This window comes from Uranotaenia lowii, chromosome 1 (genome assembly GCF_029784155.1).
Source record: "Uranotaenia lowii strain MFRU-FL chromosome 1, ASM2978415v1, whole genome shotgun sequence".
NCBI classification, from domain to species: Eukaryota; Metazoa; Arthropoda; class Insecta; order Diptera; family Culicidae; genus Uranotaenia; species Uranotaenia lowii.
Window position 1 is genome coordinate 127109341 of NC_073691.1, and position 72089 is coordinate 127181429.

General features: G+C 36.7%; 3 long non-coding RNA genes across 3 annotated transcripts; all 3 read left to right on the forward strand.

Moving 5' to 3' along the window:
- The first annotated feature begins 27927 nt into the window (after positions 1–27927).
- On the forward strand, positions 27928–29218 carry LOC129739621 (uncharacterized). The gene is made up of 3 exons (XR_008735915.1): positions 27928–28103; positions 28168–28434; positions 28492–29218. It is a non-coding gene; the product is annotated as an uncharacterized LOC129739621 (long non-coding RNA).
- Positions 29219–29400: 182 nt separating this feature from the next.
- Positions 29401–30353, forward strand: LOC129740046 (uncharacterized). Its single transcript, XR_008736080.1, has 4 exons — positions 29401–29598; positions 29658–29736; positions 29805–29872; positions 29960–30353. It is a non-coding gene; the product is annotated as an uncharacterized LOC129740046 (long non-coding RNA).
- Positions 30354–30541: 188 nt separating this feature from the next.
- LOC129738890 (uncharacterized) lies at positions 30542–34014 on the forward strand. The gene is made up of 4 exons (XR_008735671.1): positions 30542–33259; positions 33319–33397; positions 33466–33533; positions 33621–34014. It is a non-coding gene; the product is annotated as an uncharacterized LOC129738890 (long non-coding RNA).
- The last annotated feature ends 38075 nt before the right edge of the window (positions 34015–72089 follow it).

A 72089-nucleotide genomic window follows, 5' to 3' on the forward strand; every position in this document is an offset into this window, starting at 1 on the left:
CACTTTTTTTTTTGTACAGCAACAGGGTTCAACACGCAGGAGTGCGTCCAATGAGAAAGAGCAAATAAAACGCAGCTCTTTCGTTCTCGGTTCACGGTCACATTTGATTGCTCGAAATTCTCTCGAGAAATTTGCGACCAAAACGCAGATTGAAAATTTTTGAGCAGAGCGAATTCGCGCGCGCCTATTCGAGAGCGCGAGCGGTTCGGAAACTGCGTTTGCGTTTTTCTGCCGCGTGCGTGTAGGAACACCGAGCATCTACCGAGAGGACACGGCGGCTCACCGGACGGCGCGCGCGGCTCTCTTTAGCACACGGAGTGTTCGCCGTGTTTTCGTTATAAAGGGCCGACGGAATAATCTGTGCGAATAATTAAATCAACAGATATGGTAAAACAGATGGAAGCAAGTAATAGCCTTGGGTAGAGGGTTATACCAATCCATGTTAGAAGTTTTAAAATACATACTAGTAATAGTAACTAGCACTAGTAACTATGAAAAATTTACCATGCAATAGTAAAATTTCGCAAAATTCGCCAAATCAAACAGCATAACATAAGGATTGTTAAAATGCATGTTAGAAATATTCTCGCCACTAGTAATAGTTACCAGCACTAGTAACTATGAAAAATTTACCATGCAATAGTAAAATTTCGCGAAAAACGCCAAATCAAAGAGCTTCACACAAGGATTGATAAAATGAATGTTAAAAATGTTCTAGCCACTAGTAATAGTTACCAGCACTAGTAACTATGAAAAATTTACCATGCAATAGTAAAATTTCGCGAAAAACGCCAAATCAAAGAGCTTTACACAAGGATTGTTAAAATGAATGTAAAAAATATTCTAGCCACTAGTATTAGTTACCAGCACTAGTAACTATGAAAAATTTACCATGCAATAGTTAAATTTCGCGAAAAACGCCAAATCAAAGAGCTTCACACAAGGATTGATAAAATGAATGTTAAAAATGTTCTAGCCACTAGTAATAGTTACCAGCACTAGTAACTATGAAAAATTTACCATGCAATAGTAAAATTTCGCGAAAAACGCCAAATCAAAGAGCTTTACACAAGGATTGATAAAATGAATGTTAAAAATGTTCTAGCCACTAGTAATAGTTACCAGCACTAGTAACTATGAAAAATTTACCATGCAATAGTGAAATTTCGCGAAAAACGCCAAATCAAAAAGCTTTACACAAGGATTGTTAAAATGAATGTTAAAAATGTTCTAGCCACTAGTAATAGTTACCAGCACTAGTAACTATGAAAAATTTACCATGCAATAGTAAAATTTCGCGAAAAACGCCAAATCAAAGAGCTTTACACAAGGATTGTTAAAATGAATGTAAAAAATATTCTAGCCACTAGTATTAGTTACCAGCACTAGTAACTATGAAAAATTTACCATGCAATAGTAAAATTTCGCGAAAAACGCCAAATCAAAGAGCTTTACACAAGGATTGTTAAAATGAATGTAAAAAATATTCTAGCCACTAGTAATAGTTACCAGCACTAGTAACTATGAAAAATTTACCATGAAATAGTAAAATTTCGCGAAAAACCCCAATTCAAAGAGCTTTACATAAGGATTGTTAAAATGCATGTTAGAAATATTCTCGCCACTAGTAATAGTTACCAGCACTAGTAACTATCAAAAATTTACCATGAAATAGTAAAATTTCGCGAAAAACGCCAAATCAAAGAGCTTTACATAAGGATTGTTAAAATAAATGTTAAAAATTTTCTAGCCACTAGTAATAGTTACCAGCACTAGTAACTATGAAAAATTTACCATGCAATAGTAAAATTTCGCGAAAAACGCCAAATCAAAGAGCTTTACACAAGGATTGTTAAAATGAATGTAAAAAATATTCTAGCCACTAGTAATAGTTACCAGCACTAGTAACTATGAAAAATTTACCATGCAATAGTAAAATTTCGCGAAAAACGCCAAATCAAAGAGCTTTACATAAGGATTGTTAAAATGAATGTTAAAAATTTTCTAGCCACTAGTAATAGTTACCAGCACTAGTAACTATGAAAAGTTTACCATACAGTAGAAAAATATCGCAAAATTCGCCAAATCAAAAAGCTGAACATAAGGATTGTTTAAATGCATGTTAAAAATATTCTAGCCACAGGTAATAGTTACCAGCACTAGTAACTATGAAAAAATACCATGCAAAAGTAAAATTTCGCAAAAAACGCCAAATGAAAGAGCCTTAAACAAGGATTTTTAAAACGAATGTTGAATATATGCTAGCCACTAGTAATAGTTACCAGCACTAGTAACAATGAAAAATTCACCATGCAGCCACCAGCATGGTGAATTTTTCATTGTTACTAGTGCTGGTAACTATTACTAGTGGCTAGCATATATTCAACATTCGTTTTAAAAATCCTTGTTTAAGGCTCTTTCATTTGGCGTTTTTTGCGAAATTTTACTTTTGCATGGTATTTTTTCATAGTTACTAGTGCTGGTAACTATTACCTGTGGCTAGAATATTTTTAACATGCATTTAAACAATCCTTATGTTCAGCTTTTTGATTTGGCGAATTTTGCGATATTTTTCTACTGTATGGTAAACTTTCGCGTTTTTTGCGAAATTTTAATTAGCAATTTTTCATAGTTACTAGTGCTGATAATTATAACTAGTTGCTAGGATATTCTTACATTCATTTTGACATTCTACACGTAAGGCTCTTTGATTTGGCATTTTTCGCGAAATTTTACTATTTCATGGTAAATTTTTCATAGTTACTAGAGGTGGTTACTATAACTAGTGGGGAGAATATTTTTAACATTCACTTTAACAATCTTTGTGTAAAGCTCTTTGATTTGGCGTTTTTTGCGCAATTTTACTTTCCCATGGTAAATTTTTCATAGTTACTAGTGCTGGTAACTATTACTAGTGGCTAGAACATTTTTAACATTCATTTTAACAATCCTTGTGTAAAGCTTTTTGATTTGGCGTTTTTCGCGAAATTTCACTATTGCATGGTAAATTTTCCATAGTTACTAGTGCTGGTAATTATTACTAGTGGCTAGAATATTTTTAACATTCATTTTAACAATCCTCGTGTGAAGCTCTTTGATTTGGCGTTTTTCGCGAAATTTTACTATTGCATGGTAAATTTTCCATAGTTACTAGTGCTGGTAACTATTACTAGTGGCTAGAAAATTTTTAACATTCATTTTAACAATCCTTGTGTAAAGATCTTTGATTTGGCGTTTTTCGCGAAATTTCACTATTGCATGGTAAATTTTTCATAGTTACTAGTGCTGGTAACTATTACTAGTGGCTAGAACATTTTTAACATTCATTTTAACAATCCTTATGTTAAGCTCTTTGATTTGGCGAATTTTGCGAAATTTCACTATTGCATGGTAAATTTTTCATAGTTACTAGTGCTGGTAACTATTACTAGTGGCTAGAATATTTTTAACATTCATTTTAACAATCCTTGTGTAAAGCTCTTTGATTTGGCGAATTTTGCGAAATTTCACTATTGCATGGTAAATTTTTCATAGTTACTAGTGCTGGTAACTATTACTAGTGGCTAGAACATTTTTAACATTCATTTTAACAACCCTTGTGTGAAGCTCTTTGATTTGGCGTTTTTCGCGAAATTTTACTATTGCATGGTAAATTTTTCATAGTTACTAGTGCTGGTAACTATTTTTTGCGGCAAGAATATTTTTAACATTCATTTTAACAATCCTTGTGTAAAGCTCTTTGATTTGGCGTTTTTCGCGAAATTTTACTATTTCATGGTAAATTTTTCATAGTTACTAGTGCTGGTAACTATTTTTTGCGGCAAGAATATTTTTAACATTCATTTTAACAATCCTTGTGTAAAGCTCTTTGATTTGGCGTTTTTCGCGAAATTTTACTATTTCATGGTAAATTTTTCATAGTTACTAGTGCTGGTAACTATTTTTTGCGGCAAGAATATTTTTAACATTCATTTAAACAATCCTTGTGTAAAGCTCTTTGATTTGGCGTTTTTCGCGAAATTTTACTATTGCATGGTAAATTTTTCATAGTTACTAGTGCTGGTAACTAATACTAGTGGCTAGGATATTTTTAACATTCATTTTAACAATCCTTATGTTAAGCTCTTTGATTTGGCGTTTTTCGCGAAATTTTACTATTGCATGGTAAATTTTTCATAGTTACTAGTGCTGGTAACTATTACTAGTGGCTAGAACATTTTTAACATTCATTTTATCAATCCTTGTGTGAAGCTCTTTGATTTGGCGTTTTTCGCGAAATTTTACTATTGCATGGTAAATTTTTCATAGTTACTAGTGCTGGTAACTATTACTAGTGGCTAGAATATTTTTTACATTCATTTTAACAATCCTTGTGTAAAGCTCTTTGATTTAGCGTTTTTCGCGAAATTTTACTATTGCATGGTAAATTTTTCATAGTTACTAGTGCTGGTAACTGTTACTAATGAGTAACTAATGGGTCCTACATTCATTTTTATAACCCTCCGCCAAATCCCATTGCGCGCTTACATATATTTTAACTATCCTGTTGATTAAATCATACACACAGATTTCTCAATCGGCACTGCAAACAGAAACACGAACGAAACACAAGGTCCTCACTCGAGCCCGTGCGCGCCGCCCGGTGACGAAAAGAGGGCCGCCTCAGACCATTCGGAGAGCCGCCGCGCGCTGCATTGTGAGCCGCTGCGTCCTGTTCTTTGAGCCAAAAGAGAGGCCTCACCCGCCGCTCGATTAGGACGCGCGAGAGCTAGCCGTGCCTGTTCGACTCGGCCGCTCGCGCAGATTTCGGATAGTGCATCTCGTCGACGAGAACGAGGGGAAAAGATTGAGCTAGCGCGTTTTTGTTTCGAGCGAGAGCGCGTCAACGGCCAGAACGCAAACGAAGAAGTGTTTCGCTCGAGAGGAATGGTTTGCGTGTGCCGCGCGCGTCTAAAAGAGTGCGTTTTGTTGAACCCTGTACAGCAACTTTGGGAAAAAAAAGAATAAAACTGACGAAGGCACTTCGAGCACTTGACGGTTATGACGGAAAAATAAATAATTTTAACTTAAGGAACTGCGCGAAAACACGTCTGTATCACACGGCGGTTCGAATCAAAAAAAAAAAGAAAGGTAAAACGAAGTTTACCGGGTCAGCTAGTCTTGTATAACTTGCGGGCACGTCCTTTGGCTACTAAATTCTGCTTCAATGTCCGGTTTGGTTGCTTACTGGTCCGATAGGATCGTATTCCTAAACATTCTTCTACAAAGTGCTGCCAAAACATTCCAGATCCGACAACTAGGAGCACTATGGTAAAATAAATAGTGCGTCCAGATTTGTAGTGATCCATGCTTTACTTGAAGTAATGAACTCTTTCAATAACAATTCCATCCATAATTGGGTATTTTTTTTATGTGTAGAACGAAACAACATATATTTGGTTTTTGTATAGTTTAGAGAAAGCAAGTTGCATTTAAAGTATTTTGATAGAAACTTCAAATCATTTTCAATTTTTTGAGTTATAATACTCGTTGATGCAGCTGAATAAAAAATTGCTGTATCATCAGCAGATAATCGAGCTGTGCCTTTAAGTGGTAAATTACAAAGATCGTTTACATACAAAAGAAAAAGTAACGGACCAATGTTGCTTCCTTGGGGTACACCAATATCAATGTTTCTCAACTCGCTTCTTGTATTTTCGATCGCTACGAATTGTTTCCTTTCCGATAAATAACTGCGAAGGATGTTGTTAGCAGCACCTCTTATTTCGTATTCATTCAATTTGGACAATAATATGTCGTGGTTCAGTCTGTCGAAGGCTTTTTTAAGATCCAAGAACCAAGATCTAAGATCCAAGAAGCACCAACGATATTTTTAGGATCAATTTTTGAAATAATAGAATCAACTAACTCTGTGATAGCAATTAGCGTACTCGATCCAGGTCTGAAACCGTACTGCAATTTGTACAGTATATTTTCCTGATTTAGAAAATTTTTTAATTCTATTCATTAGGAGTTATTCAAAAACTTTGCAAAAAACACTTAAGGTTGAAATTGGACGGTAGTTATTTGCGTCATGCGGATCACCTGCCTTAAAAATGGGAATAACTTTTGCAACTTTGAGACATTCCGGATAAACTCCTGTCTCTAACATGTGATTAAAATATTGCATGAATATACCAGAGAAAATTTCGTTGTTATTTTTTAACGCATCTACAGGAAATCCATCAGGTCCACGATTCTTTTTATTCTTAAGAGATAGAATTACTAGTCGAACCTCGTTAACACTAGCTGGACGTAAAAATATTGTATTTTGTACACTATTAATATGCGACAAAGGATCACTTCCAGGATCAGATGGGATTTCATTAACTAGTTTTTTCCCAATTGTAGAAAAATGTTTATGAATTTGTTCACAAATCTCAGAATTGTTAGTTGTTACGCCTTCTTACGCCAGTTTACAATTCTGGTTCACACGCTAAGTCTATTTCCTAAAGGGCTGAAACTTGAAAAGTAGTTTAAAACTTTTGAAATGAAGAGCTAATCACCGTAAATTTCTTTTGGGAAATTATTTTATCGGCTATATCGGTAAAATTTTATATTCTTTGAGAAAGAATATTTAAGAATTGAAATATTATAGGCGGATAGAAGATTATTCTATCTGTACCAACCACTGCAAGGTAGTAGGCCCGTGAGGAACAAAACGATGAAATGTGATGAAAAGTTTTTCAAATTAAAATTACCCTTTTGCTCAATTTCAACATCTTTCTTCTTATTCTTATCTTCTATCCGTCTTTAATCTTTCAATTCTTAAATATTCTTTCAAGGATATAAAATATCACCGATATAGCCGATAAAATAATTTCCCAAAGTAGATTAAAACGTTTAAAAATGCATAAGGTGTCGAAGAGGAAATCAAAAGAATCGAGTTCAATTCCTGGTCGAGGTAGCTTTTTTTTTTAATTTACCATTCATGATCGAATTTGCATTTTGCACTAAACGGTGAGTCGAAGATCCATCAAACAAAACAATAACAAAGTAATGTATTTCTGTTTGTAGAATACAAACAATTCAAGTGTTTTGTTTGGCGGATTTTGCGACTAGCCGTATAATGCAAAGACCAAAACTGTCGGTAATGGTAAATGAAAAAAAATCGTCTCGATCAGGAATCGAACTCGAGTCTTCTGATTACTTCTCCGACACCTAACCAATAGGTTAAATCGTCAGATATAACCTAGTCAAGCTGTGGCTCTTTAATTTAGTTGACATCGAGCTGAATTTGCTGCTAGATTCTATGGCAGAATATAATGGTGTTCTATACGTCCCGAGTCAACAAGTTAAAGTAAAAACACGTTTTTAAATTGATTATAGTGAAAAATCAAAAAAATAAATGATGGTGATAATTCAGAAACAATGTGTAGGGGAGGAGCGGGCTATATGCGCCTATTAAGTAGAACACTGATTTAATCGAATATCACATCGAATATGTGTACAAAAACTATATACACGTGTGCAGGCATCTGTTTTCTAGACTTTGGAATAATTTTTATGTTAAAATTTTCCTCTGTTTCCAAGAAAACGATTTTATTATAAGTGTTGTCTAAAATGCCGAACCTCAAACCGTGCGGGCTAAATGCGCCTATTTTTGTTTTGAACAAAATTTCTGGTTTTTGGGCAATATTTCCGTATAATTTCATTGAATCTGTTAGAAAGTAATAATTTCCGTACGACAAAGCTGAAGTTTTATAAAAATCTATGTATATTATACTTTATGGAATAAAACAAAAGTGAAGGTTCCCATATTATGGAAGCAGTTTATCCATGAGAAAAACTTTATCAAATCTGTTTATAGTTCTTCAATTCTGTCTTAAGATGTTATTCAAAGCTTAGAATTGAAGGTTGAATGATGAAAAAATCATTTATTTATTCTATTTGATCTGTTATTTTAGGATGGAGGCATTTTACAAACATGATGGGGGCATGCAAAAACACTCTATTATTCCACTATATAATCATTATTAAACCTCCACAAAAGCTGAAATATGTTTAATTTCTTAAGTTCCATCCTAGTTTTTGTTTTAAGCTTATGAGCGTATAATTTTTAAAAGTCGAAATATTACATAAAAAAGTATCAAAACCTTGTATGATTTTTTAAATTTTTCTGAGTTTGTAAATGTTTTTTTTTTATTTTTTTTTATTTTTTTTTTAAAGACATACACCGTCTTAGCCGATTTAGGCTTTAAAGACTGAATAAATGACGTGGACAACTTAAGATTAACATTTAACACCCAGTACCGAGATGGGAATCGAACCCATGCCATCAATGGACCAGCGATTACCGTCTTACCACGCTAACCACTCGACCACCGAGACGTACTCATAAATTCATAAAATTCTTTTTTGCCTTATGTCTTAAGCGTATCACCCTCAAAATGTATTGGTCAGATAAGCTGTATAGTCAGCCATTTCATCAAACAGCCGTAGGGTCATTTAACCCGATAGGCCCATTTAGGAAACCTTTCCCCTACATCATGTTGCAGTGCGCTTATAAGAGCTTCTAAGAGCTTATTTTCCGGCGCTCATAAATTATTATATTTTCGTCACTTGAGAACCTATTTCGTTTTATTTCAATAGTTCCGTAAATATGATAAGGAGATTTCTTAGTTGCTGAAATTTTAACACTATAGTATCTACAAAACTGTTCCTCATGAAAATTTATTCGAGAAAATTCGTACTTTCGTGCAAAAGTAGAGTGCTTACTATGCCCCGCGTGCTCGTTATGCCCTCATCTCCCCTACTTGTAATTTTTCATGGTTAACACATTATTTTTCAATAATTTCCCACAAATTTCACCTCAAAACAAAAAATTGGAGTAGAGTGTGCGCAAGAACACAGATTTTACGCTAAATTTTGGAATACTGTTAACTGGTAAAAACATCCAATTCCAAAACCAAATGTCTTTCATTTTATTTGCTGAATCATAATGAGATACGATTTAAACAAGTTAAGCTCTAGTTCAAGTAAAAAAGTGCACCGATATTCGATTCGAACAAATTATCCGTCTCCACATTGTAAATTTTTGCCTCGGTTTCCAGCAAAAAAAAATTGCTGGAAACGTTCAGCAATCCAAATTTTTGCTGGAAACCAGCAATCGGTTTTCGAATTGCTGGATTTTTCAGCATTCGGTTATGTGCTTGTCATTTTTGCTGAAAAATCAGCAATCAGTTTTCAAATTGCTGGACTCTCCAGCAATTGATCTAGTTTGCTGGAAAATCAGCAATCGAGTTGTCAATTTGGAGTTTGTTTTTGTTTCGTACGCTGAAGTAAGGTGAGATTCTATTTTACGAATTTAGGTTAAATTAATATAATTATTTTATTTTCCTCTATAATCTAGCAACCAGGCATCAAGTCAAGGGTAAGTTTTTATTGTACAGGTAGATATTCCATAGAAGATACTAATCAAAACTATTTTTACAGGTGGCGGATGATCAACACTTTGGCACAAAGCGGCCACCCCAGATCCGGTGTTAGAAAGTGGTGAACAAAAAGTTTTTTTTTGAAAATGAATAAATCCCTTATTGAAAATGGGAGAAAATAAATGTTTATATTGCTTATTGTATGCACAGCCAATATTAAACTCTAATTTTGAATTGAAATATAAATTTCATACTAAATACTGCCGGTTGTGTTGAAAGAAATAGCTGGTTTCCAGCAATCTGGATTGCTGATTTTCCAGCAATTTGAATTGCTGTAAACCAGCATTAACGTTTGCTGTTTTTCCAGCAATTGAAATTGCTGGAAAGTCAGCGGGACAAAAACCAGCAAAATTTTGCTGGTTTCCAGCAAAAAAAAATTTGCTGGGCATGTTTGCTACACGGGAAATAATAAAAAGGTAAAATTAACCGGGATAGCAAGGTGAACGCTTGTGAAAGCCGATAAGGTAACTTCTAACTTTTCGAGGTGAAACTCACCTCAAAGTTAGGTAACCTTTACCTAAATCGAGCTGGATAAAAAGATACAATTCACCGAGAAAAAAGGTGAATCCAAAAACGGTAAATCTTACCTCGTGGTGAAGTTCAACAGAATTGAGTTGAATGAAAACACGCTTGTATGTTTTCAAATAAATATTATAGCTAGTGCCTAACTCCAGGGACAAAAATAGTCAAATAAATCAATGTTTTGATTTTAGATTTTCAGGTTAAAACTGAGAGCCCTATTCTCGAAATCTTTGATAATATTCCGCTTTCAACTTATAAATTTGAAATCGTAACTTAAACAGTAGTTATGATTTCTCATTATTAATCATTTAAAGTTTTAGTATCTTTGTGTGTTTCTAATTTAATAAACTCAAATAGTATTTTGCAATGTTTCTGATTTTTAGTTTTTGTTATTCAAAACAGCTTTGAAAGACTCCTCGATCACACAGTCAAGTGAAAACGACTAGAACGAACCTCATATTAAGGAGAACAATCCCAACAAGTTCCCCAAGAAGCGGGAATCAGCCGAACGACATTCATTACAATGAATAAGCGATTCAATTATTTGAAATTTCAAAGACGGGCAAATTGGATTACATAAATCTTGTTCCCAACCGCAACCCAATTCGCCTGCCGGAGTGTCCTTTTCGGCTGTTTGGTACACTTAAGTTTGAGAGTGGGCAAGAGTGGAAGGAAGAACGCTGCAATTTGATACAGGAAATATGGCTCAATCATTATCCGGCGTATCCGATCTGCCAAATTGGATATCATTGAAATATTGCTAATTGATACGCCAATTGAGACGATCTCGGAAGACCGGTAAACATTGGGTGAAAGGAAATTAAAATTTTGGTTTAATAAAGAGAAACTTTAAATTTACTTTTCTTATTAAAACTGCTATTGGAGTGGACATTTTGATAAAAACTAGAAAAATGCTTACAATTGTTCAGTTCGATAACGATGGACTACATACTTAATTTTAAACATTAAAATGGCTCCCAATCGCCATCTGTTTCTTTGGTCGGGTAACTGGCTTTTTGATGTTTCTCTGGTATGACTTAACTTTATCACTTTATCAGGAACTGATTGTTGAATCCACAGCTAATGTTCTACTGATTGTCTGACTAATCTGACGTAAGCCGATGAGCGACCATTACTGTCACCAATCTGATGCTGAGGTATGTACGGGACATTCATCTTGTTTTGTGTATTCAAAGCTCATCGCTGTAAGTCACAGGAATGTTTTAATTAATCCCAGTAAGGTAGCAATCACAAGGGTGGTACACATGTGTCTTTTGAGGTCATTCGGGTCTGACGGCCTGTTAAAATTTGTTAAAATTATAAGTGCCCCGGCATTAATTTTAACAGTTGCTCACCTCTACTCTTAGTGTGAATATGTGAAGAGTTCAACCTGAAGCAGGATATCAAATAAAACACTATGATGAACTATTTTACCCATCATAACAATTAGCTGAATCTTATTGGTATACAAGAGCTCTTGAATGCATCTGGTTGAATCATATAATTGAGTAATAAATTGTTAATTAACAAAATTTTTGTGATTAGCACATTCAGACGCATTATATTGAGCAAAAAATGTTCCAATTCATCACGAAAACGTAGTTGAACCACGAATTGAAAAAGAAAACAAACTGCAAGGATCATGTAAAAAACTAAACTTAATTAAGCTCAAATTACTAAACGCTAAGAAATGAGTTTGCATTTTCACGCTTTGAGAGCGTGCCGCGCGAGGGAGTGAAATTAATTACCTTTTGCCGCGTCGCCGTGTCGTCCCTGATGTCGAAATGGCAGCGGTATTTTAGCGCCATTTTTCTGGTCATCATGGAAGGGATGTGCGGGTGGACGGCAGGCAAACGGTTGGTCCGGTCTGTCAAACCAGAGGACAAACATCAAGAGAACCCTTTTTTGTTGTTTGACCGGCACGACGACGGTTTCGGTTTGTCGCTCAAGCGCAACAAGTCAAACTAAAGTTCTCGAGAAATAAAAAAAAACTGAATAAAAGACAAACACCTCTGATAAATTCATGGAAAAGTGGCATATTTCGAAAATATTTTAGAGTTGACAGGTAATTCTTGATGATTGTTGGTTGAGACCGTAAAAGAAATAAATCTCAATAACTTAAAAAAAACAAGGTTTCATAACATGCTAGAATCCCCAAGTAACCATAAGCACTAAAACATAGCTCTTAAGCAACACTATATTCCCATATATAACTTTGCATTAATGCTTGTTTTGCACTATATGCGTATATAGTGCAGATTTAATGCTAAAAACGCGAAATAGCGGGCTGAATAAATGCTATCACAACATAGCCTTTAATAAGCATTACAAATGCTGAATTAGAGCATCATCAAAACAGCCGTTTAAAAGCATTAAAAATGCATACTCAGAACACCTTTTAATTTTTTAATTGATTGATCGTGATTGATGTGAAATGGAAATTCAAAAAAATAAATCATTATCTACAACATCAATCAACCTGCTGAATGAAGGGTCATGCCTGCTTAGTAAAGGGTTCTATGAAATGAGAAGTGATTATATTTGAATTATGAATTACATTTGATGAGTTTCGCAGCAGCCTTTATCTTTCCTTGTGCCTTTACCATTTCGACCACACTTGATGCTGATGAGGTGGGTGAAAAACCCGTACTTCAAGTACTGTTCGAGTCACACCTCTTTTTTTATTGTTTCTATGCATTAATAATGCTGATTTAAAACTATAAAGCATTATGAATGTTGATATAATGGTAACTTGCATTAGAAGTGTTGATTTAATGCTGGTTAAGTGTTAAGGCTTAATGTTTCTGGTTACTATAGGGTAGTGCTACAGTCTTAATGCTTGTTAACATTATATAGTAGCTCTATATGTGCATATAGTGCTATCATTAGTGCTAATTTTTTTTATTGTTCCTATGCATTAATAATGCTGATTTAAAACTAAAAAGCATTATGAATGTTGATATAATGGTAACTTGCATTAGAAGTGTTGATTTAATGCTGATTAAGGGTTATGGCTTAATGTTTATGGTTACTTGGGTCTGTGGGGAATAGTTTTATGTAGTGTTCAATATTTTCACAGTCAAAGCTCAATATTCACTCATCTGATAGACCCCTCTCTGTCAAAATGAAAGCTTCAAAATAGCTTTAATATTTTTTATCTTTCAAAGTAACACGTTCGTCGCCAAAAGTGGGTGTCGCAAAATATTTTAAATTTTAATAGTCAAAAAACCAATTTGGAGATAGCTTGTTTGACTACTCATATTCACCTTGAATCATTAAGCCCGAAATGCTTTAATTAGTCTTCATTATCGATTTTGGTTGATATTTTTCGGTGAAAATTAAGTCAAATCCAAACAACTTTTTTACGTTTCGGCGTACTGTTTTGTTTCGGCCATCTTCAGAAAAACTGTATTTCGTGTGCTTTCCGAACGGCTGTCTAACTTACTTTGAGTTACATTTTTAACCGCTTCTAGTAGCTTGCGTTTTGCGTTCTTGGTGATGTCGTGCAGTCGGTTGTTGTCGTCGTGTTTGGGGTCATCGTTTTCGAATTCTTTCTTGAGAACTGTGGCGTCGCTTTTAGTTTTTTGATTATGGAGCTGTATATTTTAGAAATCTCGATAGCGTCTTGTTTTATGTTTACAGTATTTGCTTTTTTCAGTTTTATACGTAATATTTCAGCAGTCTTTCTTTTTCCTTCTTGGTTCACTCTCTCTAAAATATAAGCCTTTTCAAAATCAAATTTGTGGTTTTGTTCAAGAGCATGTTGTGTCAATCCTGTGGCCCTGGAGCTTTGTTTAAGACTTGTTTTATGGTTTTTTATACGTTTTTCCAGTGTTTGCGATGTTCGACCACAGTATTCCTTTCCACATTCACAAGGAGTCGAGTAAACTACATTTGTTTGTTTAAGTTTTGGGATCTGGTCCTTCGTTTCGGTGAAACAACATCCACAATTTTCTCACGGTTTCAATAAAAATATAATATTATGTTGCATCAAATCATTCAATGCATTTCGAATTTCATGATCGCTGGCGAGGCTAAGTAGAACGAGTTCCACATCGCCAATGGTTGCTACTCCGTGATTGATCAAAGCCATCAATTTTGTACAAGGGCCAAAAGAATGCAGCTTGGGATTAGCAACTCATTCTCAATGCACAAAACTTATGCTCTCCCTTAAAAAACAAAAAAAAAATCAATAACGGCGCCGGCCTAGTCCTAGTAGTCAAAGAATTAGGAAGGAAGGATTGTTAATAAGATACTTTTTAGGATCAACCATAAATCTGTTATTCTAGTTTTCTTCAAAAGCTTGTTTTGAAAAACTCTGAAACAATGATAAGTCAGTATCACCAGCTATAGAAACCGTCAATACGTCTGCGAATCTATATTCCAGTATCCCAGGAAGGGTTGTTTAAGTAAGGGAGGAGTTTGGATCAAGAGCCATTTTTGGAAAATGGTGCGATCATTGGTTGACCTACACCTCTTATGCTCCTAGAAATTTCCAAAGGAAACTCGTAATAATATCCGGTTTATCATATATAATACTTGATTTTTTTTTTAATTTCACAAGAAAACAATATTTTTGTGCCAATTAAAACAAAATGAAAAAGAAATTATAGGGTAACTGGGCGTAAAACGCCCACGTTAAGAAGAGTCTTTTATCACTCGTAAATGAAGAATGCAATCCAGTAAATTCGACAAAAATGTTGAAAAGGGGACTGTTCTTCACCATAAATACACAAACTGGAACACTTTAACCTATAATATAAGTTTAAATAGTTAAATTATGAAAGGCTTTCTAAAGTGTGATTTCCATTTCGTCAGATCGCTAAGATAATAAATAATTATTGAATTAAGATTTTTTTTTTTGTTTTTTTATATGAATGTAAAGACCCATGTTCATCATAAAAACAAATTACAGGTGTTTTTTGTTTTGCTTTTAGAAGCCGTAATTAAAAAAACCAATTGGGGATATATTTTTTATTCAAAATTATCCCGGATCATAACCATATTCTTCTCTATTTTGAAGACAAAATTTGGAGCTGAAACAATATTTCCTGTTGATGTTTTGACTTTTCAAAGTTGGACATTTTTTGAGTGGGTGAAGCTTGGCGAAGAACGTCGTAAAGGAGTTTTTTACCGTACTCCTTTTCTGTCATAATCCTTTCAAATTCATTTGAAAACCACTCCAATCATATTCATGATGTTTTTTCATGAACATTTTTGCAGGTTCTGATGAAAGTTTGTCACAAATGTACTTTTTTCGACTGTTATAAAGTTCCTTGATCGCAAAAAATAAAATAAGAGACCCGTTCACAACGCTTGTATTAATAAGTTGCCTTGGGCTTGAGATATAGCTCAGTTGGCAAGTCAGTTGCTTCCTGAGTAGATGTCCGTGGTTTCGAGCCCAAGGGTAAACATCGTCTTTGGGAAGATTATACGCGAAATTAAAACACTTAGTGATGATTAACGGCAATAATACCCGGGAAAATAAATTAAGCTCTTATTTGAACTCGCGACCCCTCTAGTGGAAGAATTTGACGCGTAGGTGACGAAAATTAGAGTCGCGAGCTCGCTAGTACATACAATTAGTGTCAGTTCCGCTAGAAAATAATTTAACTCCGACTTCAACTTGCGACCGCTCAATTGAAAGCGTTTAACTTGTAGGTGACGAAAATAAGTGTTAAGAATTCGCTAATACAAGCTTCTAGTATACCGTTAGAAAATATTTTAGCTCCGATTTAAACTAGCGACCGGTCAAGTGACAGAGTTTGACTTGTATGTAGGTAAGGTTTCCGAAATCACAGAAAAATCTATATTTCACGAAATTTTGAGCCAATTTTGATCACAAAATCTGTGTCACGAAACACAGAATTTTAAAATTTCGGAGGTTTTTTTTTCTAAATTCAATTTTTATGTCAATATTTAGGTTATGTATTGGCTTTTCGGTCTAATCAGGTCAATCATAACACTTTTTATATGTGCTTCATCCAACGTTTTGAATTATATTAATTCTTTATCAAGGAACTAAAATTAAATACAGGAGCATAAAACATATTTTCTCATAATAAATATTCACATTAATTACTTACTCGGACATACGTGTTATTATCCAAAGCAGATGCACTCTTAAAGCGTTCATCAATCGTCCGGATTCTGGCTATAAATTTTCGAATTTCAATTCTCATTTCATGTCGGAAGTGAGGAGAAAAGCTTGCGTGTGACTTACGTACTCAATATTCAGGTATCGGCCAGGGCGTCGGCGCCTACGCCGTCGTTTTGGAACACGTCCGTGGCAAAACTTCTATCACTCGACTCACTGTTTGTTATTATTGTTTGGGTTTTCATAGCTGTAGAGTGCGGTAGTGTATATGGTTTAATTTAATATATTGAAAATCTATGTTAAAAGATTGGTTAAAAATTTAGAAGAATTTATATCAGTGTCAAGCAAACCGTTAGAGCACCTGCAACGGTTCAGGTGTAAAAATTGGTTTTAAGAATACCAGTTTTAGCACAATTTGAAATTTTAGATTCGGCTAAAACACCCACTCCCCACCGGTGTAGGAGCAAATTTAAAAAGGAAACACTTTCATTGCAGACACTCAATAATTGAGAAGAAAAAACCCATTTTATTAGAAAAATTGCATAAGTTTTGGGTTTCACGGTTAATTGTCTCAAAATTAATTCTACGAATATTCTTTTTGACAGAACAATGATTTCAACTATTCTACCAGGATTTCATTAATTTAAAAGCAAAAATGACTACACAACAAAAGAAAAAAAGGTCAATTGACACAATTCTTCAATTAATTCAATCAAATTGCTTTGAATCAATGGAATAAGGTTTTGTTAAAATGAAATGAAAAAGCAATTTTTTTCAAGTTATTGCTGACATTGATAAAGGAAACGAGAAATGTTTATCCCAAAGTCAAAGGAAATTTTTCTTGAATTTGTCGACATTTTTGTTTGACAAAAACTTGTTTCACTATTTGTAAATTTATGTATGGATACAGAAAAATATGCTGATATTGACGAAAACTCCGAGCAATCCATACGAAACTAAAAATCTCTCAATATCTCAAATTAAACAAAAATTATAGAACAAACAAGAAACATTTATTTTACCTCATCGAAAAAGTATTAAAATTTTCTTTTCGTTTATATTTTTCAAATTTTAGAACGCTAACTGGATTCATTAATTCGTCGAGTCCAAATGAAAAGCTTTTTATTTAATTACCAAGACACGAATGCCATACAGATGGTAAAGTGTCTCAAATAAAATAATAATAATAATTTTATTTAATTATATTATATCAAGAATAATGTGACATCTATTATTTATACTTGATATGGTTTTTATTAACATCTATTCTCAATTTATGTTACGTATAGGGTGGTTGAAGCTAAAAAAAACATTCAAATTATATCTTAAAAAGAAACTATTATCACACCCAATGTTATTTCTCCTACAGAGAAAAGTTGGATTTTTGCAACTCTTCCAAAAGAAGAAGAAAAACTACCGCAAGACGTCAAAGCTGTTGCACTGAAACAAACAATTCAGATTATATTTATGAGTTTTTGCGGGCAAAAAAAACCATTGTTTAAAAGTCAATTATGAATGATGCAGTGACATTTAAATCCGTTTTCAATGCACTTTACCAATTCTTAAATAATTTATCGCATTTATTTAGAAAAGAAATGTATCGCATCATTGATTTGAAAAACAAAACTGGAACCAATCTATTTCTTTATTTATAAAAATTTATAGTATAAAGGCATTTATTTTATAACTTTAAAGCGGATGGTATAATAAGAGCGACACGTCAAGAAACGCGACGGAACAAGCATCACTTTGTTCAGAATCATTTATAGTCCATGTCATAATTACAAAAAATATAGTGAAGGGATTATTGTTTTCGACGTCTCAAGAAAAAATCAAATTCCATTAATTTGCAGTAGAAAAGTTGACTTCAGTCTTACATATTTACCATTCCTTAACAAATTGAGTTATAAAAATATTATCTCTTATAGTTGTAGAACAAAATATATTTCAAAAACTATTCTTTATCAATTAGCATGAAATGTATATTATTTTATTACCTATTTTCGTGATAAAACAACTGAAACAACCACTGATTTAAAAAAAAAATGGTTGCCTAAACCAACCCTAAACATTTTTCAGATTTTTTTTCAATATCTTTTATTTAAAGAAAACCATTGATATTTTAGAAACATTTATTCAATTAACCCTTTAATGCATAGTGTTGTTTTAAAACAACACTAATCAAAATCGAAACATCCCGAAAACGCGTGGACATTTTTGACTAATGTTTTCACAAAAAATATTTTAGAGATTAAAAGAAATTAGCCCATGGTAGTTTTTTTTACAATATTTTAACTTATGTGTGAGATATTGAACAAAGTATGCAGAAAAATTGCGAAAATAATATTTATTTATTTTTTTGAAAAAAGTAGTTTTTGGAAAATCACTATTATCTCTTCAGATATGCAAATTCTAACTATTTTTTTAATCTCAATCAATCACAAACACCTTCCTGCACCCAATCAACAAGGTTTTGAAGAAATTAGCAAAACCGTATTAAAATGAGCTAAGAATTTCAAAAATTATTTTTCAACTTTTGGGGGCCATAACTTTTAAAATACTCAAAATAATGACTTCAAACCTGTTAAGTTTTGATATTCGAATTGAAATGTTATTATTTCACTGAATCAATAACTGCAATTCTCATTTTAAAAAAGTCATGCATTAAAGGGTTAAACAAACAATTTGAAAACATTTGGCTACTTAATTTCTACCGATCAACATACAACGTAAGTAAAAAATATAAAAAAATAATAAAATGGAATCAAATGTGATCGACATCTGTGCAATCGGGAATTTCATTTCATCTGTGCAATCGAGAATTTCATTGACTACTAATGAAAATGAATTTTCCGATGGAGCAATCGTTGATGTTGTAGGAATTGTTGAACGATCCATTTCCGCTCTGTTTCGGAAAATTTTAAAAAGATTTTTTTCCTGTTGCATCTGTTAACCGTTCCGTTGAGTTATCAAACTTGCTAACCCAGGGGTGAGCAACCTTTTGAACCAAGGGGCCAAGTTAAATTTGAAATTTTGCCGGCGGGCCGCACTTGGAATAATTTTTTTGTGATAATTATCAGAGCTTCACATAATTTTTCATAACTACAAATTCTGGCGAGAACTTCCATTTAAGAATCTTCTGGAGCTTACCACAGTGATAACCAAGAGTGTGATTTTTTTCCAGAATTTAAAGTTGTTCTCAAAGTCTAGATTTTTTCCCCTACAAACGTTAAAAAACCCTTAATTGAAGTTCTGTATTGGATGTTGATCAAGGTTGTCGAAATCACAGAAAAAATGTTCAACTTCACATAGTTTTAAGCAACTTTTTTCAAAACTACATTCTATTCAAGAATTTTTATTCACATTTTTATTATTTTTAATCGTATTTAGATATCATTGAGATAGGATTTCTAGGGCTATATTTGGTAATGTGGATTGCGAATAATAAGTGAAAAAACTCAATTCATCGATGTTTGTGATAAATCTTCTATCAAATTTCTTAAAAAAAGCATCACAGATAATCGTCAAAGATATTTTGGATGGAATCACAGAATTTCAGATATCTATTGTTTTATCCAAGGTATGTATATATAAGAGGTGTAACGATATGAGAAACTTCCGATTCAGCCATTTTGATTTGGCTACTATGGAGTACGTGGAGTTTGTTTACCAACAAAGCCCTCAGCTTGAACAATTTTTCCGATATTTACAAACAAACTTACTGAAACTCACCGCGTTTTCCTCGCCTACTTACTGACAAAGTCAGAGAACCTTGTGATCTAATAACCTTGGTTTTATCAAGAACTAATAATTTTTGTGCGTAACTTTGATGCCGGCTGATTCATGTTGATAAACAATCTAAAATCGTTCACCCAGACTCTATTATTTAATTTTCGTAATTTTCGTCAATATTCAGAAATAAAAAATATATCTCAAGTTTTTAGTTTAATTTTTTTTGCCAGTTGCCTATTTGAATTCTAACAAAACAAGCCTTTTTGTCGCATTGGATAGAATAATTTAAAACAAAAATTATCTGCTGAGCATATTTTTTATCATTCAACTTTATTTTTGCTTGAAATGAAAATAGTGACTTTACTAAAAGGGCTTCGAAACACTTTTGATCATGTAAAGGTTCCGATTTTTGGCTGTTCTTCCGACTCACTTTAACGGATTTTGCTCTCAAAGTGGAAGGAGTTAATTAATAAGGAAAAAGTATGCTGAGTAAAAAAAATAAAAAATAAAACGTTATGCCAATATTGCATTTATGCTTTGAACAGAACATGATAAACGCTTAAAATGCCAGAAAAAGTTAACAATTTGAAATTTTCCTAACTATCCATTGTAGAAAATAGTTACGGCATAAAAATTTGAAAAAAGCTTCGCGGGCTGCACAAAAGGGGCTCGCGGGCCACATGCGGCCCGCAGGCCGCGGGTTGCTCACCCCTGTGCTAACCCAATTTTCGATTGTTGTTGTTGTTGTTGTAAATTTTGGCAAGCTCTACTTTTTCCAGTCCCAAAAAATAGTACCCAAACAAACAATGGGGAATTGTATTAGGAGACGCATGCTTCTCCATTTCTGCTCTCAAAAGCGCCATACCTGAAAGCGATTTTGATTTTGAATTTGCAAAATCATATTTCACTTCTACCTACCTTTTTATTCGCATTTGTTACTCTTTATCGAAGGACAACAAAAAACACCACCAGAAAAGAAACCTCAGATATAAGATTATTTTCTTCAGTGTTACTCGGTTACACTGACAAAAATGCAGCCCATCAATCGAGCTGTCAAATTACGGTTGTCAAATTTCGGGTCTAACTACCGTTGCGTGAATCCAATTTTTCTCTGAATACGCAATACCCAAACATGTGTGAAAGAAATCATTGTTGGCTAAAATTTTGTAATCGTGAACTAAATCGGTCTGTCGTATATTTTGAAATCCTGTTCCAAATTTGCATGAATTTGGAACAAAGGCGTATAACTGTTGGGAATTTTGAAATCGATAACTGTGCTAAAACAGCAATTTACGCCACCGGTGCCAGCCGAAATGTTTTAGCGTGGTCGAAAACCGTGTTTTGCATCTACCGTTGGGACAGCCCTTAGAAAAATGCAATCCGCTAGCAGTTCGGTATATGCTGGTACCGTTAGTGAGCTAAGTTAAGGAGAGAAAGAGATAGGGAGAAGTTTCGGAGAAAGAATGTTCAAGTACGCATCACAGCAAGCGGAGAAAAATAAATCAGATTTAAGACGTGTGTCAAAAAGTAAAAACGGGTTTTTCTCACGCGGAAGAAAACTATTGAGAAATTTCGGTCTTGTAGTGGAAGGTGCTTTTTAGGAAATGGAGGATCACCACAATAGCGTTTTCTTTTCCGCCAGAACCCGGTGTCCATGAGTGCTTGCGAGTGTTTGCAAGAGAGTGAAACACTCCGTCGTACGAGATTGCTCTCCCATCTGTGTCGCTCTGGATGTTGACGGTATTCGGTGGCTTTGTATGCTGCACATTTCGAGTATCTCTAGGTGCCTACGGTTTTTGTTTGAACTGTCAAGGACGGTGGCTTTATCGAAGTCAAATATGTGCTCCTATTCGAAGCAATGTTCGACGATGGCTGACTGTCTCAGTTCCCTGATGGGGGGGAGGGGTTTGACGCTGTGGCCCCTGTTTCTAATATGGGTTTTAATTTGGTAACATCGCAGCTATGTTTCGACATTCTAGTCCCTAGCTTATAGCTGGTCTGCCCAACATAGCATTTAGAGCATTCTTCATCTCGTTCGGGAGCGCCTGCACATGGGATATGGTAGACCACATAGGAGCGATCGATCAGCAATATCGGATCTTTGACCACTGGCAGTAGGCTGCGTATCGTGTGCTTTTGCATGGCGCCGATGCGTACATGCAGGTAATCCGTCTTGAGCATACGGATTACATTTGCAGTTTCGTCAATATTAATTTTGGCTAATTATCATTGAATTGGAAAAAGGCTCGTTTGAAGTGTGTGTAAAACCACGCTCTCAAACCACTGGGCTCGCTAAACATGGGAATTCTCTTTCTGAGTTTCTCATGTATAGTTAGCTAGTGTAGAGCAAAGGCAGGACAATTCATGGGAGCTTTTTATCAACATGCCCTATAGCCTAAAATTTCATCAAGCTTTCTCCTATTGGCGCACCAATGCCTGTCTATCCATCTTTCTTTCAAATTTCTATAAATAAATTTAAAAAAAAATCTCTAGTTTTCATTCCGCCGAACATGCCATTAAAATTATTATAAAATTATCTGTCGGAGTTCTACACGCTAACCTCTTTTCAGTCAACCTTTGTACGGATTACTGCAACTACAAAACATTGCACGAAATCCATTTTTCAATGAAAGAGATAATATAATTATAACTCTAAATTTGGCATAAGAAAACTTTACAGATACCAATAACGTATTTTAAGTTCAGAATGTGTATAAAAACACCAAAATACAGGTGGCCCAAGATACCCCACAAAATGTGGCCCACGATTCCCCACAAGCAATGATTTGCTAATTGGTTACGTTTGTGTTACTTATTGATATTTCATCAAAAGTTCCTTTTCCACGTGAAAGAACATGACAAAACTTAGATCATAGGCGCCTGAGCATATTTTTGTTATGTACTATAGGTCTCCCACGGATGCAATTTCTCGGGAGCTTGTTTAATTATGTATGTACATTTTTCTAGACTAGTCAAATAAAAGAAACATATGTTGCGTACATAAGTCAACAACATATAGAAAGCCAAGCTTACGCAAAGCGACGGCGATGACAGTTGGATTGGGATTTTTATCTCAACACACAGCTGAGATATTTAGAGTGGCCCACGTTTTTCCATGGCCCACGTTACCCCACTCTCCCCTACGTAAATCTGACGAAAAACAAAAACATAAATTTTATAGAATATTTTTTGCTATTTTTCAACTTTTCTCGTAATTGCCGCATCTGAAAGCAACAAAAATCATCTGTCATCTGTTCTAATGATGAACATTGGTCTTTATATTCATCATACAAAGAATAAATTGCTTATTCAATTATTATTTCTGTTATTTAAACGATTTTGAATAAACACGTCGAGGCAGTCGTTTATCTATAAACATAGGGGAGATAAGGGCATAACGAGCACCCAGGGCATAATAAACACTCCTTTTTTCTACAAAAGTACGTATTTTTAAACAAATTTCATGAGGATTTGTTTCGTACTACCTATAGTATTAAATTTTCACCAAAAAAGAAACATCCTTTTCATCTTTACAGAATCATTAAATAATAACCAGCTAGGTTCTCGAGTGACGAAAATATTAGCACCACCAAATAAGCTTTTATGATCTTCAATTATCTTGATGTGAAATGTACGCACTGTAACATGATTTACACATTGTTTCTAAATTTTTATCATCATACAATTTTTTATTTTTCACTAAAATCAATTTTAAAACGCATTTTTACTTAATATTCTTGACCTGGGGCGAACAGAACACTATTAATCAGGGCACGATGAGCGTTTTCTGCCGTATATTCTAGCAGCGAATTCAATTCGATGAAGTCAACTGAATAATAGAGCTACAGCTTGACTTGTTTCATCTGTCGATTTGGCCTATTGGTAAGGTGTCGGAGAGGTAATCAGTGGACTCGAGTTCGATTCCTGTTCGAGGGGATTTTTTTTTTCACATACCATTTATGATTGATTTTTTTTATTGTTACATTATACGGCTTGTAGCATCATCCGCCAAAAAAAACACCAGAAACATAATGTATTTTTTGAATTCAACAAACAGACCTAGGTTATTTTGTTATTGCTTTGTTTGACGAATCTACGCCTAACCGTTTAGTGCAAAATGCATCGATCATGAATGATAAATTAAAAAAAAATCACCTTGACCAGGAATCGAACTCGAGTCTACTGATTACCTCTCCGACACCTTACTAATAGGCCAAATCGTCATATAAAACAAGACAAGCTGTAACTCTATTATTCAGTTGACTTCATCGAGTCGAATTCGCTGCTAGATTCCCCGGCAGAAAACGCTCATCGTGCCCCAAAAAATGGTGCTTATATTGCCCCAGGGACGTTCTCATTATGCCCCTACAGTGACTGGTTTTCAGCTTTCGGCAAAAAATTTTGAAATGCATTTTTGAACGTTTTTATCTACTTTTTCAAGTTTCATCCAATTAGGCAATAGGCTATTTGAGTGTGTGAACAATAAACAATGATGTAATTCACATATTATAGCTGTCCTCTATGGTGAAATAAGCGTTTTCCTTAAGGTGGTTGTTATGCCCTTATCTCATCTATTTCATATTTGTTTAAATCAGTTTCATCACAACGCTTTTGAAGAAATGTCTATGTTGAATTGGAAAACATAACTTGAATATAAACGAAATATTTGAAATTCCGGAATTGCATGTATAGGGGAGAATGAGGATACTTGATCCCTGGGGATACTTGATTCCTTAGCTATATCTCGAAACTGGAATGTCTTACAAAGATCAAATTTTCTAGAAAAATGTGCCAAAATGAGCAAAATAACAATGCTTGTAGTTTAAAAAATTTTAACAAAATAATTGTTTGAGTAATTGAACTTTGTTTGAAAAATTTCACAACATGTAACTTGAAGATCTTTTTTCATCACTTTAAAATGTTCCTTACATGGGAAAATTATGAAAAAAATATTTGTTCCAATGTATCAGTCATTCGAGCGTAAAATGAACTTCATAATGCCATGTTTTCAAAGCAATGGATAACTCTCAACTTTTTTCAGAAAAAGTTTTCTAAAATGTTGATTATGGGTACAATTGATCCCCTAGAGTTGGGTACAATTGATCCCCTTCCAAACGGCATATTCTTCTTCTGAATTGATCGTTATGATTGCTGATTATTTATCCAAAAACTAATATTTATCAAACAACTGTCTGAAGAAAAGAGCAAAAATAATTAATTTTCTCTTAATTATAAAAAAAATAGCGCCTTTAAGTATGCAATGTTATTATCGTTGAGACAAAGTTATATAATTTTCTTCTTATGTTTGCTATAAATTGTGAAATGAGAACAAACATGACCAAAATAGTCAATTAACATTCTATCTTGGGGTTTTGTTTGATTTTCATACAAGGATTAGGGCTTCCTGAATAAAAGATCAAGTCTCCTTCAATAGGGGATCAAGTCTCCCCTAACTTATGAAAAATCGCAATTTTTTTACTCCCACGAAAATGCTTCTAATTCATCAACGGGTTCAAGTATCGTTCTAATTTTTGGAGCATAGAAACTTGAAGTTACAAGCTGTCAGAAAATGTCAAAGACGGCGAGTTGCTAAATTTTTCCAAAAAGATATGGTGAAAATAAGAAAAGGGGATCAAGTATCCCCACTCTCCCCTACTCAATCAACTATTCACTTGAAGTCAGTATATCTGGCAGCACTGCGCGTAGCGATACATTTTTCAATCTATGAAGTTAAATTTACCTGGCAAACAATTTTGGGGGCACTTGAATCAACTTACACGTATTGAACGTTAACCATCGCGTTTGGGTACGCACATATGCGCACTTTGCCCCAAACTAAATGGAAATCATGAATTTGGGAGAAGGAAGGAAAAGGTCTTCTTAACCGTGTGAAACCTGGTGTGGGGAATTCCAAGCACCCTTTCCAAATTCATCCTCTACTTTCCACCTTCAAACAGAACGTAAAGACGATTATCTGGCCAAGAAGCAGATCGGATTCGATACCTAAAACAAATTTAAAACATTAACTATTCAACTCAGATAAATTAAAAAAAACTGACCCAAAATTTTCCACGATTTTGTAAATTTTTCACCACAATTTTGTTGATCTTAACCGCAGCCATGATGGTTTCTAAGAAAATGCTATTAAAAGAAACGATTTTTTCTTCAATGGTTGCTCAAAGTTTTTTCTTCTGATTTTATGTACGGCACATTAATTTAAAATTCGTGTATATAGAGTTAAAATAATTTTCTTTTCTTTCGATAAAAAAAAATTTTAATCAAAGAAATAAGATTGATATTCAAAGAACACCAGAACCCTGAATCAAAGGAGTGTTTTTTTTTTGTTTGAATGGCACGAGTTTTATCTGCGTGTATATATTAGATAGTGTAGTTTCAAACCAATTAATAATATTTACATGTTTTCGAAAGTAAGTTCAAAGCTATAGAGACGAGTAGAGAAGGAAAAGTGGAGAAAAACGGTAGACTCTAAGTAGAAGAATTGAATAACACACGAATTTAGAAATATTCAAATCAATAAAATTCAAAATATTCCCTGAGGAAAATGCTAAATAGCATCGAAACGAAGGATTAATCAAAACATCGTTTCAAGAACATAAATCTTTTAATCTCATTGGAAACAGTGTTACTATTTTTACATAACCAATTCAGAACAATTTTTTTCAACTGAGTGCCTTCCTTCCATCTACACATATGTATCTACCCAAAATTATGAGTCAAAAAATATAAACGTCCGTCAATCAGCAGTTCAGCCAGCTTTCAGCAGCAGCAGCAGCCAACCGTCAAAATCAGTTTGCCAATCCAATCAGCCAAGCCCGTAGAACTTTGTCATTTGAAGATTCCAGCGCAATTCGACGCGGCCAAAGAGGAACGGAAACGGAGCGACAGCGATAAAAGCGAAGGTTTTCATCGTTCCGGTTGCCTGTCGGTTTTTTTAAGGTAGAGACGCTGAAAGGACAAACTCAACAGAGACAAGCTGCTTCTTACGGCGACTGACATTGTAACGATCGCCAGTTCATGGAACTTGCTTATAATCGTTCCATCGTACGTAGTTACATATACACTGCCGGCCAAAAGTTTGGGATCACCCACTAAAAAACATGCAAATTTTGATCGTTCATATCTCAGCCGTCTTAGGACATATTGAAAATCTTCTGATCTCATTTGAAAGATAATGAGCAATAGCTATCTCGGAGATATTTTGCCCAAATATAATGTTTTAGTTTTGAACTTAAAACTTAACCTAAAGTTATAACATTTTCAACAAATCGCACTCAATATTCAAAGCCGATCATCTCGGGATAGGGTGGACCAAATCTCAAAATTTGAGTGGCATTAGAATTCCTGTTCTTTACTTCTCAAAACACAATCAAAAAATTTTGTGAAAAAATTCAAAAACGTATTTTTAATCAATAAAATAGACACTTGAGTTGTCGTCCAAAAGTTTGGGATCACCTCTTTATATGGTGAGTTTGGGATCATTCTTATAAAAACATGCAAATTTATTTTATTCATATCTTTCTTATCTAACATCGTATTGCAGATCTGAAGGGTTCATTTGGAAGCTTAGGAATTGTTGATTTTTAATAAATTCATTCAAAAATTATATTTTAAGGTGAGAACTATAAAAAAAATCTGGGAACTTTCAAAAAAACAATAAATTTAAGGTGATTTTTTTATGGTTATCACTTCAAAATATAATTTTTGAATGAATTTATTAAAAAATAACAATTCCTTAGCTTCCAAATGAACCCTTCAGATCTACAATACGATGTTAGATGAGAAAGATATGAATAAAATAAATTTGCATGTTTTTATAAGAATGATCCCAAACTCACCATATAAAGAGGTGATCCCAAACTTTTGGTCGACAACTTGTAACCGTCTGTTACATTTATTTGTGTGGCTCCGCCACAAAATCGAATCATCCCTGTCCTTTACGGAAAAACAACAAATGTCACACGCTCATTTCCATTTAACCATTTACGCTTCAAAAATAACCATTTTTAAGCCTTCGTTTGAAAACTGCCAATATGGTTATTTTTCAATAATTTTTCTAGTTTCAAATTCAACCATATTAGTAGTTCTCGAGTGATAACCAGAAAATGGTTGAAAAACTTGATGTTTAATCGCCATTTTGAAAGTATTTGCTGGTGCAGCCGAACGCGTTCTTTAATTAATTAATTTTTTTTTAAATTAATATATGTTTTCGAGTATATCTGTCTTTGAAAATCGAATAAGCATGAAGGAGTTTCTAAAAGGTAATGAAAAAAATCCTTAATTTATTTTAAACGTGATGACTAACAAAAATATAATTAATTTCAGTGCGCCAAGTGAGAGCTCCGCTTCCAGTTCGCGATAAATACGGGAAAAGATCTGCCGGTTCATCGTCGAAGTCACTTCAATATTGTAATGAAGAAGCCTAGAATGACGCTCCCGGTTGTGGTTCCGGCTAAAGAGTATCGAGAATATTCATCCGGATGTGGCATCTTTTCATTCGTACATAATGAAAACCCGAATGATGGCGGAGAAGACCCGGATGAAGAAGCTACACCCAAACACGGTCGAGTAGAAAATCCGGTTTGGGAAAAGGTTGGTAAATAAATTTAAATTTTGAGTTGTAATTTAAAATCTTCAATTCACTTTTAGCACATTCAAACTTGCCTTCACATTTCATCGGAATCTCGCACATAGGCGATAATATTCAAGACAAATGGTTCATAGTATCGCGGCTGTTTCTTCTGACGCGTTCCGGGTTGGGAACAAAAGTGCCTGATTTTTATGGTGAGTTTTTGCTGATCAAAGCAGTCGAAAATCTGCCTCGGACAGATCCGGAAAGCTGTGAGGGGCTAGTTTTCATCGAGGATGCTGTTAGTGGGAACCGGTGAGGAGGCAGAAAAGCCAGCAATTGAGCTAAACACGGTGCTAGCATAGCTAAGAAATGGTTCAGGCCAAGTCAACTGGACAGTCTCAGATGGTAAAAGAAGCTGCAGTCAGATCGGATTAAAGATGTTCCCGAAAAAATTGTCGAAAACCATAAACGCGAAACTTAAAATTTTCCTGTAGGTGTGGCGGCAGCTTTAAAGGAAAATCACGAAAATCACAGATTAAAATCACCAAACTATGTGCAATTTCCCCATCAGCCCAACCTCCAAAAATTTAATTTAATTAAAATAAGAAGCAATTTCTTCAATACTTCTAAAATCTCTTTTCTTTTCATTTGAAAATCCCAAACATTAAACACAAGAAAAAATAACCCTATATGACGCTTTAATTCCACATAGCGCTGAGGTTGAAAAATAACCATTTTTCAACTTCTCCGAAGAAATTTCATTCGGTTGAAAAATAACCATATTCGAACTTCTCCCCGAAAAGTCATTTTATGAGTTCTCATGGAGAACTCATAAAATGGCATTTCCCGGGAAAAGGTCAAAAATGGTTATTTTTGAATCGTAAATGGTTTAATAATTTCTAGCGTGCACCCAAAATAACGGCTAACTTCACCCAACCCAACAGTCATTCCGCACAGGCACTCTCTTTCTCTGAGTGATCCATAGGCGTCGTGCTCAACCAGGGACGTCACGGGGAAGTGTGTGCACCCAGAGAACGACGCACCGTGTAAATTTGCTTCCGAATATGTATGTATGTGTGTCGGTCCATTGAAAGTAGAGTCTCGCAAATATCCTCACTGCAGAACATGTTCTTTCTGTCTGTGATCTCGTTAGAGGAAACATGTGCGCGTCGTGTGGAGTAAATGTAAATTTCTATAAAATTTGTGGTGTAAACTGATTAATATATTTCTAAACGTATTCTAGCGTAAATAAAAGTACAGAAAATTACACGTATTACAAACACGAAAAAGTAGTACGGTGCGGTTATTAGAAAATTAGTACGGTTGGTAAACAAAAACATAAAAACGTGTAAAAGCACATGTTAAAACTTAAATGTAATTAATGTTATAGATAAGGAATTGTTAAAAAAAACATATATAGTGTGAACTGAACTAAACAACAAACGCAACAAAGAAAAGGTAAATAGTTAAACAACAAACAAATTAAATTTGTAAATCACGTGGACAATGTAAGCTCGAATGTCAATGGTATCTAACCCTTAGCAGGTCCAAGAGGGCCTTTTCTTATTTTATCGGCTAATTATCCAGCTGAAAACACACGGCAACATCTAAAAACAACCAAGAAACCCAGACAGAAAACCCGAAACATAACCTTGCTCAAGGTTATCAGTAAAAACCATCCGGTTGAATCAGGCCCGCAACATAACCTTGCCGTTTTGAGGTTACGGACGAAAACCATCCGGTGGTACAAGGCTCCTCCGACTGCACAAGTCCGGAATCACAACCAGCAAGCATCGGGTGCTTCCGGGACGCCGGAAGACGCCTGTTGTGAATCCGGGTTTGCCGTTTGGAACAACAACATCTATGTGTCCGTCTGATTGTCCACCGATCGTGCGGTCTGTAGCAGCTCCAGTTAAGTCCCGTGTCAAACAATAACATTAACCGCAAGTATGCCCATGTAAAAGTATGTGACGTCACAATTAAAACCACTTATGTAAAAATAAACACCCCAACATAATGTAAAAACTCGAAAACAGGTAGTACTTAGGATTATTTGGTTGATTTACACCCTTTATTAATTCGATCTCGTTTCCATCCATCACTCTAGCGATATCCATTCGTGAAATTACATGTTCTGTGTCCGCGTTTTGAGTAACATGTAAATATACTGGACCTGGGTGCAAGCATGAGAGGTAATCACCCGTGTACGCCCCTGGTAGACTCGATTCTGATTGGATCACCCTGCTGCGAGTTCCGCGGAAAGAAAGTGTCGCGTTGCATAAAACATCAAAACGACCCTGAGTTCCCATTTGTTTACCTTTCCCAAATCCCCACCCACTGAGCTAACTCCGTGTTACAATTGGCGCCCGCAAAAAAATCTACTTACAATAAATTTTCCCAGAACCCCGGAGGGAGGAATGATAACAGTTCCTGTTAAGCTTTAGGATCGTTCTCCAAACGATAGTGAACCCGATAATAGTTTTGAGCTGATGAATATGTTGTTACGGAACCGGATTAACGATCATATGAAAATGTTACAGCACCGAATTGTTTGCATTGGCCAAACCAGAAAAGTTTTTCCATGGCCTGTTAGGAAAAAATCATCGACCAGTGCAATAATGTATTGTTTAAACAGTGTTCTAAAAACCTGTGTTATTAAAAAAGTTTTCATCGCACTTCTACGAAAAATCAAAACTACCTTTTACTATTATTTTTTGTGTTTCAGATTGATATTTCGAGTGGATCATACTGAACCGAAAAGATACTTAGAATGGTATCAAAATGTGATAAAGTAGCATTCGGATGATGAAGAAAGTTTGTACAAATTGTAAATATTTTTCAACTTATATTATTTAATATTATTTTCATGTTGTATCAAATTAGTTTAACGAGTTTATTAAACACTATCATTGGTGAAATTGGCTTTTGAAGTGCCTCTAAAAACGCTTCCATGTTCACCCAAAACATTTTTTGTAATATATTTTGTTAATTTATTAATAAGAAATAGAAAATTTGACACAATTTGCCAAGTGTTACTATCTAGAATGGAAGATTCAAAAATTCAGTTGTTACAATCCTTACAGAGAAACCAACTAGCAAATTTACACAACACTTTTCATTAAATAGCAATTCATTTTCCCGTACTATAATCATTTTTTCTCCCAATTTTTTCCTTTCATGTAAATATTTCTTTTCCTGTAAATAAGAATAAGTTAAATCATTATATTTTTCCAGCATATTTTCCTTTAGACATCTAAATCACCTTTGTGATTGAAATAAGATTTGATTGGAAGTATTTTTCGTTATAAAAGATTTCATTTACGATTTTTCCAAGACCTATGTGAGGTCTAACTGAGCGCAATGCCAAATGTGAACCCTACACGAATCAATCAAATCATGCTTTAAACATGGGACACATAGTGTTCCGCAAATTGAAAAAAAAATAAACACTTTCAACTTAGACGTGTTAAAGGAATTTCGGATTTAAAAAACACTAACTCAAAAGTATGTCCTCCAAAAATTTATTGGTTAATAGAAAATTTAGAAAAACTGAACAGAACGATAAAACTAAAATACTTTGACTTACAAAGTAGAACCGGCACTTTAGTGTGAGAGTTTCTCTATTAAATTTACTGACACAATTCACAATTCTGCTTCTCCCCAGCACGGATGTTGCTTGAGACAGCACTCGTTCCAAAAAGTTCGCTGACTTGTCCGGGAATCCATAGTGATCTTCGCCGTGATCGTTTAAGCTCAGCAACTGAAAAAGAAAAGAGAATTAAATAAAGTACCTGCTTACTGATGAAAACGATACATAAACCTACCTGAAACTTTGATTGATGCCGATTTCCTTCCGTCCCTGGAACCGGTCCTTGCGATGCGAAAATATGGAAACGACACAACAAATCAACTTTAAATAAAATTATTGCTCAACTTTTGTTATCCGAGTATGGATATGTTGAAGCAAATTAAGCTGTACCAGATTATCCTTCGCCGAATTTCTGGTTCTTCCGGACTTCTCCTCTCCGCAATTTTAGCCTGAAATAGAAAAGAGATAGAAAAACTTAAAATATAAACTAAAATTTGCCAATAATAAGCTTTCTGAGGATACTTACCGCGAAATATGAACAGAATATTTTGAAGACGATTAATCAACAACCAGCTCCAATGTTTACATAAAAAAATTCATTCTCCTTTTTGTTCTTGACGTTTGTCGTGAGTGACCGTCAACAAAGGTCAACAAAAAACTCAGTAGCTTGACGTTGTCGTGAGTGACCGTCAGTAAAATTACTACACTGAAACAAACGATACTGTTCCAATCAATTGACGATTGAGGTATAGGTACTTCGTTTAAAATGACACTATAGTAAAGAAATATTGTTTTGATCAGATCAAAATAGATTATTTCAATTGGACTGTTACATTCATCTCTCTCATAACAAAATGAATGATAGTTCATTCATTTTGAGAAGGGACGATGGGGTAATGTAACCGTCTGTTACATTTATTTGTGTGGCTCCGCCACAAAATCGAATCATCCCTGTCCTTTACGGAAAAACAACAAATGTCACCCAAAATAACGGCTAACTTCACCCAACCCAACTGTCATTCCGCACAGGCACTCTCTTTCTCTGAGTGATCCATAGGCGTCGTGCTCAACCAGGGACGTCACGGGGAAGTGTGTGCACCCAGAGAACGACGCACCGTGTAAATTTGCTTCCGAATATGTATGTATGTGTGTCGGTCCATTGAAAGTAGAGTCTCGCAAATATCCTCACTGCAGAACATGTTCTTTCTGTCTGTGATCTCGTTAGAGGAAACATGTGCGCGTCGTGTGGAGTAAATGTAAATTTCTATAAAATTTGTGGTGTAAACTGATTAATATATTTCTAAACGTATTCTAGCGTAAATAAAAGTACAGAAAATTACACGTATTACAAACACGAAAAAGTAGTACGGTGCGGTTATTAGAAAATTAGTACGGTTGGTAAACAAAAACATAAAAACGTGTAAAAGCACATGTTAAAACTTAAATGTAATTAATGTTATAGATAAGGAATTGTTAAAAAAAACATATATAGTGTGAACTGAACTAAACAACAAACGCAACAAAGAAAAGGTAAATAGTTAAACAACAAACAAATTAAATTTGTAAATCACGTGGACAATGTAAGCTCGAATGTCAATGGTATCTAACCCTTAGCAGGTCCAAGAGGGCCTTTTCTTATTTTATCGGCTAATTATCCAGCTGAAAACACACGGCAACATCTAAAAACAACCAAGAAACCCAGACAGAAAACCCGAAACATAACCTTGCTCAAGGTTATCAGTAAAAACCATCCGGTTGAATCAGGCCCGCAACATAACCTTGCCGTTTTGAGGTTACGGACGAAAACCATCCGGTGGTACAAGGCTCCTCCGACTGCACAAGTCCGGAATCACAACCAGCAAGCATCGGGTGCTTCCGGGACGCCGGAAGACGCCTGTTGTGAATCCGGGTTTGCCGTTTGGAACAACAACATCTATGTGTCCGTCTGATTGTCCACCGATCGTGCGGTCTGTAGCAGCTCCAGTTAAGTCCCGTGTCAAACAATAACATTAACCGCAAGTATGCCCATGTAAAAGTATGTGACGTCACAATTAAAACCACTTATGTAAAAATAAACACCCCAACATAATGTAAAAACTCGAAAACAGGTAGTACTTAGGATTATTTGGTTGATTTACACCCTTTATTAATTCGATCTCGTTTCCATCCATCACTCTAGCGATATCCATTCGTGAAATTACATGTTCTGTGTCCGCGTTTTGAGTAACATGTAAATATACTGGACCTGGGTGCAAGCATGAGAGGTAATCACCCGTGTACGCCCCTGGTAGACTCGATTCTGATTGGATCACCCTGCTGCGAGTTCCGCGGAAAGAAAGTGTCGCGTTGCATAAAACATCAAAACGACCCTGAGTTCCCATTTGTTTACCTTTCCCAAATCCCCACCCACTGAGCTAACTCCGTGTTACAAACTCAAGCGTCTATTTTATTGATTAAAAATACGTTTTTGAATTTTTTCACAAAATTTTTTGATTGTGTTTTGAGAAGTAAAGAACAGGAATTCTAATGCCACTCAAATTTTGAGATTTGGTTCACCCTATCCGGAGATGATCGGCTTTGAATATTGAGTGCGATTTTTTGAAAATGTTATAACTTTAGGTTAAGTTTTAAGTTCAAAACTAAAACATTATATTTGGGCAAAATACCTCCGAGATAGCTATTGCTCATTATCTTTCAAATGAGATCAGAAGATTTTCAATATGTCCTAAGACGGCTGAGATATGAACGATCAAAATTTGCATGTTTTTTAGTGGGTGATCCCAAACTCTTGGCCGGCAGTGTACCTATTAGGTAAACGTTGTGCAGTGATGAGGCTGCTGTTGTATCCAGCCAGCGAGTGGAGCTAGGGACTTTGTGAACCCTCAACTCATTTTCAGAAAACGGAGCAAAGTTTATCCTCCTCAACGACGCGACGACGAGACGACAAGCTGAGTCCTGGCTCATGACGGCTTACATTCGTTGATAATTTTCTTCAAGTTTCGTTGCCGTTCATTTTCTGAATCCACTGAAATCTGTCACGGCAGGAAAGGTGAATGTATGTACTTAATCTGTCTTGTACCAACCTGTTTGGAAGCAAGACAACAGTGCATTGTCGGACGAGATGAAAAGAATTCGTGTGAGTTAATTTTTCTCAAACAGACAGAAATGTCATTTTCATCAACAAACGCTTTCATTTGATTGAATTTTTAAAACAAAACACAAAAATGAGGGCATTTGATCATGAAAATCTGGACTGAGACAGTTTTCTGACTATTTATCGAATATTACGTTCGTAAAATTCGTCGAATTTAAACATTATGGAATAACATAATTCTGTTGTCTCCTGAGCCGATGTCCGCGAGTTCGAGCCCAAGAGTAAACATCGAACACAGTTGTACCGGATAAGTTTTTCAATAACGATCCGCCAACTGTAACGTTGATAAAGTCGCGAATGCCATAAAGATGGTAAAACGACTATAATCGAAACAAAAAAAAAAAAAAAAAAAAAAAAAAAAAAAAAAAAAAAAAAAAAAAAAAAATAATTCCGTTTATTAAAACTTCCACCGTAAGAAACTTTATGCTATTAAGTACAAGAACGGACTAGAATTGGAACTTTTAATGTTTTGACCCTTGCCCAGCCAGGTAACTTGGCTCAACTTGCTAGAGAAGCTAGCCGCCTCAAGCTAGAGATATTGGGACAGAGCGAAGTCCGTTGGCCTAACACTGGAGAACACAACTGCTTTACTCTGGCATACGAGGAGAACACGCTACTTGGGAACGAGGAGTTGGTTTTATATTAGCCCGCAGGCTCATGCGGCCCTCATAAGATGGGAACCGATAAACCAAAGACTAATCGTAGCCAGATTCAGAACACGGGTTAGAAACCTTACAATGGTCCAGTGTTATGCGCCAACTGACGTTGCCGATTTCCAGGAGAAAGAGCAGTTTTACAGTCAACTGAACAGCGTGGTTTAGAGAATTCCAAAGGGTGATATTCAAATCAACTTAGGCGACTTCAATGCAAAGATTGGCTCCGATAATCAGGACTTTGAGCGCAAAATGGGGTGCCATGGTCTAGGACACATGAGCGAAAATGGAGAGCTGCTTGTAGAGTTTTGTGGCAACAACAACATGGTGATCGGTAGATCGCTCTTCCCCCATCGACCAGCACATTAGGTCACTTGGGTATCCCAAGATGGCCGAAAAGAAAATCAAATTGACCACATCTGCATCAGTCGAAAATGGAGAAGGAGCCTTCTTGATGTCCGCAACAAACGAAGCGCAGACATTGCATCTGACCATTACCTCGTCCTTGGCGAGAAACGACTGAGAGTTGCGCGTGTCCAACGACGCGAGGAGAAAGTCGGATGTCGATACGACGTCCGCCGGTTGGAGAATCCAGAGGTGAAAAGGGCATACGTTGAACAGCTAGAATCCCGAGCCTCGGAATTGCCGACAGACGGAACAGTCGAAGAACAGTGGTGTGGAATCAAGAATGCCTTTACCACGACGAGCCATGGTACTCTCGGTAAAGTTTGTGGACGAAGAAGTGAATGGATGTCGGATGAAACTTGGAGGATGATCGATGATTGGAGAAAGGCGAAAGTCGGATTGAGCAGGCATGTACCGGGTCAGCCAAAGCAGCCGCCCGCTTACGATATCCGAGCTAGAAAAGGCAGTTAAACGAGCTAGTAGACGAGACAAGAGAGCCTGGACAAACTCCCTAGCCGAAGAGGGAGAAAGAGCCGCCGCCAATGGAGATATCCGATTACTTTATTACATTTCTCGCCGCCTCATTGGTACAAGGACTAATGTAAGAATGTCGCTGAAAGACCGAGCAGGTCAGTTACTGACCGATCGAACAGATCAGATCAAACGATGGACTGAGCACTTCGAACAACTCTTCCGAGTCACGAATAGCAATGGCCTACAGAACCCGCAGCTCGAAACGCCAAAGGTAAGTCGCATAGATGGCGTCAACTCGGAAGCGCCTTCGCTGGCTGAAATAGAAGTGGCAATCAAAAACATGAAATCCAACAAAGCACCTGGGATCGATTGCATCCCTGCTGATATGCTGAAAGCCGACCTTGCTCTGTCAGCACAAATGTTGCACCGTCTTTTCGCTGACATCAGGGATACCGCAACATACCCGGCCGACTGGATGTAGGGTATCCTCGTAAAGATCCCGAAAAAAGGAGATCTGACAGAGTGCGGTAACTGGCGAGACATAACGTTGATCTGTACAAACCTCAAAGTACTCTGCAAAGTGATCCTGAACAGGATCCAGGAGAAAATCGACGCTACACTCCGACGGCAACAAGCTGGATTCCGATCCGGACGATCATGTGTGGACCACATCACAACGCTACGAATCATACTGGAACAAATCAACGAATTCCAGGACTCTCTTCTGCTGGTTTTCGTTGATTTCGAAAAAGCATTCGACCGACTGAACCATGAAAACATCTGGGCGGCTCTAAGGCGACCAGGGGCCTCAGGTAAACTAGTCCATCTCATCGAAGCACAATACGAGGCATTTTCGTGCAAGGTTTTGCACGATGGTGTCTTGTCCGAACCAATCCCGGTAACTGCTGGAGTGAGACAAGGATGTATTTTGTCACCGCTACTTTTTCTCATCGTAATGGATGAGATCTTGACTGGATCGATTGACTATGGACCAAACCGAGGATTGCCGTGGAATCCTTCAACAATGGAGCAACTGAACCGACCTTGACCTGACAGACGATATTGTTTCGCTCGCCCAAACACAACAAGACATGCAGAGCAAACTCGAAGACCTCACCGAAAGCTCCAAGGCAACAGGTCTCAAAATCAATGTTGGAAAGACCAAGTCGATGGAGATCAACACAGAAAATCGTTTCAATTTCGTGGTCGCTGTATAACAGGTTGAGACAGTGGAGTGCTTCCAGTATCTTGGTAGCCAGATTACGCCTGATGGTGGTGCCAAGAAGGACATCGAAATCCGGATCAGAAAAGCCCGATTTGCGTTTGCGAGTCTCCGAAACATCTTAAACTTGGTGCACATATGCGGTGACGACGCGAAAATTGCAAGTATTTGTAAACCGCTGCCTGCGGAATATCATCCGCTCATCAGTTGCCTGGCAACTGATGATGGATTGGGCACACGATGCGGAAAGATGTAAACAGGATTTGCAGAGAGGCGCTTGATTGGAATCCAGAAGGACATCGAAGAAGAAGCAGACCCAGAAACTAGTAGCGGCGAAGCCTAGCCACTGAAATCCGAACTTTCGACGAGAATCTTGACTGGGACCAGGTGAAGACGCTGGCTTCGGATCGTCAACAGTGGAGGTCTTTTACCGCGGCCCTATACATTAAGGGTTCATTAAGTAAGTAAGTAAGTATAATCCATATTCAAATGTTGAACTAAGAAGCGCTTTTTATACAATTTGAAGTAAAATTTGAGCTGAGCAAAATATTGAAGTTTCGACCACGCTGATGTTCATAAAAATTTAAATATTGTATCACTGACTGACACATAGCGCCAAATATATTCAAGAAGAAAATAAATATACACATCATAGTACATAGTGAGTTTCGGAAACTGACGTTACCCGGAATTGTAACTCAGATTGTGTTGCTATTAAATGGTTATTTCCAGATAAATACAATAGAAATTCACGATTAGGGAATCCGCTAGTTGACAATCGCTCAGAAAAGGGGTAGATTAAGCCTACCCCTTTTCTGAGCGATTGTCGATAATGGTAGCGACACCTTAGCCAAAAATTCGAGAAAATTGTGCCTTTCTGACAATCACTTGTAACATTGGCAATAGCTGATAACCCTCATGGCACTCGAGACCACGAATAAACCTCGAACCCAGTTGAACCGAAGAGATTTTTGAATGCCCATCTCCTAAAGCAAGTTCACCCATGTTGGGAAAAAGTGGTAAAAATTTTGACACTTTTAGCACATTTTGAAAATGTTACCATGCAAAAATGTGATAGAAATGTTTTTGCATGGCAAAATTTTCAAAATGTGCTAAAAGTGTCAAAATTTGTACCACTTTTTTTCAACACCGGTGAGCTTGCTCTTACAGCATCGTTAATTGATAGTCTCGAATAAAACAAAGATGTCAAAACGACCGAAATATCCAGTAGAAACATTTCTGTCCTATTCACGTAGTTTATCAGCCGAGTTCGATAAAATCGTTTTAAATTCTTCCACATTAATAGCGTCGTTTCCTAGAGGGATTCCAGCGATGATGTTGATGATGACGATAATGGTAGTGATAACGACTGATTTAATCGCTGTCCCTTCCACCAGAATCAAGCTGCTTGGAGGCTTCGCTATCCCAGCAGGGTCATGAATTGGAGGTAATTTCGGTTGGAGTCGTTCGGATCGATGGGAAACTACTTTTTCCAAAGTTCGCCGTCCAAGCTGCCCACATAGATACTATGTGAGGATGTGAAGATGTCTGTAATAACTTGTTGCCTTTCGCTCGCTGCTGTGATGGACCGAACCTAAAGGAGCTCCCACATTCCGGGGATATGATGTCTAGCAATCTCGTTCGTTTGCTCACTCGCTCGGACTCCAAATCGAAAGAAGATGAGAGATGTGATTTATAATTCATAAAATGTATTCCCATATCCAATTAATATCGGAACAAGTTTGTGCTGCTAGACGGTTCAATCATTCATTTTCTTTTCTACTCGGGAGATAGATAGTAGATAGGTAGGTATGTAGTTGGTATAAGTACTTGGAGGATGATTCGGACTTTTCTTGTTAAAAGAACATGTCCATCAGCATTCCGTTCAACTTTCGTACCTTCCCAGTAAGGGTTTACCATTTTCATAGGAGGCATTCTGCCGAAAGAAAGATATTTCTGGAGAATAAGGCTAGCAGAAAAAAAATGTCAATGAATGGAGGTGTGAAAGTTTTCGCGATAAACTAGCTAATCCAATTTATACATATTAGCCTAGGCCCAAATGAAGCTTTTAACGTTTGGGACTCGGCTGGGAACTTGATCTGCTGCTTGAGATGCATATGATATTTATGATGTTTAAAACTTTTTCTTATTTTCCTTGGACGGTTGAAAACGAACTGTCGAAGGAGAATTTCTGAATAACTTTTTTATCTTAACTCGAATCGAAATGCAATCTTCGGATGAAATATTTTTCATTGTTTAGGCTTAAAGAAAACTCGTTTATAAAATAAATCGGCCGAAGGGGACCAAAGTTATTCATGATTTTCATGTTCTTCCCGAACAAAATGTTTCAAAATCCCTTACAAAATTTAGACTTTTCCCGTGATCCGATCTTGCCGAAATTTGGCATGAGACCTTGTACTAGACCTAAGTGCTTATGTGTGTGACCATAGCGTAATTTCATACAAATTAGCCGAAAAAATAAAATGAAATTTTTTATGACATTATTTTATCGGCAATATTGGAGAAATGTTTTAAAGGGTGATACGGTCAAAATTTGGTCAAGGGAAAGCGCGTGTAAATCGGTGAAATCGTTTATTTAAAAAATCAAATTAAATTTCTTTTTCAAGTTTAATTAGTATAAAATTCAGGAAAATTATTCAGTTAGGCTTCCGCTTTTCCAAATCCGAATTGCCGGGCCTTACGCTTAACCCCTGCCATCAGATTTTGTACAGCCACCTTGTCCACCTTCGCCGCAGAAAGCCAGTTTGCTTTGAACTGCTGCTCGTCCTTAGCAGTTTTTTTTTGGTCTTCTTTAGGTTCCGCTTGACAATAGCCCAGTATTTCTCAATTGGGCAGAGTTCTGGCGTGTTGAGGGGGTTCTTGTCCTTGGGAACCACCTGCACGTTGTTGGCGGCGTTCCACTCCATGGTCTTTTAACCGTAATGGCAAGATGCCAAATCCGGCCAAAACAGTACGGAACAACCGTGTTTCTTCAGGAAAGGCAGCAGACGTCGATTCAAACACTTTCACGTAAATTTCTTGGTTGACAGTCCCGGAAGCTATGAAAATGCTGCTTTTCAAGCCACAGGTACGGATGGCTTGCCAAACCAGATATTTCTTCGCGAACTTTGACAGTTTCATGTGCTTGAAAATATCTGCTACCTTTACCCTTCCTTTTGCCGTATAAAACTCCTGTCCCGGAAGCTACTTGTAGTCGGCTTTGACGTAGGTTTCGTCGTCCATTACCACGCAGTCAAACTTCGACAGCATCGTCGTGTACAGCCTCCGGGATCGCGCTTTGGCCGTCGTATTTTGTTTATCATCGCGATTTGGAGTCACTACCTTCTTGTAAGTCGATAGTCCGGCTCGTTTTTTGGCTCGATGCACGGTTGTAGACGATACACCCAGCTTATTTGCGGCATCTCGGAAAAGAGGTTAGGGTTTCGCTTGAAACTACCTGAAACTCTCTTTGTCGCGTCAGCGGCTTACGGTTTTCGATTTCCCCCCGATCCAGACCTCCTGGTTATCGACAAACGTTCCCAAATACTTTAATTACATTTGTAACGGTTGATTTGGCAACTTTTAACGATTTTGCCAGCTTTGCTTGCGAGTAGCTCGGATTTTCGCGATGCGCGAGCAAAATTTTGATACGCTGCTCTTCTTCCTTGGACGGCATTTTGACAACTGAAGAGTGAATTCCAAAATCAAAATAGGAGCAACATTCTACACACACCGACCTTCAAAATGAGGGGTGTTCACTTTTTTTAAATGCAAAATTGAAAGAAATACGTCAAGTTGATATGGACCAAATTTTGACCGTATCACCCTTTATTCTTTCAGAAAAAATATTCATTTAGAATTGAAAGATTATAGACGGATAGAAGATTAGAATAAGATGTATGACGTTGAAAATGAGCGGAAGGGTAATTTTAATTTGAAAAACTGAGTGAATGTAATGTGTGTCTATTAAAAACAGTTGTTACCCCTCATGATTTCTTTTAAATCGAGATTTAACGGCTTAAACGGCTTCATTTGTCGTAAAATATCAATTGATGAGAACTTTTGTAACATTTTTGTCTTCACACCGATGAGTAAACGATAAGTTTACTTTTTTTTATCTGTATGAATTTTCACAACTCAGAGTCTTAAAATCGTGTTCTTTGGTTTCAAAGGTGAGCATTAAGTAATCTTTCATTAGTAATCATTTTTTTTTTTCACATTCTACAAAAAATTCTGAAGCATATATTCCAGCCTAGGCAAGGAGAATTTAATCTTGACAGAACAAAAAAACTCGCTCAGAAACTTTAAATTTCTCTGTCTCGATATTTGAGCAAAAGATGCACACATTTTAAGATTTTTTGATGGCTCAAAAAACTTTACCCAGCATTACGAATTGGCGTAATATTATCACCGGCAAACTTTATATAGGTTTTGTTATCCTATATCAACACTGTTGGTGTATTTAAAAATATTTTTCGGAGAATCTTCTAAATATTTTTATAATTCAGTTGCCAGTTTGGGCAACAACTTAGTAATCTTTCTAACGTCAATTATATTTTTTTTAGTTTAAGTAAATGTAATTGATGTTCTTATTTTTTGAGGTTTGAGGTTACAAGCAAGCTGTAGTCATGCTTTTTAAAATGTGGTTAAGAAAATCGCAAATACTTTCACTGTGTGCAGTGATTACAACTTTATCTTAAAAAATTTCATTGCTGATTATAGCTGATCTTAAAATGGTTTGCATACTTTTTGGCGCTTTTGCAAAAACTGCCGAATGTACACTAAACAATTTTTAAATAGAAAACAGAAGTGCTTATCTTAAAAATGAATCTTTCCATTCTCGGCAAAATATTGATCAGGATCAGTCCGGAGGGCGAAGTAACAGCCCTTTTTTTCAGGCACAACCAGTTCAGCAAAAAGCTTTCGAAGGATAAAAACTATGCTGAATTGAAATCAGGAAACCGAACTGGTTAGAAAAACCTGTAATCCTCGTTGATATCTTTCATTTACAACTGATCTTCCTCAGTTCTGCTAAGATTGCATAAATACAGGTGAATAAGATTTGTATATTTCCATTATTGAATTAAAACGTTGTTAAATTAATTTTATTAAATTGGACCAACCCAGTACATTTGAAAGTCATAATTGTACGCAATATGATTATAACCTGAAAAGACACTTAAATTGACTTTTCCGCTTCCAATAGGAAGGGAATGCTTGAACTCGAGAGATTTCGCGACGTGCTTGAGAATGATGCTCAAAATTCCATTCAGGAAGATGTCAGCATTGCTTTTGAAATTAAGGTAAAAAAAATGAATCGAAACGCATAAATTAAAATTTCCCTACGTGTCATAATATCGCTTTTGTATCTCTTGTTATTCGGTTGTTTCCATCCCAGCTGCGCCACCCCAATAAGTAGCACGCAGCATTCCTTCCCGGAGGGCCTTGTTCTGTCATTCCCGCAAAGCCCAGATCAGGGACCTACAACAACATCGGCAACAAGATTAATAAAGCTAATTTTTTCTTCCTCACTCAGCTTAGCATAACCATTTTGATTATTCACATCATGTAGAATATTTTTATTTACCTTTTTTGTCTGGGCCAGATCAAGTTTTATCATACTTATCTTCCGAGTGTTTTTTTTTTTTTGTTGGTTTCCTCTCGCCTTAGAAGACAGAGAAAAATAAACTTCATTTCTTAACGAGCTGAAAAATGAAGAAACTTGTGAAAAGTGGCACACATTTCGCTCACGTATCACTAGCGAAGGATTAAGTTTGGAACTGTAATTAAATTATAAAACGAGATTAGAATTCGTTCTGGTGCGAAATTGCATTATGGCATAATGAAACGGCCGGGGCTGGCTGGCCGATTTTACCGACACGAATTTACCCACGGTCCGGGTTTGGTCAAACGCTGTGGCTTGCAACGCAAAGAACAAACATTTAATCATAAAATGTGGAGAGAAATCATTTCGAGAAAAACTTTTGGCTGGGATATCGTTTGCGCCCAGCCCAGCTAGTTCTAAGCTAGTAATCGCCACTTTCGGGAAGAAGCTCGTAAAGCGATCTCCGAGAACGGATAAAAGTGGGTGGCTCATTTACCGAAAATGTAGGGTAATTATGCTGCGGATATATCAGCAGCAAGCCGAAGTTTTTTGTCATCTGAATCAAAAATGGTTTTAAATTTCAAGCAAAAATTTATTAATGACGTAAATTAAAAATTTGCGGTAGTGCAAACTGAAATTCTTGAAAAATAGTTTTGTCTCTAAACTATTTCACTGTAAAAGACATCCTTTTCGAAGAACTATTATGTCAGTATATTATTGCGAACGAAGTATCGACATGATAAACCATTTCGAAATGTTTTAAAGAAACTGTTCATCCGTTAAAAACGGCGATGCTTTTTAAGATCGTGAATTTGATAATTGGTTTAAGCTGAGCATCCTTCATAACTCAAAATCTAATCATCTTTATTTATAGAGGACTGATGTTTCAACCTTTCTTTTGGGTGGTAAAACTTAGTGTTTTGGATACTTCTACATGCTTTTGGACCACTGAGGTGAGCTTTTGTCTCAAATTTGAAATTCGTTGGTCGATAAATCACAGTAGATGGTATTTTGACTGCGTTTTCCTACAAATGCCTAAAGGGCGAACACGAAATTATTGTGACATCGAAAATGTCATGCCAAATTTCTTATAATGTTAAGAATCAAACCTAAATTTCAGGGTAGTTTTATACATACGTTTACTTCAAAAATTAGTCGATGGAGCCTTGAGTGCCAAATTGAACGCATTTTTGCTCGATGTCCTCCATCAAAGTCTTTACAGTGTCATTCGATACCAGTTTTTCAGTTTTTTTTTCCATTTTCTTAACATGTTCTTCTCGTCTTTGAATGTCTTCCTGCTCTTCCGAAGCTCCCGCTATATTATTGCCCAGTACTACTCCTCCGGGCACAGTTCCGGACGGTTTGACAGGTTCATTTCCTTTGGAACAAAATGGACAGAATTGGGCTCATACCACTCCAGGACAGTTTTAGAATAGTGGCATGATGCCAAATATGACCAAAATCGCTGCTGCTGCAAAAACGGAAAAAGGCGCTTCTCGAGGCACTCAGATTTGTAGATCTCGCCATTTACTGTGCCCAGTGTCACGAAAGGCTCACTCCTCAGTCTGCAAGAGCAGATTGCCTGCCAAACGAGATATTTGGAGGCGAACTTCGACATTTTCTTCTTCTTAAATTTGTCATCCACATCGAACTTCCCGCATAATTAAAAACAGTTGGGGATATAGTACTAACTATTAACTTAATATATTGGTAGCAGTACCAGTATGAAATATCTTCCAAGTATCATTTCATTATACATGTTCAAAATTTTATTACCTCAATAAATTATGACAGGATCGTATCAGTGACAGTGACAATATGATATATGATTTAGTAAGTATAGTATAATAAGAGAATAAAAATTTGCAACCTTTGAATATTGTCTCTGGACCTTATCCAGGACTCTAACAGTGTACGACAAAGTTTCCTTATATTTTCTTAGCATTAGACATTAAATTAAAAAAAAAACAACATTGACAACATTGTATGAGTTAGACAAGTCGTTATCATTTCACCTCTTGCGGATAATAACTAATATTGTTATTTTAAGATGTAGTTGTGAGCTTATGCATTTTTTCGCTCTTGGGTTCAGCATCTGCTAATTTTCACTTCACTTCGTTAAAATTTGTGTCGGCAACCCCACGCCAGGTTCGGAACTGAAAACTGTGTTCAAAATGGCTCCGAAAAAAAAGAATCACGCTGAGAAAAACACACAGAACGCGAAAAGTAAGTAAAACTATATTATATTATCGATAAAAACTAGTGAGATTAAATAAAACTAATGAAATTACAGAAACAAAGATCTCTGCTGAGCGGAGAGCGGAAAAAAAATCTACTGAAAGGCTGAACAATGCAGATCTGCACAAATAGGTAAGATTGTATAATCCATGTATAATATCAGAAATAAAAAATAAAAATCTCAACATTTAAATTTTTTAATTTTATTTTATTTTTTGTGGGAAAGAATTGGAACTATATTGGTTATGGTACAGGGAAGCTCTTTTTAAAAATATTTTACAATATGCGGAACGTATGATTGAGCGTTATTTTTACTACAAACTACTATAAGCAAACTATATCCATTGAAGTTGATGAAATCTATGATTTTGTATTCCAACGTAGCTAGAACATTCAGGTAGATTGTTTTGCTCGCCAAAAGTGGATGATATTTTAACCGTATCCAATAATGTAGCATGAAATATTTGTTCGAAAAAATCGCTCTTTTTGAATGGTAAACATGCTTAACAGCCCTTTCCCCATATGGTACTTTAACAGATAATCATAATACAGATTGTTAATATGGTCTGTGTTATTGTACATATACTGTTCACTTTACAATAAACGATAACGTTTAGAGACAATATAGAATATTCTCTATATATTGTAATTGATTATGCGGGTTGCTCTTGTCGGTGAAAAACTCCTACCCCGGAATTTGCTTAAAATCGGCTTTTATATACGTTTCGTCGTCCATCACACAGCAGCCATATTTTGTCAGCATCTTCCCGTAGAGCTTCCGTGTCCGAGCTTTAGCCGTTGATTATTGCCGCTCATCACGATTTGGTATGTCTCTACCTTGTATGTATGTAGTCCAACTCTCTTCTTTGCATTCTGGACGTAGCTCTGCGACATGCCGATCTTGTTAGTCAAATCAAGGCTTGAGACGTTGGGATTTGCTTTAATCATCCGCTTCACCTTTTCCTCCGTATTTTTGTTCTCCGATACCGATTTTCTTCCAACTACTTTGCCGTGGCTCAAAGTCAACTGCTCCTGGAACCGCTCCAACACTCTGGAGACAGTTGAATGGTGAATGTTCAATATTTTTCCCAACTGCCGGTGCGACGAGTCAGAAAATTTCAGGTGATTGGAAAGAATTTGTTTTCTCGACTTGCGTTGGTTCACCTCCATTTTCGTTGAATCGAAAAACACGACTTCGAGTTTGACAGCATGTAAACAATACACATCAATGAGAAAGTGTGAAATATTTAGTTGATTTTTACCCTATGGTAAAAAAGCTATGCACTGTTGACCAAAGGACCAAAAATAATATGATATTAAAAGCACTAAATACTGACATAAAGACCCGAACTCCCAAGATGAATGATGCATAACCACTACATTCAAGCGAAACAAGAATCCTATTGGATAATTGTAACAAGTGCTCGGTTAGTAGTGTCAGTGGTTGTTGGACTTTTTTTCGCAGCAATAGTAAATGTGCCAAAAAGACATTTTATTTGTTGAGAAGTCGCCTGCGTCGATGTCCACCCCAGAGCTCCTACGCACCAACCAACGCAGCAACGTTTGGGAACCACACCACCATATGTCGGTGTTCAACTTGGATGAATAGGCGAAGCGAATTAATGAGGAGGGCGAATAAGCAAGGCGACACGACGATCAGGATGGGGCGAAAGAACGATGACGTCTTTGGTCATTCTACGCGGCTACGGGGTCAATGATCGGCCATTTCACTAAAGTTAGCCGAACACAGCACAGCACAGAAACGTGCACAAAACTAAAGTGCAAATAGTGAAATTGTTGGAATATGGAAGAGCCGAATTCCCTGGATATTCAAGTAACCCAAAGAATCATACCCCGTAGCAGCCGTGACCACCGTTCTCAACGCCATTCTAAAACCCAATCCCGATTTCCTAACAGGACCCCGAGGTTTTACCTTAGTCGCAGAAGCCTAAACAGACGGACTAAATCCCGTGCCTTGGATCGCAATCCGCCATTGCTGCCATTGCTTCCTGACCCAGTAGCAATAATCACCTGTGCGCTACCGATCTACCAACGGTTAGCTGTCGATACCTAGGTCCGTCAGTGAATCCGGTAAGGGTCACCCGCCAGAGCACCCCATCGTCGTCGGCTTGTTAACCGCCGACTACCTACCGCAACCGTAGGGCTGCCGTCCACCACCTACAATCAACCTGGTCCGGGACTGGAGTAGGCAAGAACTCACAGCCATCGTAATGCAGTGTCGGAACGTACTGGAATCCGACGACCACCAATTTTGCAGGTTTGCGACGTAGTGAGACCGGTTCGACGAAGAAAGGGTGTCGCCATTCAAACGACCCATCAGAGGTGCCATTGCAGCAAACAAGAGGTAGGAGGTAGCAATAAGGGGGGGACAGAGTCACAAGTGTGCACAAGACCCGAATCATCGTGGAAAATAAACGTGGGAGGTTTTCTATCTAAATTAAAGTGTTTGCTTGGCTAGCCGAATCGCTATTAGCTTAAGCCGACCCTGAGGCATAAAATACAATATTGAGAATCGAGCTCACTGCAAGCTGCGAGCTATGTGGCAGCGGCATAATGAATACTGCCACTGGGATACTGGTCCATGTCGTATGCGACTTGCACCTGTTCAAAAGTGTCAAGATATCGGCTTGAAATGCTACACAGTCTACTAGTGATTCGATGATCCGGTAAATCTTAAGGTCATCTGCATAGGGGAAAGTGTTTCTAAATGCGTCTAAAGGCGGCTGACAAGACAACATATCTAATCAATGGATTTTGAGGGCGATACGCTTTGAATACAGTAGTTTTTCGATTTTATCACGGTCAAAAAAAATTTCACCGTGAATATAGCGAAACCGTGAATTTGGCGAAACTAAAAATTGAAGTAGAAAAAAGTATTATTACTGTCTTTAATCAATAATTTATAATATTTTCAGTAGTGGAAACGTTTTGTATCAATAAATTTTGATCATAGGACGTATTCATCAAAAATTACTGAACAAAAAGGATCGTTTTCAGTTCAAATTATTCTTCTCTAAAGCAAATTTTTAGGCTTTTTCTTGAAATAATACCATGCTGTATATCCATTTGATAATCTACATCTAATTAAAGTGAATTATTTTGTTTTTATGGAAATTTAACAGTCGTTATCTCTTATTTCGATTTTGAAAAAAAGTTCAAAAAAATTAGCATCAAAAAATTTGTTTCTGCTTATTTCAAATTTCAATATTTTAATCTTAACACCTTTGATGAACTAAAAAGTACATTTATTCGAAAAATATTTTAAAATTTGCTTAACTTAGACTTTTTCAGTGTGTTTCTCGAAATTTGCTTTATGGGCAGATAATCTTTTGTCTTTATACGTAGAAAAACAGAAATCTTAGTCATATTTTCAGACAAAGCTAGCAGAATTTCATTTTATTCTTCCAAAATTATCCATTTAGACAATACTAAAGGCTATCCAATAAGGATTACGCACGCCACCCTTTAAAATAAACAAGTTCAACAAAGAAATCAGAGACACTTATCTCTTTTCAAAAACGCTTAAATTCACCCACATTTTTATATGATTCGCATAACCAAAAAAGTTAAAATTTTTAAAACGACTAACCAACCCAAGTAACAACACTAGCATCAGCATGACGTTAAAATACTTGTGTCGATTATTACAAGCGTTTTTAAAATCCAAATGACGATTTTAAACACTAAAATACACAGATAAAATAAGCAGTTCAATGGCATTTTCATATTATTGGATACCTATATACTATAACATAAACCATAAAAAATATCATAAACAAAGACGCTCTATGCTTTTAAATGAAAATTAAGGACCTGGTAATGGCTTCTGAATGATTCCTTAAAAATCGTGATAAAATCGAAACAATAACCGTGATAAAATCGAGCGTGAATTTGGCGAGTATTGATAAAATCGAATAGTGATAAAATCGAGAAACTACTGTATAAGGCAAGGATTTTTTTTATGAATTAAGCAACTCAAAAAAAAAAAATTAAAAAATTCGTACAAGGTTTTCATACCTTTTCATATTATATTAAGTCTTAAAATTATACGTCAAGAAACTCAAAACAAAATTTGTAGGTTTTTTGTTTCTTATTAGCTTTGATGAAAGTTTCGAAATGATTAGAAATTGGAAAAAGAGTGCCCCCTATCGTTTTTGTAAAATGCCTTATTTCAAAAATAACAAGTTGAATAGAATAAAAATATGATTTTTATCATTCAAATTTCGAATCTTAGCTCTAATTTACATCAGAAGAGATTATTGAAGATCTTAAAATAGATTTGAAAACGTTTTTCTGATGGATGAACTGCCTCCATAATATGGCAACCCTAACTTTTGTTTTTTTTTTTTCTATAAAATAATAAAAGATATAGATTTTTAAGAAACTTAAGCTTTGTCGTATAAAAGTTATCAGTTTCTAGCATTTTCAATGAAATGATACGGAAATATTTCCGGAAAAATAGAAATTTCGCCCAAAATATAAATAGGTGCATTAAGATCACTGTCATCGTCGTTGCTCTGCGTTAGCATAATTTTCCATATGTTGTTTACTTGTGTACGCATCATGTGCTTCTTTTATTTAACTAGGCTAGAAAAATGTACTTACATAACTAAACAAGCACCCGCCAATTACATCGGTGGGAGGCCTAAAGTACCGTAAACTGGGGGAACTTTGATCAGCGGGGTAACTTTGATCAACATGATTTTTTTGCAGATAATCATCATTAACTGAGTATAATGTTAAAATATCTGAAAACTGTTTACTACGCTTGAAAGCCTATAAATTGAGTTACAAATAAGCTAAATTTGGTTTTTATAAAAAGATTTTTTATATTACTTAAAATGTTATTTTAAAATCTGATAATATCTGGTTTTCTGAAGGCTCACAAACAAACATCTCTCCTGATCAAATTTAAGCATTGAGGAGCAAATGGGTAGTTTTATATGAAAGTTCGACTTTTTCCTGGTTGAGGTTTAGTTTAAGTGTTATTTTTATGGTCATTTGATGATAATTTTTGGATATAAAAAAAAATGGTCATTTTCCATGAAAAAGCTCGTATAGAAAAAAAGGCTAAAAACCCTATCAAATGGTTAAATTTGAAGAAAAAAAGAACATGGGAACAGTGCGAGGACTTAGGGAATTGCATGAAAATAAAATTTCATTTGTTTTAGAGGCCAAAAAATATTGAGAAATTTTTACAATGTTTGCCCCTAAATGTTTGCAGCAACATTGTCCATCTTATGAGTATTCAATTGAGTCCAAACAAAAAATTACTGTTATCGATGTATTGAGCTTTCTGTGGTAAATGGCAATTAATTTAAAGATTTTGAGATACGTAAAGACCATAGTGATCTAAATTACCCCGAAACTCGAAATCTGATTTTGTAACAAACATTTAATTATAACCACCAATGTCGTTTGAATTCACTGCAATCACTGATCATGTTTTATACTCCTCACCTCAGTAAGTGTTTTAAAGCTTTTAGGTATTACGAAAAAGTGGAGTATCTTGGGGGGGGGGGGGGGGGGGGGTAGGGTCTAACACTTTCAAAAAATCGATTTTTTTTTATTTTTTTTATTTTCTTTTTCAAGAATGTTGTGTCAAATTTTCAAGTCAATTGAAGCAAAACTGCAGAAGTTATAGGCCTTTATCTCCTCCTATCTAATACTGCAAGAAAGCAAGAGCAGAAACTTCAAACGCGTTTTTCTCGAAAGCACATTTTTAAAGTCCGTGGACATCGTCATTTGAAAACAACTTATCCGATTCTTTTCAAATTTGGAACATATTTTCTACATATAAATACCAGACCCCAACGTTTTTCTTTTTTGATTATTTTACTTTGGGGAGATTTTACAGGTGAAAAATGGCGGATTTTTAAGTGAAAAATCGTAGTTTTTACTTCAAACAGCCACAAAAATTTCATAAAAAAATTTTTAAGTTAAATAAAAACGTTGGGGTCCAGAAAAACATCTATTAAAAATAATTTGCTCTGATTTTTTGACTTCAGATGATTCTGTGCTGAAATACAGTGTCCACCGCAAATCCTGTTTTCTAAAAGGCATCCTCGAAAGTGCTCCGCCACCGGCTCATTTTTCAATATTTTTCTACGAAAAAATTACTAACTGTTCTTTTAACAAAGCTTTGTATAATGCAAAAAATTTGAATACATTTGTTTGAACGATAGCTCTAGAAAAAAATCGTGAAAATGGTGTTTTTTTTATACCCGTTAGACCCTACCCCCCCCCCCCCCCCCCCTTAAGGAATTTTGCTAAAACGATTACAAACAAGGTTTTTTTAACTTTTCGATCAGACACAACTTTCTTTTATTATTTCCTCACCAAAGATTGCTTTAAAATGACTCGATGAATTATGAAATAACAGTTTTCGGTGAACTCATGTGCATGTTGTTTGATCGTTTTGAATTTAGTGGCCCACGATTCCCAACCATTTTTCAAAATCCTAAAAAAATACTATTTTTGAAACAGTCAGAAATCAGGGAAAAACAATTATTAAAAAATAAATAAAATGTCAACTGGTACGTTGAAAATGTAGAAAACCATCACATTTGTCTTCTTCATTTAATCTTTTATAATAAAAAAAATAATGGAGCAAACAAAAAATTGGCCCAGGATTCCCCACTCTCGTAGATTCACATAGCGGTCTACTTTCCTGATTGCGAATTTGTGTGGAACTTTGTCAAAGCTTTTGAAAAATCTATGTATATGGCATCTGCTTGTAACATCTTGCTGATAGCATAGGGTTGCCATCTATCCCGCAAAAGCGGAACATGTCCCGCCGTTCTGCTTTTTTTCTCAAAATGTCACTTTTTTTCTGGAAAAACTTTTAAAAAGTTCACTGACTGGAAAAAAAAGCTTTAGTCTCAATTCGAATTGATTGGTTCAACACAGAAATCTTCCGAATACCGTAAAACGGGATAAGATTGATCATTTTTTCAATATTTTTCCATTATTTTTCTGTAAAGAGGAATGGAGCATGTTTTATATTTTTAAAACTAGTACTGGACTCCTATGAACGTCAAATATGGTTGCAGAAATTTATAAGACTACTAGCAGACCCGGTAAACTTCGTCTTACCATGTTCAACTTGGCGTCCATTTTCTATTTTTCCTAGTTTTCTTTACATTTCCCTTCTTTCCCTTTACTCGAATCGTCCCGCTCAATTCTATCAAAATTAAACTAAAGAATTTAAACTCAACGGGTCTTTTTAAATCCAATTTTTGTAACTTGTTCAATAAATAACTGTATGTTGATAATATGTATGTTTCATTTGCTGTATTCCATTCAGTAGATTTATTCCGTTTTGTTATATTGTTTTTAATATCGGGACAATTTTTGGAGTATTTACTGAATATTTTGCCTAACGCAGCGCTTTCAAGTCCCAATTAGCTTTGGATGGTGTATTTTTTTAGAGCTGAAGAATTAAAAAACATAAGAAAAGATTTTTTACTAATCATTTTCAATCAGCTTTTTATTCACCATCCTTATCCTTCGAAGCAGTTTGAATAAAAATCCATATTTTCACCAAAACCATTTCCAAAAAGATTCGCCTGATACTTAAGTTATAGACTTTACACATATCAACATTAAGTGTTCCCAAACAGCACTTGTCATGGCATAAAATCTGGCGATTTTGTGTATTGCAAATTCCTTTTTTTTTAAGCAAAAATGCAAATTAATTCCTTTGAACTTTAACCCAATGAATCAAAGAAACGATTGATTTTGAAAAGAGGAAAACATATGTTTAGATATATTCATCCATTATTTTAAAGATTTTAATTGAAGCAGTTCTGATTTCGAAATTTCTTGAACATTGTTGGTGGTGATCTGCGATTTCATTAAGGATTATGTTATATTTTTAAGATTTGATTACATTTAATTAAAAAGCAGATTTTTTTTTTAAATTTAATAGATCGAAAAGAAATAATCTGTTCAGGCTTCGATGGTTTCATGAGTTCATTTTGTTTCCTGGAAATTATCATATTAACAAAACCTTAATAAAAATTATGTGTCTTTTTTACTGTAAATCTTAATTTTCAAAAATGAAACACCGGTCAAATCCTAATCACCACAGTTCAACTTTCGTATTTTCTGAAAAAAAGTATTTTGTTCAAAAAAAAAATTAGTTTTGTTGACAAAAAGAACTATCGAAGTATACATTTGTCCCATTTATAAGGGAAAGTGAAAACACATAGGTCTTTTTCAGATGCGTCAGTGAAAAGACTTTAAAATGAATTTAATACTTGTTCTTGTTTGTCCGTTTTATCAACTTTCATTTGTGTATCCTAAGTTTTTCTCCGGAATAAATTAATGCTTGGTACTTCAATTTAACTGAATGCTGTTCAACCAAAAGACCTTGATTTACAAAGACCTTTTTAATAATTTTGGCCTTTCCGGCCATTTTGGAGATAAAATTCTTAAATTGTTGATGTTTCATAGCTATATGGCGCGTTTTCACTCATTCCACCTAAGAAATTACAGGAATTAATAATATTTTTAACACTTTCAGGTCATATTAAAAGTTCATCATAAAAATCTGCTGCCCCTGGAATATCAATCACAAAAAAACTGTTCAACAATAAAGTGAATCAAAAGTCTCTTCTATTTAGCCAAAATATGTAAAAGAAAAACACATTTTTTATGTTAAGTTTGTACTTGAATTGTGTGTAAACAAACAGTAAACGTGTAAGCAGTTTTTTTGGTGAATTTTAAAATCATTCACCAAAAAAACTTAAAGAGTTAAGTTTATTTAATCAAATTTTTTTTGGGACCAAACATTTTCTTAATTGAAAATTCTTCGAAAAAATGCATATCCTCACTTTTTGTTATTAAAAAGTAGATTATTTTATTGATAACTTCAATTTACGTTTGCAAAAAATCAAATAGTTCATTCGGCCTTTTAAAACTTCAATCCTATCTAATCTATTTCAAAGAACAGACTCTTGTTGAGAGGACGAATGGCCAAGTTGGTTAAAATCCTCTATAAATAAACAAAATAGAATAGAATAGAATAGATTTTTGTTCTGTTAATGTGTCTAGCGTTCTAGGTGTATTGGATAATACGAAATTGAATGTGAAGCTTCCCAATTTCTTATTTTCTAACTAAATTTACTAACAAAGAGCCATAACATTATTTCATATTTATCTTTACCAAATTTATATTTTTTGGACAACAATTTACTACTTAAATTTACACGAATTAAAAATGGCTTTAATATTTGAAATCGTTTATATGATTTTAATTCGATCGATAAAATATCAATCCGTGTCACATCTAGGCGTCATTTATTACCATGTGCTGTGTACAAATAAGCAAGAAAAAAACACATCTAGGTTGCATATCGCCCCCACGTGCATAAGAAATATAGGTTCTTGGTTGAGAAATAGGCGCCTAATTTTTAAATTTTTCCAGCGATCAATGAACAGTATGCTTTGTTTACTATTATCTTGCAACGACGTTTGCTAGCGACGCCTCGCCCATGGAGACGAAAAACGAACCTCTCGAAGAAAAGAAAATCTATAAAAATGGATGCCTGACTTTTCAATTTCAGATTTTGGCAAAACAAATATTATATGTTTTATTCGATCAGCAAAATGTCAACCTGAGTCACATCTAGGCGTCATTCATAACCATGTGCTGTAGAAATGAGCTAGGAATCAAGAACAAAAAAAATCACATCAAGCTTCATATCGCCACCACTTGCATTGAAAATATGCTTGGTTGAGAAATACGCGCCAAAATATTCTCACTGATAAGTATGCTATGCCATGGTTACTATCTTCTAACGACGTGACGCCTCGACCATGGAGACGAAAAACAAACCGCCCAAAGGAAAAAAAAATATCGAAAAAATGGAAGCCATGACTTTTATTTCATTCAAAATACTACAAATTTAATTATTACGGACAATTGATGCGACTTTGTGGTGTTTTTATTCGATATAAACCGATTCGCATGGCTACAGAATATTCTAAAAATAATTTCATTCAAATCGTTCCGGTCGTTTCGGAGGAGTAGTACTACAAACACCGTTACAAGAGAATTTTATATAATAGACATTAAATTTTATTTAAAAATCGATTTCGAATCTGTTAAAAATTTGATGCTTCGGTAACATGGATCAGTGTCTATTTTGACGGTTTTAACGAGTTTTCTTGATCATAAAGGATACAAAACACCTTCATAAGATTGCGCGGTCCAAAAAAAAAAACAACATCGCTGCCCAATGTGTTAAGGCCAAACAACAATTAAAATCGAAAGGGACATTGATTCTGCATAAATTAACGGGCTTCATTTTTTAACATTACATATAAAATTTTAACTACGAGAAAAATTAAATTTTGCCTTAAATCTTTATTTTATAGGGTTTCTAGCCTTTTATCCTAGGCTGGCTTACTCTTGGAAAATGTCTCTTTATCAAATACCAAAAATTTAACTCAAAATACAACAAATACATATCACAATTACTAAGGAAAAAAGTTGAACTCTCATAAATCAACCTGCTGCTTCTAAACGCTTTGATTTTCTCAGGAAGGGGGTTTGTTTGCGAGCCTTCGAAATAATATATATTTCAAGATTTTAAAATTACATTTTTACTTACTTTTGAAATTTTCAATAAAAAAACAAAAGTTGAAACTCAACTTATAGGTTTTTAAACGTAGAGAAAAGTTTTTAGATATTCTAACTTAAGACTTAGTTATTGATGATTATGTGAAAAAAAATCATGTTGATCCAAGTTACCCCGGTGATCAATGTTACTAGAGACTTCGAGTATTGAAAACTAGTAGGTGCAATTTTCAAAAAGTACAAACAGAAAAACCAAATAAAATTGACCGTCAACGCAACAACTGCTCAACTGCTACTCAACTAAAATTTTAATACCTACGGATTTTATTATTGGCCCTACCGTTCTTCTACTCTCATAACAGCAGCACTCCATTAGCTTTCAATTTATTTACTTCATAAAAGAATGAGAAACTGATGTCAAATCTCACTTAACTTGTGATATAATTGGCTATTTATACTTGTCCAACAAGTTGTTCGATTCAGCCTAACTTCCAAACAACAGCGTTTAGGCTCGATTGACGCGGCATAAATTATGTGAACAGGAGGGGCAACGAGAGTAAACAAAAAAATACTCCTCTGAATTTTCGTTGACTGAGTTCCGGAAAAGTTTCCTCTCCATCCAGATTTCCGGATGAATGAATCAGTTGGTTTGTTTGTATTTGAACCACTCCCTCGCAGCCCTCCAGCCGCTTCTCGGCGTGCGCCCAAGACGAAATATTCTTGTCAAACATTTTATAACTTTTTCACCAAATATTGTCCGTGGCGGTCGCTTTTCTTGGCGACTGGCGATGGTGAGCAAATTCACGCGTCGCTTCATAGGCTGAACCAATAAAAGGTCCAATGGATTGTCGTGGCTCACCGATGTCACCGGAAAGAGGATTCAGGTCATTGCACAACAGCCCCATTCAATCACCCACATAAACCGACTTTTTTCTGATAACTCGGCTGTTGTGGAGAGAAATCAGTTATGCTACCGGGAGGCAATAATTAAATCCGCCCTTTTGCGCCACCCCCAAAGGAAGGTTTTTCTCACGATAGCATAGCAATTAAATTTCGATTTAAATTGCACTCTCGAATCGTAATGGAAGGCCATACGACAGGGTCAACTTGTGTTGGCATAAGAAGTGACAGGAGCGAATCACAATTTTAATATCTTGTTTTTTTGCTCTTGAGTTGTTCTTACAGCCTTAAAGGACAACTTCAGTCGCACACTACACCCATAGAAGAGGTTGCAAAAATTAAATGCCTATTTAGCAAATCTCTGTGCCGAAAATGCGCTGCAATGTGCACTGTGCCGAAGACGGTATCTTTGAAAAAGCACTACTGGCACAAGGACTCGAGCTCCTAACCAAAATGATGCATGACCACTACATTCAAGCGAAACAAGAAAAACTTTAACCTTCCTACTGGATATTTCATCTACGGGTTCATGTATGGATCTAACTTTTGCAGCATATAAACTTGAAATTAAACGCTGTCAGAAAATGCAAAAGACAGTGATCTACAATTTTTTTTTCCAAAAAGATATGATGAACATAAGAAAAAGAGATCAAGTATACACATTCTCCCCTAATCTTTGAAGTTTCAAATTATTTTTAAACTTGTATCTTCGTCAGGCAAATTCAGCCCTGAATGTTTGGAACGGAATCGTTTTCGCCAGACATACATACCTATGTACCTACAACGCTCGAGGCGTGTGAAATTATGAGACCTCTTCCGGCTCATACTCGAGCTATGTTAATGAGCCCAAACTGGACGTGAATGAGGGTTGACTCCCTGAATATCCGGTATCAGTTGGTCCAGCCCAAAATATGATCAATAATTTGCCATTCGCATGTCCGGTGGCCGGTTGCTTTTTATGGGGGAAAGCGTCAAGAATGACCTCTCGAAAAAAGTTTCATGTTGTATGGTCAAAGCTGTTAAAATTTTGCGATGCGATGAAATTTTTTTTTCGATTCAAATGAAAAAATTGTAAATCAACGAATGTGTTCATGCTTTGGTATATTTACCTACGAAGTTTCAAAAAAGTCTATGAACAAATAATTTAATTTTTATAATAGCAGATGACCTGAGTCGTTTCGTTACAGCAGCCAGAACCTGTCAGAAAAATCTATAAAAAAACATTCTTTTTAATTCATTTCCTGAGCACAATTTTAACGACTTCGTACCGCACAAATGACAACGAGAGATGACGGTTTGAATGCATCACATCGGGATGAATTGCATCGTTTTCGCAAACAGCTTTGGACCAGAGGGATGGAAACTAAGGTTTATGTTAATGAATAACGTGCTTGGAAATTTAACTGAAGAGTGACTACAAAGGCGAATCAGATGAAAACCATTTCAAATTTGTTTTGATTTCAACGAAGAAGGGATAATTACCTAATTCATGTTTTTTTAAAGCTTATGAATAAATCGAAGAAGATAAGTTATAAAAGATAAACGTGAAAAGACATGACTCATCTTAATTCACACAATTGATAGAACTCATTCGAAGCAAGATTTATTATAAAAATGACTGTAAGTAAATTTTGGATAGCTATTGGTAACTTTTAATGGGGCATTGAAGTCAATTTATTATCCAAAGCCAACCAACTTATAGTGAAAAACGATCCTATCGGTAGTTGAGCTGCGAAATGTTTGTTGTCAAATGCCGCAGGGTCCGTAAAAGCAATTATTTGAGGCATTTGCTACGAAATGATACAAACAACTTTGATGCATAGGCCAGCGAAAACTATCGCGACATTGCGCTGGTGGCTCCTGAGAGTAGTTTCCCCAACAAGCGGAAGGCAAAAGCAAAAAAAACAGATCTCGTGTCATTTGGCCATTTAGTGGGTAGCAAAAAGAAACAACGAGCTCTCCTATGTGTTTTTTTTTCTTTTTCAAATCAAGAATCGAAGCCATATTGGATGCGGAACACCCTTCTCAGATTTTCGATTCCGCAGGAATGGCCGAAGAGAGTCGATACGAAATGCACTAGCCTACACTCTTTGTTTTCAATTGGCCGTTTCAATTTATTTGCTAAGTGTTGCATTGCAGCGAGTGATCGAACTTTGTTTTGCCAATTAATGGCGAGCACTCGATTTTGGTCTCGGAATTGCGATTGCTATCAATAGCAATTCGATGTTTCCCAGAGGAAGTGAAATATGATGGCTTAGAAGACAAACGGCGTCGTTTTCTTTTGATACCAATAAATATTTCAAACCAGTTTGAGAGTCGAGTTGAAGCAGAAGATTTAAAAAATGAGTTCCTTATCATTCCACTTCATCAATCTTAAGGTAGGATAATGGTCATTAGGCCGAATGGTCGAAAGGTCGTTAGGCCGAATGGATGCTAGGCCGAAAGATCGTTTGGCCGAATGGTCATTAGGCCGAATAATCGTCGGTCCGAATGGATGCTGGAAGGTTGTTAGGCTGAATAGCCACTAGGCCCAACGTTTGTTAGGCTGATTGGCCGTTGGACCGAATTTATGCTAGGCTAGGCCTATAAGATATATTATCGCTTTCTTGCATGTCGGGCCGCTCAGTAGTTAGGCCGATCAGTAGTTAGGCCGATCAGTAGTTAGGCCGAATGGTCGTTAGGCCGAATAGCCATCAAGCCGAATGGTCATCAGGCCTAATGGATTGCCTTGAGATCATTCGACCTAATGACCATTCGGCCTTATGAACATTGGGCCTAACAGCCATTCGGCCAAACGACCATTCGGCCTAACAGCCATCCGGCCTTACGACCTTTCGGCCTAGCATGCAGACAAGTGTAAAAGATTTCTTATTGACCTAGCAAACATTCATGACGATCATTAAGCCTTATGGCCATTCGGCCTTGCGACCTTTCGGCCTTTACGACCATTCGGTCTTTACGACCATTCGGTCTTACGATCATTCGGCCTAATGACCGTTAGGCCTAATGACCATTCCGCCTAATAACCATTCGGCTTTATGACCTTTCGGCCTGTGATCATTCGGCCTTGCGTTATTTCGGCCTAACAGCATTCGGCGGGATAACCGTCGGCCGAATAACCCCCTCGGCCTAGTGGCCTGTTCGGTCAGAAAGCCCATTCGGCCTAACGTCCATCGGCTGAATGACCTTCGGCCGAATGGCTTTCGGCCGAATGACTTTCGACAATCTGACAATCTGATGCCACGGGATATAATATGAGTCCTGCATTACAAGCGACAAACCAACAGCTCCTGCTACATGATGTGTGGATCACATTGCAACCCGGCATCCCAGGACACACCGATATATCACACAAGTCCTCATCCAGGCTAGATGGATAGTAATGACGTCGTTATCGGGAAGATATCACCTTATTATATTGTACACCGTGCACTGCACTATTTGTGCGGGCAAAGGAAACCTACGTTTCCGGACAGCCGCTCTCAACGTTCCAACTTGGAGAAAAAATACGGAAGAAGACGACGATTCACTGCACTATTTGTGCGGGCAAAGGAAACCGACGTTTCCGGACAGCCGCTCTCAACGTTCCAGCTTGGAGAAAGAATACGGAAGAAGACGAGACGATTGAAAAAGTGGAAAATGATGAAGGTGAAATGTTAGAAGATCCAATGGCAATACGAGAGTACATGGTTGAGTATTTCAAAAACTTTTTTTTTCTCGAGGGATTTTAAGCATCCTTATGGCTTATTCATCCCGACTTCAAAAACTTATATGCATATGTTCCTTCTAGCCTTCGTCGGAGTCGGATGTATTTTTTTCTCGATCCTCGATCAAAAGGCAGTGATTTTTTTTTTCTTTAAATAAAGTGTTGTAGAGCGCGTGGTGATGAGTCCATCACCGGGTGACCATCCAAACCGGACCATTCCGGAATGGATGGATGCCCAAAGTTTACACGGTCGGTTATACTATTTAATGCTTCAAGGTGCTAAAGAGAAACAATTGCCTAAAAACCCGTTCTTGATTGGACGTTCCGTCGAGAATTTTGCATGTAAAATTGAAGGAGCCTTTTACGAAAAGTCCCGGAATTGGTACGTGCTCAAAATCAGGAACAAGAACCAAGGAAGACTGCTGACAACGTTAACAACTCTGTTAGATGGTACACCGATTATGATAGGTCGTCATCCGAGCCTAAATCAACGGAAATTAGTGGTCACCTGCCGAGAAGTGGATGGAATGGAAGATAAAGTACTGCTGGAAGAATTATCCTCTCAAAAAATCATCGACGTCCGCCGCATAACAAAAAAAAAAACCAACGCAGGGATCATAGGAACATCAACGCTAATTTTAACAATCAACAGTACCATTATTCCTGAATTTATCAATTTCGGACTCCTTCGTGTTCGCACGCGCATATATTATTCGCAGCCCCTATTATGCCGACAATGTTTGCAATACGGTCACCCTAAAAGCCGTTGCAAAAATCTGTTGGCTTGCAAAAATTGCTTCCGAAATCAAGATAGTGCCGATTGCCAAGCCGAACCCTTTTGTGGAAACTGCAGAACAACAGATCATTCCCCTTTGGATAGAAAGTGCCCCATTTGGACAGCAGAATCAGCAGCACAAAAACTCAGCACCGATAAAAATATCTCGATCAACGAAGCCCGACGAATGATAACCACGAGCAGCAGCACAACCAGCTACGCGAATGCAGTGAAAGCCAACCAGAAACAACAGATTGCAACACATCAGCAACAAGATCATAAAAAAGAAGAATCAAACCAACAGACGAGCCAGAACCAAAAAAGAACGCTAGAAAAACCACATACTCCAACAGCACCGTAACAACCCTCCCAAACTGATATCGTCAGTTCGGGTTCAGATTCACCGCCTCGAAAAAGGACCCCTCTTCCATCCTCTCTTCCTGCAACTTCGGCAAAAGAAGTTGTTCGTGAAGAAATGGTAGCACACTCTACCCGATCAGTCGTGACGCGCAGTATGCAGCAAGTGCGGCCACCTGAGATACCCTAATCACCTCTCTTCCTCACATCCTTCCTCTTCCTGTTCCCTCCCACTTCCCCTTCCTATAATTCAAAGTGACCCTCGGCAAATTATTACTTGTACATATAAGTTAAATGCCTAATAAACATTAATTTTATTAACAAAAAAAAAATGTTCCAATGGAAGATCAACATAGCGAACAAACATTCCCGTGTGTTCAATTGGTGCCAGACGAGAATGAACGTAACGATGCCTGCATGAACAGCATGCAAACCACTGAGATTCTGAACGCTATTAAATTCAGTTCACCGAAAAATTCCCCGGGACCAGATGGTATTCCCAGGGAATTTTACCTGAAAACATTTGACGTGATTCATCGTGAATGAAACTTAGTGATGAATTCAACAATCGTCGAAACATTTTCCAAGCCACGTTGGCTCTGAAGGATCGAATAGCTCAACTAACCGCCAGAAAGGTACGGGAAAAGTTGATCTCATTCGACCTAGCTAGACTATGCGTTCGACAGAGTAGACCACGGTTATCTTTTCAACACAATGATACGCTTGGGGATAAATCCGCGCCTAGTGGAATTGCTGATGCGTATTTATGCGCAATCCAGTTCGAGACTGTTGATAAATAGGCATCTCTCCACTCCTTTTCCAATTGGCCATCCACTATTGCGGCAGCTACAGGTGGTCTGTGGCTCCGATCTCTTGGTTGCTTATGCAGATGATATCAGCGGAATAATAACAAGCGCCGAAAAAATCGACCTCATGCGAGAGCTGTTTTTACGATTCCAGAGAGAAGCGGGAGCAATTCTGAACTTGGCGTAAACAACAGCAATAGATGTGGGGTGTGTAAATGGGAATCCCATCAGCATCCCATGGCTGGAGACAATGAACACGACCAAGATATTGGGTGTTACTTTTTGCAACTCGATACGCAACATGATAAGGCTCAATTGGGATGCCCTCGTTATAAGATTCTCTCGGCTAGTGTGGCTTCACTCGCTTCGCTCCCTTAACACGTTCGTCGCCACGCTCATTTTGGTTGTTTTACTCGCCGAGCCCAACGAAAATCTCGGAGCAAGAAAGCAACCAGGGAGAACTCCACTATTTATAACGTGTGGCTAAACTGAGCGGCTAACTTGAGTGAGAGAGCGTCACATGCTTTTTGATGTGACGGGGCCTCCCCGGAAATACACCCGTCACCCGAATATGGGTGACGTGGCGACGAACGTGTTAACGTGTATCACAAAATAATCCTACTGAACACATTTGTCTTGTCCAGAGTTTGGTACACTCCTTCTAGGCTTTCCCCGTACTGCACGAGCAGGATAACAGCAACCATGGGTAGCTTCATCTGGCGAGGCACAGAGGCACGCGTACCCATGCAACAGTTAGCGCGAGAGAAAAAAAAACACGGTAGGCTTGGTCTGCATTTGCCAGCAATAAAAACTAAGGCACTGCTTATCAACAGACACATGCGTGAAGCTGGTTCTATGCCGTTCTACCGGCCGAAGCTTTATACAACAAGCAAATCTCGGAATTCAAACTCGTCCCGCGGACCTACTTTGCCTGAAGATGATTCTGAGCACCTATTCCCAACTGCCAAGCCAAATAATCGAGCACCCGACAGCAGAAAGTTTAAACATCTTTTTCATCGATCGAACAGATCAACACCGCGGATCTTCCCAGCCGTAAACTGCTCCTCGGTTCGGTGCACAGTCAATCGATCCAGTCAGAATCTCATCCATTACGATGAGCGGTGATAAGATACATCCTTGTCTCACTTCAGCAGTTACCGGGATTGGTTCGGACAAGACACCGTCGTGCAATACCTTGCACGAAAATGCCTCGTATTGTGCTTCGATGAGATGGACTAGTTTCTCTGGGACCCCTCGTCGCCTTAGAGCCGCCCAGATGTTTTCATGGTTAAGTCGGTCAAATGCTTTTTCGAAATCAACGAAAACCAGCAGAAGAGAGTCCTGGAATTCGTTGATTTGTTCCAGTATGATTCGTAGCGTTGTGATATTGTCCACACATGATCGTCCGGATCGGAATCCAGCTTGTTGCCGTCGGAGTGTAGCGTCAATTTTCTCCTGGATCCTGTTCAGGATCACTTTGCAGAGTACTTTGAGGGTTGTACAGATCAACGTTATGCCTCGCCAGTTACCGCACTCTGTCAGATCTCCTTTCTTCGGGACCTTTACGAGGATACCCTGCATCCAGTCGGCCGGGAATGTTGCAGTATCCCAGATGTCAGCGAAAAGACGGTGCAACATTTGTGCTGACAGGGCAGGGTCGGCTTTCAGCATTTCAGCAGGGATGCAATCGATTCCAGGTGCTTTGTTGCATTTCATATTTTTGATTGCCGCTTCTATTTCAGCCAGCGAAGGCGCTTCCGAGTTGACGCCATTTATGCGACTTACTGTTGGCGCCTCGAGCTGCGGATTCTGTTGGCCATCGCTATTCGTGACTCGGAAGAGTTGTTCGAAGTGCTCAGTTCATCGTTTGAGCTGATCTGTTCGATCGGTCAATAACTGACCTGCTCGGTCTTTCAGCGGCATTCTTGCATTAGTCCTTGCACCACTAAGGGGGCGAGAAATGTCATAAAGTAATCGGATATCTCCATTGACCGTGGCTCTTTCTCCCTCTTCGGCTAGAAGTTTGTCCAGGCTCTCTTGTCTCGTCTACAAGCTCGTTTAACTGCCTTTTCCAGCTCCGCATATCGTAAGCGGGCGGCAATAATGTAGTAATGAAGATGCACTAGAATTCCACTTGACAACTGAATAATAGAAGCCCACGCGGGAGCAAAATCATTCCAAAATTTACAAACATGGCGGACTTTCTATGATATCCGATTGAAACTGACTTCAGGAGACATTTTATACATTTTATATATCTTTTCACTATGCAGTTGGAACACCATTGTAAACGACTTAAACTATCGTTTCAGATACGATTTCATGTTTGCTGGGTAGCCGTATTATGCAACAATCAAAATAATCTATCATGAATGGTAAATGAAAAAATAATCACCTCGACCAGGAATCGAGCTCAAGTCTACTGGTTACCTCTTCGACACCTAACCAAAAGGCTAAATCGGCAAATGTAAACTAGTCAACCTGTAGCTCGATAATTCAGTTGACTCTATCGAGTTGAATTCGCTGCTAGATTCTATGGCAGAAAATGCTCATCGTGCCCCGATCAATGGTGCTCTGTTCACCCCGAGTCAACAATTTAAAGTAAAAACGCGCTTTAAAATTGATTATAGTAAAATAAAAAAAATTAATGATGGTGAAAATTGAGGCACAATGTGCGGGAAAGCGGGAAATATATTTTGTTGGTTTATTGTTCGACATTATTTACAATGCAGACTCTTCAAAAACAAAGTCTTAAGTTTGAATCGAATTTACAAGAGTAGATAATAAATCTGATATGAGTCGCAAACTTAATCTCTTAGTTTTAATTCTTTAATTTGAATCATTTTCACCAATGCTCTAAATGGTTATACGTGTGGTTCAAAATAATAAGATTCAAATTTTCAAACTAAATTTAATTTTATTTTTTTCTGTAACATTTATTATTTATTTTTTTAAAATAAATTCAATGGAACTTATTTTCGAAAGTTTGGTTTTTAAAATAAATAACTTTCAATGTGAATTATCTTTAACCTAAATAAATAGATAGAGCCTACATATTTTCACCTTTAACTTTTCTTGGTGTATGCATGTTATGGGAAAATTTTTGTCACCTAACACCAACCAAGCTCTAAGGGCATCAATTATTTTTTCTCAAAAAAAAAACACATATATAAAAAGAAGATAAAATGGAAAAAAACGAGGGTTCAAAGCTAAATCACTGAAACGCAGTACCTGATATTTAAAAAAAAAAATCCCCATGTGAAGATGGCAGAATGGAAAGGTGAACCGTTTATTGTTGAGACAAGTTCTGAAGCATCAATTCATACGAGCATTCCGTGACTGCATCATGTGAAAATTGCCACCAAAACCACATTCCTATTCATGGCAAACAGCATTCAAACGCAAGCATCCACACAAAGTTGCGTGTGCGGAATAGTGCAGAAAATATGAATTATGTAAATGAAAAATGGTTCACCCACCCACAAGCCACTTCTGGCGAAACGGCCAACCCATCAACTCTACCGATCCACTGAAATCCGCCTCTCTCGGCTGCAGCTGGTGGGGGCGCTTCGGGATGAACGGTCTGACGGCCGGTGCGAAAGGCATCTTTTCACTCGCTGCAGCTTCTGATGACGGTGCTAGCTAGTTCAGTTTATACCTTACCTACTCCTATGTGTAGATACCACACCGCTTAGACAGGATTCTTTTTTTATTCACTCTCGTCTCCCCTCCTTTCAGTAGTAAGTTTGCTTTTTCAACACAACCCACGCACGCCCAATGACGGACGAAGAGCAACCCCACGGGAAGGATCCGGTTCGCATGCATACTAGACTGAGTCTGTTTTGAGTCATTTTGGAATTTCTCGAAACATAAGGTCTAAAAGGCTTCGTTTCTGTTCGAAACCCATTCATATATTTTTGCAGAATTTTGAGGTAACGTTTACATGAGTAAATTTGGGCTTTTAGGTTTGTATGGGAAAATTAAAAATTTTGTTCGGAAAAATCAACTTTTTTTTGTTGTGGAATCGAGCTTGCTTATGGGTTATGTCCCAATTTACAAAATTTAAAAGAAAATTTGCCGCTTAACAATTGTGTATACGACCGTAACTTCGTATCTTATTAGGCAAATAAGTTGTTAGCTGTTGAATAGGGGTCTGTGAAAAGAAATCATGCAATAAATCGCTAGGTACCAGCAGTGATGTCAGTTGAATTGATTGTTTTTCATTTCCAAAAGACATACCCCTATTCAATAGCTAATAACTTGTGTTTGACAAAGTTATTCAGCGAAATATTTGCTTTGAAAAATTTGTAAATTGGAAAAAAAACAAAAGCAGGCTTGATTCCACAGAAGAAATAAAAATGTTGATGATTTTACGAATAAAATAATAAATTTTCCCATACAAACCCTAAAATCAAAATTTACTCATCCAAACGTAACTTAAAAATTTTGCAAAAATTCATGGGTATCAGAAATTCAAAAATGACCCCAAATCGACTCAGTCTAATGCATACATACATCTGAAATTTCGAAACTTCAACACAGCTTTCAGCAAGCCAGCTCCCTCCCCCTCATTTGAACCTTGATTTGAATGGATGAATTAGATGCGGCTGTTGGCCACTTATTCAGAAACGAGAATTCATTAGCGTTATCAATTCATGGTAGTTTAAAATAAAATTTCTAGAGAGTGGTGACACTTTCGAAACTATAGGAGTTTTCAAAGTTTTTTTGTCTAGTTCGACCTATGTTTGGAGATATCCGATTACAATATGACATTTCTCGCCTTAGTGGTGCAAGGACTTATGCTGGAATGCCGCTGAAAGACCGAGCAGGTCAGTTGTTGACCGATCGAACAGATCAGCTCAAACGATAGACTGAGCACTTCGAACAATACTTCCTGGTCAACAGAACCCGCAGCTCGAAGCGCCAACAGTAAGCCGCATTAATGGCGTCAACTGGGAAGTGCTCTCGCTGGATCAAATAGTAGCGGCAATCAAAGACATGAAATCCAACAAAGCGCCTGGAATCGATTGCATTCCTGCTGAGATGCTCAAAGCCTCAAAGCCTTGTCATCACAAATGTTGCACCGTATTTTCGCTGACATTTGGGATACTGCAACATTCCCGGCCGACTGGATGCAGGGTATCCTTGTAAAGGTTCCAAAGAAAGGAAATCTGATAAAGTGCGGTAACTGGCGAGGCATAAAGTTGATCTGTACAACCCTCAAAGTACTCTGCAAAGTGATCCTGAACAGGATCCAGGATAAAATCGACGCTACACTCCGACGGCAACAAGCTGGATTCCGATCCGGACGATCATGTGTGGACCACATCACAACGCTACGAATCATACTAGAACAAATCAACGAGTTCCAGGACTCTCTTCAACTGGTGTTCGTTGATTTTGAAAAAACATTTGACAGACGGAACCATGAAAACATCTGGGCGGCTCTAAGGCGACGAGGAGTCCCAGAGAAACTAGTCCATATCATCGCAGCACAGTACGAGGCCTTTTCGTGCAAGGTCTTGCACAAGACACCGACAAGACAAGAGACCGTGTCTAATCCAATCCCGGTAACTGCTGGAGTGAGACAAGGATGTATCTTATCACCGCTGCTTTTTCTAATCGTAATTGATGAGATTCTGACTGGTTCGATCGAGTGTGCACCGAACCTAGGATTGCCGTGGAATCCTTCATTAATGGAGCAACTGAACGACCTTGTCCTGGCAGACGATATTGTTTTGCTCGCCCAAACACAAACGGATATGCAGAGCGATCTCACCCAAAGCTCCAAGGCAACAGGTCTCAAAGTCAATGTCGGAAAGACCAAGTTGATGGATATCAACACAGGAAATCGCTCAAGTTTCATGGTAGCTGGGCAACAAATTAAGAAAGTGGAGTGCTTCCAGTATCTTGGTAGCAAGAGAACGCCTGATGGTAGCACCAGAAAAGACATCGGATCAGGAAGGCCCGATTTGCGTATGCGAGTCTCCGAAACATCTGGCAGTCACGCCAGATCTCTCTACCAACGAAAATCCGAATCTTTAACTCGAACGTCATATCCGTATTGCTGTACGGGTGCGAAACTAGGTGCACATATGCGTCAACGACGCGAAAACTGAATATCATCCGTGCATGGTTGCCTGGCCTCAATCTCAAATGAGGAACTACATCGCCCGAGTCACCAAAGGGTGCTAAATATCGAGATTCGGTAACGTAAGTGGAGATGGATTGGGCACACGCTGCGAAAAAAAAAGAACGAGATTTGCAGAGAGGCGCTTGAATGAAATCCAGAATGACATCGAAGAAGAGGCAGACCCAGAAAATCGTGGCGGCTAAACTATTTTTTGATTATAATTTTAATGGCATGTGCGGCGGAATGAAAACTAGAGAGAATTTATTTTATAGAATTTGAAAGAAAGGTGGATAGACAGGCATTAGTGCGCCAATAGGAGAAAGCTTGATAGGTGTTGAAATTTTAGGCTAGAGGGCATGTTGATGGAAAGCTCCCATGAATAGTTAGCTAATGCAGAGCAAAGGCGGGAGCAATTCACATTATAATCATACAAATTATGGCGATTAAAATCATATAACAAACAATCATTGGCAAAAAAGAAAAAAGAAAAAAATACAACAAGAAAAATACGGTTCAAAAATTGACACTTGGCCAAAATGTTAGAACGCGGAATAGATAAAATGTGAAATGCGAAAAAATCGACAAGTAGCAACTATTCGCAGCGAATCTGAAATAATGGCAACGTCGATAGAACTGTTCTCGCATAAGGAAAGCTACGTTGCTACGTTTTTGCTCGTTTGAAGTGTGCGTAAAAATACGCTCTCAAACCATTGGGCTCGCTATACATGGGAATTCTCTTTCTGGGTTTCTCATGTATAGGGTAACGGACTTATTTTGGACCGGGTACATATTTTGGACCACCTTGTAGCATTTTGCCAATATTTCTCTCATAAATCATGTTATTCATACAAATTTTGAACAAATATAGTTAAAACTACTTCTTATGATTCTAACCACATCTAGAATTTTATTTAAGTAAGCTGTTAACGGAGAGAAAATTGAAAATTAAGTTTTGATTTTTCACAGTTGGACCGAATCAGGGTCATTTCAGGAGGACGTGCCATTATTGGAGCCAACTTTCAAGAGGTTTGCTGCATAGCTGTGATGAATTTTACAAATACAAACATGTTCACAGCTATGATAAAACACGTGAAAACTATTTTGCAAGCTCGAAAAAGCAAAATAACTGGTTTTAATAGTAATTTGACCCATGTCGAAAATAGATCCTACTTTATTCCTTAGGTACTTATTTTGGACCACTCACCATAACCTGGACATTTAACCTGATGTTACATGTTCATGAACGTAATAAGACGTTGTACGCCGATATGAAAGAATTATGCACACTATTTCAATCACTCATTATGAATAAAATTTGAAATTTAAGCATGATTTAATTCAATCAGCTCGCCTAAGCCCAAACTCGCCATTAGACGAGGTTCACTTTAATCGACGCAAAACCAAGCCAATCATAGTTTTAACTTACTTTTTGTGCACTATGCTTTGAATCCCATGAATCTAACAATCTACATCAATGCCAACTGTTTGATAAACAGTTGTGAAAAGCTACAGCCAAAAGAAGCCTCAAAATATGAAAACTTGCACTTGCACCAATTTTTTATTAAGTCATTGTTTTTTATGCTTCATGAAAAATTATTGAAAGTTTGGTCTAAAAGTTTTAACCATTTAGGATTGCCAGTAAAATGAGTGCATTCAGGAATGATTTTCGAGGAAAAAAAACTTTGGTAGGTAGAAGAAACGAAAAATAAAACTCGTCTAAAGGAGGGGTTTGGAAAAAAACGACAACAAATCGGTAAATATGCAACGAGTTTAATTTTTGTAAAATTGAAATATCTCAGTTAATATTTGAATAATTTTATCAAATAATATATTCAATTATAGCTATATATATTTAAAACTTGGGAAAAGGTGGTTGGAATGTGCAATTTTTAGAAGCGATAAAGTACAAAAAATCTAGTTTTTCAGCCCCTGTAGTTATGAAATTAAAAAAAACTGTTGGAATTACTCCAACGATAAATTTTATCCTAGAACAAAGTTAGTATCAAACTTAAAACTGAATTTTTGTGAAAAAATCTGGCTTTTAGATGGCTAAAAAGATAGCATAAATCTCGCACATTTCTATCTTTTTGAATCTATCTACAGCACTGAAGCCAAACCAAATCCACTAAGGTTTTGGAAGTCAAAATGCATCAATTGATGTCGCGAAGTTCATGATGTCAGACTTTCTCAACTTATCATTGAGTCGCCTGAAAGAGATTTGCGTTCTGAAAATTGAGCCTCAAGATAAGCCAACTGGCCAGTATTGAACACTGCAGAACAAATTTCGTCGAGATTTCAGTGTGCTGTCAGAATTTTCATAACATTTAGTATGGAATTTTACTGTTTTCATTCTTATCTAACAAACAAAACTTGATTAGTCTATAACAATAAGACAAGACAAAATTATCAGAATAATTCGTATAATTGCGCATCAATCGCTGTCGAAATATAGCAAAATTTAGAAAAAAAAACTTATTTAGTTTAAGGGTGGTTCAAAATAGGTCCAAAGGGTGGTCCAAAATAGAAACCTGGTGGTCCAAAATACTGACCACAGTAATGATTGAAGAAACGTGTTTTTAGGCTTAAATCTTGTTACATTGCAACAAACGACGATATGTTTCGATAGAAAAAGCCTTGATCTTCGTTATGAACGGAAAAAGCAGTCGAAAATTGTAACATATGCTTATTTATTCCAGAAAATTGCATAGCCACTTCCTAAAGCGGTCCAAAATAGGTCCGTTACCCTAGTTAGCTAATGCAGAGCAAAGGCGGGAGCAATTCATGGGAGCTTTTCATCAACATGCCCTCTAGCCTCAAATTTCAACACCTATCAAGCTTCCTCCTATTGGCGCACTAATGCCTGTCTATCCACCTTTCTTTCAAATTCTATAAAATAAATTCTCTCTAGTTTTCATTCCGCCGCACATGCCATTAAAATTATAATCATACAAATTACGGCGATTAAAATCATATAACAAACAATCATTGGCAAAAAAGAAAAAAGAAAAAAAATACAACAAGAAAAATACGGTTCAAAAATTGACACTTGGCC